We start from the raw sequence: 60,948 nt of genomic DNA, 5'->3' as shown, positions 1-60,948 counted from the left end.
GCTAGACACTATTGACAGTTTGAGCCTCCCAGCGGGCAAAACAAACAGTTTTATTAGCGAACGTGTATTGACGATGCGGTGCGAGCTCCTTTCCAAAGCAACTATCAGTTGTGTCTGCATGCTCGTCTGATACAGACTTCTCCCTCTCTCTCTCTCTCTCTCACTCACTTGCACTCTCTCTCTCACTCCCTCTCTCCCTCTCGGTCTCTCTCTCCCCCTCTCTCGCTCTCTCTCACTCTCTCTTTCACATCTTTGCCAGTCATCTTCTCATCCCCTCCTGACTTACATGATTTTTGCTTCTAGGGCTTTTCTGACCGGACTGGAGTCGCTCCGCAGATTGGAGCTTGGAAGGGAATAATGTGATTGGTTTACTGGAGATCACCAATCCAACACTTGTGAATAATTCTATGCTTAAAAAGGCATGGTTAAATGGTTAGCGCTGCGCATTCTGGCGTTTAACGCCAAGGAAAAATTAGGGAATGCGCGTGACCACGCCCACTAATAGCGCTGCGCCAAGCCATAAATGCAAATTTAAGGCCAGGGGGAGAATAGAGCCCTGTGTGTACGTCTCTTAGAACAGCGTCAATGCCACAGAGAGAGGAAAGGACAATAAAAAGACCATGTGTATGTCTCTTAATTGGCGAATAGCCATTATATTCCTGGGGAGAAAGGAGCTGTTTCAGGAGGAGAGGGGAAAAAGGGAGTAATGATAACTTAAAAAAACAACATGTGAGGTGACAGGGAGGCAGCTGTGTGTGTGTGTGTGTGTGTGTGTGTGTGTGTGTGTGTGTGTGTGTGTGTGTGTGTGTGTGTGTGTGTGTGTGTGTGTGTGTGAGGCAGCTGACAGCAGAAAAGGACAAACTAAACGAGAAAAAGAAAGTTAATTGTGTTTCTCCATCAGATGGACTGACAGCAGCATCCTGCGAAAGGAAATTGCTGGCACTGGGAAGGCATGTATGCACACGGGCACACACACATGCATGCAGACAGAGACGCACACACACACACCCCTAAACACACACACACGAAACCATAGACCGCGGAACGCATCTGAACGAAGGGAGGGGGGGGGGGGGGGGGGGGCTGGGGGTGAGGGCATACTTCCGAGGGTATGTGGGGGGGAGGGGGCATATGTATTGAAACAGCCATATAGGTCTATATTACTGATGTATGAATATTGAAACAGCTATAGGTCTATAATACTGATGTATTAATATTGTATTAATTGTGCTTATATATATATATATATATATATATATATATATATATATATATATATAGCGGCCGGGGGGGGGGGGGGGCGTAAGTTACAGTCTACCCACTTCTCCAGGGACCACTACACCACTGGTTGAATGTAACATCCCATTTTGGGAATGATAGTATCCGTGCCTCCTCTATACCTGCTACACTTCATGGGCCACATAGATAATGCTGTTAAATTGCACAGGGATTCCACTAACTTAATGATGGTTGGGGCCTCCTCCACTCATTCTGTTCCCCGTGGGCACAGCTGCATGAATTCTAGAGATATTGGACCTGCCAACACTGATAACTTTGTCTCCATCAGGCCTGCAACGTCTACCTCACCACTTCATCTTAGTAGCTCGCACCTTTAGTATCAGCAAGAAGTGTCTATCTTAGTCTATCAGTTTTTGGTCTCCTAAATGCTGGTCACTATCCAATAAATTAGTCTTCTGTCAGGAGTGGTGGTGCAAAGTTATTAACTCTAAAAATCAATTCACATCTCCACTGGTAATTATATTATGATAATAATATGATAATTTAATTAAACGTGACTTTGCTTACATGAACCATATTGTGATATACATTGGTATCGAGAATAACCCCTATGATTATCGTGATATTGATTTCAACTGTATCGCCCTGCTCAAATATACCCTGTTTGTTCTCTCTCTTCTCTCCCTTCCTCCCCCCTGTTCTCACCCTTCTCTCTCCCCTCTCTCTCTCTCCTCCCCTTCTCTATTTTAATTAATTGTCCAATCCCGGCCCAGTTCCAACGGGCTCGGGTCAGGTAGCCCAACTCTAGAGCACGAGTTGCTCTAGCTGCTCAGTAACAGGTGTGCTGAACATGGTTGTCTTCTTGAAAGGAGTGTCGGAGGTGCGTACCGCGCTCACACCCTGCACCCGCTGGTGATTCTCACTCCAGAAAGTAACAGCCTGGTCCGTTTTGTAATTGTAAACGTAGGATGGCTCGGGGTCGAGAGGCACAAATCCCACCACAGTGAAGTCCTTCTGTGTGGTGGAGCAGAAGTCTGCCTCTGGAGGCGCTGGGCTGAACTCTGCATGGACCTTCTCACTGATGTTCTGGGTGAGGTGTTTCTCCAGAAGCTTGCCTCTGATGCCCCGCTCCCTCCATAGCCCCCTGGTGGAGATGTATGATGCCCTCTCTGTGCTGACACCTGTCTTTGATGCAAGGTCCATCTTAAAAATAACTCACTGTCTGTGTTTCAGGATTTGTACTCAATGTCAGTGATGACCTCATCAGTGATGTCACTTGAGCAATTGTGATGTCATCAGTGATGTTAGTAATGATGTCATCAGTGATAATACCATTGGTGATGTCACTCGACCAATTGTGATGTCATTGGGGAAGATGTCACCGGCCCCTAGTGGCAACACCTTCAAAACTTGATGGCAGCGAAACCATGTCATTATTATACTCCGTGGCTTTTTACGGTGTGGCCACTAGGGCTGAGGTGTCTAGGGTCTGTGTCCATATGTCTGTCTGTATGTCCCCACAAAAGAAAGTGGCCAGGTCGCTGAGAGAACTGATTACATCATCACCGATGACATCAAAATTGCTCCAGCGTGAACAAAATGTGCCCCTACATTATGACTTCATCAGTGATAGAGGACATCACTATAGTGACCTGGCCAGGTTGTCATCAACCTCATGTGTGCCCACGTGTGAAGCTAACGCTTCCTTCACAAACTGCACAACTATACACATATATATATATATATATATATATATATATATATATATATATATATATATATATTAAACAATATTCCATGCTACTTCTGGACTCATACCTGTCCATATATATATATACAGTATATATATGGACAGGTATGAGTCCAGAAGTAGCATGGAATATTGTTTAATGCAGTTTATTTTGAATGTATTGTTGAGAGAGCTGAAGTTTCAATTGATTTTGTATGGTGGTTGGGTTTTTAGGGGATAGTCAATGGGCAGCACTCTACACACACACACAAACATGGACTTGAAGCAGCCTTCTTTCTTCTAAGGTAAGGAAATCCACTCGATTATTAAGTGAAAAATGTACGCTACATTGAATGATATAAGACTACTAACCAACTTTTACAATGTTTGATGTAGTGAGCAATATGTTCCCGTAATGTTTCTTGTCTTGTTTGGAACTTGAATGGTAATGTTATTTTTCATGCAAGCGGATTTACGCAAATAAACACATCCCACACATTGGCATCGCCCCGGGATCGTAAAATATTATGCAGAAACTTGCCAACACGGTCTCCAAAGTTGCCTTAAAATGTAATGATTGCCGCATCACAGATTTCTTTCACTAGAAGTATGGTAAAATCACTTCTCCTGTCACTTAGATTAGTAATCTGCTTTGTGAATCCTCACATAGTGTAAATTTCAGGCATCAAATATGCCCCCAGACCTCCACACATCGAGTACCAGGAACATGAGTGTGACCCACACCAGGCATGTATCTCGGCTTCCTGGTGAGACAGTTTTCGGTGAAAACGACCTACATTCAAGTGTCAATAACTAAAGAATGGAAGAAGGCAGAAACAATCCTTTTTTCATGAAAGTAGAGACTTTGTTCGGTCTTTTGGGATATTCAGTGTTTATATAGTCATAGAAGAAAATATTCGGTGGGTCCCGGAAAATCACTGAAAAAGGTCAGAAACCCTGGAATGGAATGAGATTTTACAGATAGATTACACAAAGAAAAAAAGGTAAATTATATATACATATGAGACATCTGTACAAGGCCTTCACTTTGCCGTCATCCTTTGTATAAACACTACATAGTTCACTAGTCCTTCTCCATCGATCTCTGCTTCCCTGATCATCTCATCCGCCTCCTCGTCAGTCAGCTTCTCTCCGAGGTTGGTCATGACGTGACGCAACTCAGCAGCACTGACGTATCCATTATCCTCCTTATCAAAGACACGGAACGCTTCTCTGATCTCCTCGCTGTCTGTGTCCTTCATCTCCCTGGCCATCATGGTCAAAAACTCTGGCAAGTCTATCGTACCATTACCATCTGGATCCACTTTACTGATGATGTCCTGGAGCTCTGCCTCTGTGGGGTTCTGGCCCAGAGAACGCATGACAGTACCCAGTCCTTTGGTCGTAATGGTGCCATCACCACCCTTGTCAAAGAACGAAAATGCCTCCTTGAACTCAGCAATCTGCTCCTCTGTTAGCTCATCAGCCATTTCGACGTAGATGAATGCAATCCTCCCACCACTTATATAGCCTCAGCCGGGAAGGGGTTATGATATCACTGATGATGTCATAGTAGCTCGAAGGACCACAATGTCTGTGACATCACCGCAATGCCTATGACATCAGGTGCAGACGTCATTGGTGCTTTATGACATCACCGATGATGTCACTGTCCACGACAGCACCAAGGATCTTCACAGATATGGGCCATTTACAAAACGAAAACCACCTAACAGCCAGATCTAATACCACGTAAAAGCCAGACGTAAAACAACGTAACAGCCAGACCTAAAAACATGTAACAGCCAGACCCTAAGACCACGTAACAGCCAGATCTAAAACCACATAACAGCCAACCCTAAAACCATGTAACAGCCTGACCTAAAACCACTTAACAGCTAGACCTAAAACCCAGTGTTGGGAACGTTACTTTAAAAAAGTAATATATTACTCATTACTCTTTACTCTTTTCAAAAGTAATATTATCACTTTACTTATTACTCCTTGCCAAAAGTAATTTGTTATATTATACTCGGAGTCGTTACTGTATATTACTTTTCTGTGACATCCCACAAAATTGGTAATTGCGTCCTTTCTTTATTTTATTTTAATTTGGTAACACTTTACAATAAGGGTCACTAAATTAATGGTTAATTAATGCTAAATAAGCATTAATATGCATTAACTAACCCTTAGTTAATATTTATTAACAATAACCCTAGCCATTAACTAACCCTAACCTATAACCATTAACTAACCCTAAGCTATTCAATAATGCATCAATCAATAAGTGGTTAACATGAACACTATTATCAAATGATTACTAGACACATTAGTTAACATGAACACTATTATCAAATGATTACTAGACACATTAGTTAACTGTTAATTAAGGGTTAGTTCATGCTTATTACTCATTAACTAACCCTTAACTTCGTGACCCTTATTGTAAGGCCTACAGCACCTTTAATGCACGACTAGTCTCGCTGGCCAGCCTCCCCTCCCTTCCGTGAGAGTCTGGCAGCGCTGGTCACCATTATGGAATTGCGATGGGCGGCGCTTAGCGGCAGTGCCCTTGGAAAATAGTTTCCAACAATCCAACTTGCCATTTTCAGCGTGTAGCAACGAGCTAGCTGTTAGCAAGCCGTTAGCTTGCTAGCTAGTTAGCATTGTTGTTTTCACTGTGGCGGCAGGGGACTCATGGCCGGAGCCAATGACAGAGCTTCTTAAACGCGGAGTGGAAATCCGGCAGCATCTGAAATCGACGCTACCAATGGGAGAGCAGCTGTAGAGCAGGGCAGGGCTTATGCCAGCAGCCTGTTTCCGTGCCGCCAGACTCCTCTCACGGAAGGAAGGGGAGGCTGGCCAGCAAGACTAATGCACGACAGACAAAAATGATGAAACGTCCGTCTCTCTCGTCTCGCGCTCTCCCAGTTTTCACGCATTAGGTGCACCTTTTTTGGAAAAAGTGCGTGGAAAGAGAGAGTGGGAAAGATAGACACAAAGAGCGAGAGAGAGAGAGGTGAGGTGGCTTGGAGTTTGGCTTGCCATCATTCAGACCCCCCCGCATTACTCAGCATTGACCGCCACCAACAGTCCACATTCAATGGGACGGACAAAAACTCTTCCATTGATTAAATGACCTGGAGAAAATGCCCCCCGCCCCACTGAGACGACTAATCCATGTCCATCAACAGCCACACAGGCCACACAGGCCACACAGGCCACACAGGCAGCACAGGCAGCACAGGCAGCACAGGCAGCACAGGCCACACAGGCCACACAGGCCACACAGGCCACACAGGCAGCACAGGCAGCACAGGCAGCGCCGGGTTGCCTTCTCGCTGAGCGAGAATCATTGGTGAGAAACAAGAGCATCGGACAGAGACAAATGTTCTATGGCGTTTTTACATTAAGGATGACCTGTCAATGCTAATAGCATGAGGCTAGCCATTCCTCATCTGACTCCACCGCACACGCTCACACTTCCCTGGGCAAAAGAAGAGCGTGTGTGTGCGTGTGTGTGTGTGAGTGTGTGTGTGTGTGCGTGTGTGTGAGGGGGGGATTTGATATGTCCCTCTTTCTTCCTCGATCTCCTTGTCTCTCTCCTCTGTCTTCTCTCGTCTTCCTCTCTCCATCTTTAATTGCCGGTGTCCCTGGGAGGTGGATGTGGTGACAGGTCACAATTGCTGGAAAATAGCCAAGAGGGTAGCGAGGGGTGTGTGTGTCTGTGTGAGAGAGAAATGGAGTGGGGTGGGGGGAGGAGGTGAAGGGGAGAGGAGAGATAATAAAACTCCACTGGTGTCCCCCAGGAGCTGAGCCTCCTTCTCCATCTATCTATCTCCCAATGCCTGTCTCTCTCTTTACATCTCACTCGCCCACACACACTCGCTGGCTGTCTGTCTACCTTCGCTCGCTCCCCGGGGTCCAGCTCTTCCTCCCTCGTTGGTGTCGTATTTTCTCTCCGCCGTCTCTGCTTTGTCAACCATACCCCCTCTCTCTCTCACACACACACACACACACACACACACACACACACACACACACACACTCACACACACACACACATACGCACACACACACCATTTCACTCTGGTCTTTTCTCTGTGATATTTGTGACGGATGGAGTCGCTTACTTAGCTACATTGCTGAGCAGTTGTCAACGCTCATTATACACAGGCAGCGTTCAAACAGCGCTCGCACCCAGGGACAACAACATGGATTTAACCCAGGGTTGCCAACTTTGGGTATTTGGCTGGAGTGAGACTTTGAAATATCCCCGGCCCGCAGTGCCCCTAGGTGTTTTTAATGTATTGGCTATGTCTGTATGTACTGCAGCATTTTTTGTCTTTTACTGCAAGACAAATTTCTCCCATGGGAGAGAAATAAAGTGAACTTTGAACCTTGATTGAACTGATTTCTGTCATTAAATTAAAAATATTTCTTTGTAATCTCTGTCGTCTGCTCGCGAATTATGTGTCAATATCACCATTCAATCAAAGAGTACAGTTTGAAGTGAAAATGTCACATTTTGGCACCACGCTCACATCTCATTGCGTCCGACATCTGACACTCCGACATATGCTATTTGATAGCCTATTGTAAATTTCTTAAATGTATTTACAAAAATGAAAGTCACATGACCACAGACCATTTACTACCAAGCTAGTTATCTCCCTATGCTACAGCAGGCAAATGGTCTAGAGAAAAATGCCCATTCAACCTTTTTCAATTGCCTATAGCAGGAAGTGATGTCAAGGACACTGATACTGCAGTTACAGCGCCCCCCCCCCCCCCCCCCCCCTTTCGGAAGGGGGGGGTACTAAAAGTAATAGTAAGGTAAATTTCAGCCATCAAATATGCCCCCAGACCTCCAAGCATCGAGTACCAAGAAGCACCAGCCCCACGAGGAAGATGAGAGCATGAGCCGCCCCGTCCGCTTTCTTGTGCGGGGTGAATCTCTCACTCACTTCGCTGCACAAACACGCATGTATCTCAGCTTTGTAGAATTGGGCAACATGTTGAAGCTAATTTCCCTGTCGGGGTAACAATGGTACTGACCTGACCTGGATTGAACTGTTGGCATCATTTGTATCATGTGACAGATGTGTGTGTGTGTGTGTGTGTGTGTGTGTGTGTGTGTGTGTGTGTGTGTGTGTGTGTGTGTGTGTGTGTGGGGGGGGGGGGGGGGGGGGGGGGGGGTAGCGGGTATGTGTGGATGTGTGGATGTTGCAACAGCCCTAACAGTCCATGCCTGGAGAGCTGGTCATCATGGCCCGTTTCTGTTCCTCTTATTAATACAAGATGTCTGCAGCAGCACCACAATGCAGAAGTGTATTTTGCAGAGTCTGGCCCACCCTCCAAAAATGAAAGTAAAAATCCTGACAATGACTTATAGTTGAGATCAGGATAACCCTGCCTATACACGAACCCAAAAGTCAAAATGTATAGGCACGACAGTAAGCATGATCAGTCTCGGATCCCCCTAGCCCCGTTTGGTACTCGTTCTGCTAGCTATGCTAATGCTAGCTAGAAAGAGTCCCGTGTGCCCACATAGACTTGCATGCGACTTCCGCTCCCAAGCTGTCTACATCAGCATTACGCACGTAGTTACAAGTTTACAAGTGTCACAGAAACATTTCAAAGCTACTACTTGAGAAGAAGGGTTCATAGCTTCTCGATGGCGGGGTTAGAAAGCTCGACGCTGCTCTTAAATGCCTCTTTTCATCCGAAGTTTGTGCTGGTGATATTATTTTTTACCAAGCTTTCGACCAGAGTGGCGCTGTTGAGCGCTGGGCTGAGCGGCTGGGCTCTAACCCGGAAAAAATAATGGGGGTCGGGGGTGACACATTTCGAGCGTCAGGCCTGAATATGACCGTTGAGAAAGACGACGGCCATCTTCACCTGTGACATAATCAAAGACCAGTGTCGGGGCATCTGGGACGCCTCACGACACCCCGATGAAAAGACTAGCATGCCACCCTGTGTGGTCTTTTCTCACCTAGTTTGACAACTATTACGACAAGTTCCTTTTGACTTCAGCTTGAAGTGCGGTTTCAGGGGCAGAAACACAGAGCGTCCCCGCCCCGTAACCATAGCAACTCAGTCACTCAGTCACTCACTCACTCTGGCTGCCTGACGAGAGGGAGAGCTGCTGCAGCTAGCATGCTATGAACTACACAATCTATTATAGTGTAGGCTACAAATCAGTGGTGGCTGATGGGGTTGAAAATAGGGGAGGAAGGTGGAAAAAACTTGTGTGTGACAACTTCCGGCAAAAAAAAAAAATAATAATAATAATAATAAAAAGGCCGGCTGCTCCAATATCATCCAACTCTGAATTAACTAATAATTTAGCCAATTGTATGCAACATACCAAATAAAAGCAAATGGCAATGTCTAAGAATGCAATGCCATGTAACTGGCTCGTTAATTCTCGCATTCCAGGGAATTACGTTAACATCTGCAGGTCTTATAGATGTAAATGGCTCTCGGAGTAGAGAAAACCATCTGAAGCTTTCTTTGTTGGAGTCCAGGTATGTTTTACAAGAAAGTGCTCGTCATTGTCGACGATAACGTTAACGATAGCTGACCTGGCTAACAGTGGATACTCCGCTTGCTTGCTGTGTACCGAGCTCAAAGTAGTACGCTACGTTCTTTGTTTTACCCCCTGCACTGTCCGCTACAAAAACAACTCTCTTCTTCTGACGTTCTTTCGTATTTCGCGCCGTGACCGCCGGAAGTGTTAACACGACCCGGAAGAATTTGGCCCACCCCCGCGTCTGAACATAAGGTGAATTGTTACAGTACCTACCCACTGAGCAATAGACGTCTTTAGACCCCATTTCAAAGACCTAATTAAAAAAAAGATTGACACCCGTACCATATAGTAATACCAAATGCCTATATTCTTTAAGCTGTACAATGAGTTTTAAACGAGTTTCATGTCGGCTCATAAAAGTCATTGTAATGTATGTAACCCTTCATTGCAAATAAAGTCAGTGCAATGAGTAGAATCAGGAACATGCATGATATTAGACACACCCGGAAGTGAGCTGACAGTCATGCTTTGAAAACAGGTCTGGGTTTACCACCCTCTACATTGCGTCATCACCTCGCTCTGAAGGGGAGAACATGTAAATCACTGCTAGTTTAAGAGGAGGAGCGCAAAAAGTAGACGGATAATTACAATACTTGACAGAGGGAGGGAGGGAAGGAGGGGGAGGGAGGGAGGGAGGGGGCAAAGGAAAAGATAGGAGGAGACAGAAGGGGAGACACACAGAGGAAGATAAAGACGGGACATAGTGTAGGGAAATGAGAAAGAAACTTTTGGATCATGAGTGAAGTGGTTGGAGGGGAGAGCAACAGGCAGTCGGCACTTTACAGTGAGAGATTAGTCAGAAGGGCATGAATGAAAATAAGCAAGGCAGAGAGAGACAGACAGTGAGACACCAACAGACAGACAGACAGACAGACAGACAGACAGACAGACAGACAGAGTGAGACACCAACAGACAAACAGAGAGAGAGAGAGAGAGAGAGAGAGAGAGAGAGAGAGGTAATTTCTCCCTGGGATTTGGTTCTCATGAAGTTTTGTAACTCAGCTTAGTATCGATCACAGAGGCTGAAAATTTAAGGCTCGAACAGGGACATCTGCACAGAGTCCATCTCAAAGAGAGAGAGAGAGTGAGCATCAGGCAGTGTTAGAACATGACCAGAAGGTCTGCCTCCACTCTTGGAGATGGAGTCGCAGCAAACGGACAAAAAGCTTTGTCCCAAAAGTTCCCAAACCGGACTGAGCCAGAGCCCGACGGGAACCTCCAGCACGCTGACGGTCCGATCAAGAAGGTGGAACTGCGGAAGAAGGTGACTCTGATCCGAGGGGTCTCCATCATCATCGGGACCATCATCGGAGCCGGGATCTTCATCTCTCCCAAAGGGATCCTCCAGCACTGTGGGGGCAGCGTGGGTATGTCTCTGGTGGTCTGGATTGCCTGCGGCCTGCTGTCGCTGTTCGGTGAGTGGGTGAGCGGGGCACATTCGCTAGACGCCCAAGCAATCTGCAGTGTTGGGGAAATGACTTTAAAACTGTTTCGATTTTCTGTTTCTGAGGGAACTACCGCCGCAAAAGTACTGCCACAGTGGTCGTGGTAATGGTTGGTTTATTTGCACTGGTAAGAGTCCAAGATGTCAAATGGTCATGATAATGGTTGGTTTATTTGCACCAGTAAGAGTCCAACAAGATGTGAAATGAAAGCTGAAAATCCATAGCTTCAATAGTCTGATCACTCTACGACCAAAACTCACTGAACTAGCAGCCAAAGAAAAACGCTTACACTTACTGCCTCAGCGGTAATAGTGCCTCTGGAAACAGGCAACATCTGTTGTTTACCAAACTACTAGCTAATTCCCAATGGAAAGTAGTTAAACGACATCTTAACTACTTTAAAAAGAAAACATGTCAAACTAAAACAACTTTCAAAAAGTAGTTCAACTACATCCAAACTACATCACGATAAATTATTACAATCTCAATTGACCAGGCCAGTCCTCACGTAGGCAGCTGTGGTATTGTGCCATGATATTGTATGGCAAAAACGTCAAGATAATACTATTAGTATGTAGTTTGTAGTTAACTACGCTAGCTAAACTACATGGCAAAGTAGTTAACTATTTAACTACTAAAAGCAACTATTTAACGACTAATAGTTATTAATTAATTCACTACTTCTGAGTTTTGAATATATTTAAACTACAGTACCACCCAACTACTGCAAATTGTAGTTGAACTAGTAATTAAACTACATAGTTAACTCCTCCCCAACAACGCATTGTGTGTGTGTGACAAGTGTAGGCTGTAATGCTACAAAAATGCCCTCCTTAAGTCAACCAGTCTAGCGTAGCATCATGTCATTTTAACTTTAAACAATTAAGAGAAATATATATATATATATATAAGAATTCCCTCAAGAATTCCCTTGAAATGTATTGCCATTCATTTCAAGGGAATTCTTGAAATAGGTGCAGGTTTCAAACTTCAACTTTAGAAGGGAAATTTCTAAGGAAATGTAAATATTTGCATTGTCATGCTTACTCAGATAACAGTTAAGAGAGGTGCATTGTACACAAGGCACCTCCACCACTGAGCATGCATTTAGTTGATCGTATTAGATATTGTAAATACTGTGGGGCAGTCTGGCAGCAAGCGATCCCACTACGTGAAACATTTTTCTACTGTACTATTCAGAATGCAAATAGTACAGTAGAAACATGTTGAACATAGTGGCATCGATCTCTGCCAGACTGGGTAGACTGGTTTCCACGGAGTTTCTTCAGGCATGCAGGGCCATGATGTAAATTCAAACTAGCTGGAGAGAACAGATAGAGGTGCTGTAGCAGGGAACTGTAAAGTGCTGTTTGAAAAACCTCCCTAGGACAAACAGCCCTCTCTGTACAGGGGGTTAAAATGTGGAACTCATGGCCCACACACATTAACCAGGATCGTTGGAATAATTTTAAAACCAGTAAAAAAAGAAATAAAGTCCGCACGTGATCTGGCTCCCGGTCAGTTCTTCATCAGATCATTCTGTGGGTGTGTGGGTGTAAACATGATGACCTATGCTGTCTATATCCTTTGTGTACGATTGTTTATGTTGTTTTATGATTGGTTGCTTGATTGACTGATTTTATGATATCCTTGTTTATGATTATTGTGTATTTGACTGTACTTGGCTTTAAAGATGTGCTTTTAATAACATCTACTGTAGGGATGGGCATTGCAAATTAGCTTAGATTACAAATGTTGTGATACATGACATCAGACGTTTCTTGCTAAATGTTATATGTATGTGTATCTGTCCCTATGCAAATAAACAATAAATGAAAAAAGTGCCAAACTCATGAAGCATTCAGCATATGAACCAAGGGATTTAATCTGCCACCCCCCCACCCCCGCCCATCTACATTTCACAAAATGCAAAAAAAAAAGGTTTTACTTGGTCAAACCAAGCGATTCAGCTATATCTACAATCAGGAGGGACCACACACAATTTAATTTAACTCAAAATAAAGGTGACGCTTTAGAATACAGAGCGCACATTAACCTGTAAGTATAGCACAGGGTAACAAGATCTGTACTTACAGGGTAAGTACGGGGCACACTGTACTTAGAGGGTAAATTCACTTCTTGTACCCCATACTTGCCCTTACGGTAGGTGTCAACTGTGTGGTACCCCATACTTACCCTGCAGTACAGGTGTGGTACGCCATACTTACCCTGTAAGTACAGATTTGGTACCCTGTACTTACAGGGTAAATTCACATCTTGTACCCTGTACAGGTAAGTACAGGCGTGGTATATCACCCCCATGCTGTGTGTAGAAAAGGCCCTCTCATGCCGACTGATGAAACCAAACAACCACGGGCCGGATTCAAACCAGTGCCCCAACGATGATGTCACTGTAGCATCATCATCATCACAGCAGGTGCACTTGTGCCTACAGATTTGGTACGCAGGGTAAATTCACTTCTTGTACCCCATACTTACCCTGTAAACTGTACAGATGTGGTACCTGTACTTACAGGGTAAAGTCACATCTTGTACCCCATACTTACCCTGTACGTGCAAGTGTGGTTTGGTACCCTGTACTTACAGGGTAAATTCATATCTTGTACCCAGGTGTGGTACCCCGTACTTGCCCTGTAAGTACAGGTGTGGTCCCCCGTACTTACCCTGTAAGTACAGATTTGGTACCCTGTACGACACGTACAGGGTAAATTCACTTCTTGTACCCCGTACTTACCCTGTAATTACAGGTGTGGTACCCCGTACTTACCCTGTAAGTACAGATCTTGTTACCCTGTACTTACAGGGTAATTTGCTGGCTGTATTCTAAAGCGTTACCAAAAAAGAACATAAAAAAAGTTTTTATTTATTCGTATTACTACAACACTATCTTCTACGCCAGTGGTTCTCAACCTTTTTCAGCCGCGACCCCCAAAAACCTTTAGGCTGGGGTTCGCGACCCCCCTTCCCATCGTTGCCCAAACCAATGCCTTCTCAGTGCACACGCATTCACACACTGATTTTACTCACTCACTGAAATCTTTTTATAGAGTTTGCAGTTTATATATTTTTATATACTGTATAATACTGTACATTAAATCATTGATATGGAAGATTTAATCATCATGGTACAAAAGAAATCTTCTTTTTTAACAGTCATCCCGTGACCCCTTAAAGTAATCTTGTGACCCCCCGAGGGGTCCTGACCCCCAGGTTGAGAACCAAACACTGGGATTGCCCACGGTTTAACCAATTTCTATGAGAGATTCCCCCAGAATTAAATTTTCCCTAACCAATCACTAGTGCCCAACATATCGCCTGAATCTATCGTTACTCAATCCAGTCATGAGAAGCAAAACAACATCTCCCCTTTGAATAAATGTCTTCAAAGCAGTGTGCCATTAAGTAATTGGTACTTTTAATCAATTTAAAACAGCCTCGATAACAGTGTGTCTCGGCTGGGGGCCGGCGCCATTCTTGTTATTAACGTTACTCCTCGGCACGCTTGACAACCGCTGACAATGGCTTAGTCCCGCCCGTTGGCCGTTTATTGACGCTGATTGGCTACTCGTTAGTCTCCGTCGGCACTGATTGGATAATCGTTTGTTCAACTGAAGAAATAGCTGTTGCATATCATGATGCCAGACCAAAAGCAGCCAAAATTCCACTCAGTGGAGTGGTCAGGATTCAAAGGTCTGGACCCACACAATGAAATCTTCACTTTAGCCTGCTAATTTTAGTATCGTGACAACAGTGCTGTGTGCACATCTGTATATTATAACGGATATTACTGTAGTGCATCTTAAAGCCCTTTGTTTTTGCACTGTGATGAAAGGTCCAAGCACTTCATCCTTAAAGACCCATCCTTAACCCCCTCCCTCCCTTCCTTAACCCCCTCCCTGCCTTCCTTCACCCCTGTGCTGAACTTCCAATTAAACTTCTGCCTTCTACAACCTTAAACCATGGGCTGAGATCTCCTACAGTCTTAAACCATGGGCTGAGATCCCAAAGGACTCCAGAGTTATATAGAGTACTAGGAAGGGTGGAGACTCTGGAGATGATGCGCCATGGCTGCAGTTATGGAAATCACCTGCTCCATGGGCTCTCAAAATCGTGATTGACAGACAGACAGACACCACCCTTCTACATCACACTCAAGTGACATGATATCACTGTGACATCACTTCCGTCACAAATCGTGACTGACACCACCACCACCACCACCACAGACAGACAGAGCCCACTTAGCCAATTTAAACTACTAAGATGAGTATATTTTGATGAATGGGGCCCAAAGGAGTAGACTAGATGTATGGGTGCAGCCAAGACAGATTAAGATCCCCTGGTCTCATGTCCTATGCAGCTTGTTTATTAGCCAAAGCTGATCCGTCCCCTACTGTATGTGCTTCCAGGAGCCCTGTCTTATGCTGAGCTGGGGACTTGTATTAAGAAGTCTGGAGGACATTACACCTACATCCTGGAAGCCTTTGGACCTCAGATGGCCTTCATTAGACTATGGGCTGACCTCATCGCTATAAGGTAACATGGGACTGGATCTCATCGCTATAAGGTGACATGGACTGGATGTCTTGAAATGCAATTTAGCAGGAGACACAATTAGAATGAGGAACTAGTTTGACATTGAAATAGATTGCCAAAGTCATGCCCACTTCCGGGTTAGGCATACGAACCAACAGATTTAATCTGGCATTTATTTTTCCATAGACATAAATGCTTATAAAAATAGTTTTACTTTGTCGAACCATGTGATTCAGCAATATTTAGAGAATCAGGAGAGACCATAGATTAGAACATTTCACTCAGACCAAAAAAGAACATTGAAAAATAATCTGCCTTTTTTCTGAGTGAAATGTTCTATGGTCTCTCTGAATTCTGAATATAGTTGAATCAACTTGGTTTGACGAAGTGAAACAAACTATTTTTTATAAGCATTTTACGGAATGTCTATGGAAAAAAGAATGGTGGATGAAATCCTTTGGTTCGTATAACTAACGGACGTGACTTTGGCACTGAAATATCACAGTGGAAAGAAAGGGTGTGGAGGTCGGGACTCTGGAGATGGATGAGCAGAAACAATGTCTCTTTCCAGAAGTCATGACCCAGTTTACTCAAGATAATCCACAGACCTTGTTCTGAGCAGTTTCATGTAGGAACTATTTCCTTCCAACCAAACGACACAAACCGTCACATCGTGAAGAAGGAAGCGTGTTGACGTTAAAGCTAACCTAAGGTTACTTAAGGCATTCCAACGTTAGATGCACACTTCCTGTGAGATAGTTGGCGGGTGTAGTTTTGTCGAAACAAAAGAGTAGCTAAAAATAGTTCCTAACTGGGTTATGATTTCTGGAAAGAGACATTGCTGCTGTGTTTTTAAATTGTATTTTTTGGGGGCGCTTTGAGCACCACAAGCCGAGTGCCATCCACTTCCATTGTATTGGAGAGAAGGCAGACACCTCTACGGCCCATATCTCCAAAGGTCAGCAACGATCTGGATAAATAGCACTACAAGAGGAAAAATGTGTATTTAGGATTTTGGGGTGAACTGTCCCTTTAACAAGACTGTGTTGGGAATGCATGACACCCAAACAGCCAATGAAAGGCAGTGGCTCGTTAAGCCCTTGTGAAGTTGTAGAGTGAGTTTAGTTTGGACCAGCCAAGTGAGAGAATGCTCAGTGGCAGCTGTGTGGACACAGCCAGGCAAGGCAGGATAAACACAGTCTGCTGCCTATCTCACCTGCCTAAATCCATGCTCGCCTCAGGGTACCAGGACTCAATGGAAACCATGGGAAAATGGACAGAGACAGAGGAAGGGTGAGAGAGAATGAAAACAGAGACCCAGCGGTGGGAAATGAAGAGGTTAATACTGTTGAGCCGTCGATGAGCCCTCGGAACCAGTCAACCTTATTTGATTCTTAGCGGAGTCAAGCCTCTAGAAACCCACAACGTGGGGCCCAAAATATACAACATATCCACTATTCCTAGCTGCCATAATGCCTTACGTGAAATATGGGCGCTTTCTTCCAGTGTAATTCTCCCAGCCCCCTCCCCCCGTTATGTTGCTGACACGGACACAACATAGCGTCTGTAAACAATGTTTCAAAGCTGCAGGAGAAGGGAGCAAATCACATCCAGTTTGGCCAAAATCTCGCCGATAAATATCCCGAATTGTTCAAAGAGCAACAGGTTAGCGGATGTGATAGATAACATTATTACATTCCCTCACATAAGTTGTCAAACGAGTGTTATTTCTTTGTGACAAGCAACTTTTTTTCATTGTCGTTCCTCGTTTGATGAGGAAATGCGCCAGCTGCAACAATCAGTCACGTTCTAGACCGGACCTTGCACCAATAATCATTTTACAGCGGGGCAGGGCATTCAAAAATAAGGTGGATATGATCAAATACAATCAATTATCCTATCCTATCCTACTACTATAATTGGAGAGCTGTATGTGTGTATGTACAGTATGCAGAGTTGCAAGGCACACCGTTCTCATCGCTTCTAAACTTTGCCAAAACACTTTTCAAAGGTCTGGCATGGATCTGGTGCGGAAAATAATCAGAAAATTGCACCCATTGGGGCCGCTACTTGAGGAGTGCGCTTAGGGGGACTTGACGGAGTGCAGTGCCAAATTTCGTTAAATTTGCCGAAGTCTGCTCATAGAATTCAGCACAGCATAGGAACGGCTAGAGGCAGAGAGATGTGGCTGGTCTCATTTTCCCAAGTTACCTTCCGCAGTATTCACTCATGTGGGGGGGGGGGGGGGGGGGGGGGGGATTATGTACATTAATTTCTTCTCAAAAGTTACATAATATGCCTTTAAACATTATTGATATTGACATATTCTAATATGAATTACTATTATTTTATTTACAGTCTTTGTAATATCACAACTATACTACTGGTCATATAGCCTGCTGTACTGTATGTATGTGTGCGTGCGTGTGTGTGCCCATGCGTGCACGTGTGTGTGTTTCCAGGCCTGCAGGCATGGCAGTGATCTCTCTGGCATTTGGACAGTACATCCTGGAACCTCTGTTCATGCCCTGTGGAATCCCCCCCATCGCAGTCAAACTGGCCACCGGCGTGGGCATCAGTATGTATACGTACCTATAGGGGACATTCACACCAAAAGCGTTTTTTTCAGTCAGAACGCTATGAAAATCATGTTGAGAGCGCTTCCATTGTGCACAAAACACAGCGCACGGAGCGTTTTTTTTGCGCTCCATTTGTTTTCCCCTGTAGTCGCGTGCAGTACAGATCAGAACACAATGACCACAAGGATGGCAGCCAGCTAGTTTTGTCTGTTTGATGTTGTTCACTGTCAACATGAAAGCCAGATTATTGCCAATTCTGGCAGAAGCGGAGGTTGGAGGATCCCTCGGGAGGAGAAAACGTAGGATGAGTGGAAATGACGAGCAGCGCGCTTTTCCTCAATGTTCAACTTTTTTCAGCTTTAAAACGCCCACAGCGCTCCTCCAAAAACAACAGACGCCACCAGCGCACGCCAGACGCGTTCATTAAAAGAGGAGCACGTTTAGCGCGTCCTTACATAGAGAATGAATTGCAGAAAGACGCTGGCAGCTCCAAAAACGCTTTTGGTCTGAATGGCCCCTAATACAACTACTAATAACTTTATAGTGCTATCACGTTACTTAAAGCTCACAAAGTCCCATAGTGTATTATTGTTTATTATAATACATTATGTCCACCACTTATAATACGACATTATAAACCTTGTTAATGTTATAAGTTGCCATGCATGATTTAACAACATTATGAATGTGCTCATAATGCATAATAGACATTACCTTCATAGAAAGTGTTACCAAAAATCTTCATGTGGAGATGAATCGAATAGCGAAAGCTGTGAGAGAGCAAAGCCTATAGAACTAGAAGTGCACTCTGAGAGTGCAGACCTCCACTCCACCAAGGCCAATACTCCAATATATGCTATGTGCTATGATATGCAAATTGTGTGAGTCTGCTCACAACCCTAACCCAGGCAGACGACACTGAAAACATAACCTCCTTGGCGGATGTAAATAAAACATACACAGTAGCCTCTCTCTCTCTCCATAGCTTCTGTCATGTACCTGAACAGTATGAGTGTGACCTGGTCAGCCAGGATCCAGATCTTCCTTACCATCAGCAAGCTCGTGGCCATCGCTGCCATCATCGTGCCTGGAATGTACCAACTCTTCAAAGGTAAGACCATCATCGAAATGGATCCTTATGCCAAACAATGGGGAAATGATGGAAAATATAAAAACTACAAATTGGAAGCCTCCATGATGAATGCTTAACATCAGGTAGGCTAATTAATGATTTATTTTATTTTATTTTTTGCAAAAATGGCTGGAAGTCTAAACACTCCCCCCCACCCCCAAAAAACATAAGAAATTGCTAATTTGGGAAACGTGGGCATACCTAGAAACTGTCTTGCAGGGTGCAGACAGATACTCTTGCAGTAACTTCTTGCCCAACACTGCTATACAACTACAAATACTGTAGCCAACAAAAACCCATATCTATGTGTGTTTTTTCTTTTTTCTTTCTTTTTTGGATACTGGGGTTCTATGTTTGTTGACAGGAACATTGCAATACTTGGGTCACTTTGACAGACTTTTCAGCTCTTGTGATTATAACCTTGAGCGTTTGACATAAGCCTTGTTGATTAGAACACACAGCTGTTCACAGAGTAACAGCCAAAACATTTCACAACGTCCTGCCTTTTTGGGGCCTGGATCGCCCTGTGGAGTTACATGCTTCCCCACAGCTTTGGAATCTGCCTGTTTGTTTCTAAAGCATGGCATGCAACGGTGCCAGAGTGTGCAATCTTTTTTTTTTTTTTTTTTTTTTTTTTTTTTTTTTTAAGATTTATTTGGCAGGGACAGTACACATCATTCAACATTTAGTAGTTAGCCAAGAGGCTAATTTACATCTGCAGTCCCCGGGTAGGTCAAGAACATAATCATTACACTAAACAAGAATACATGTTAGACAAAATAAAACTGTATAAAAGTTAGAAAAATATAAACAGTAAAAAACACTAAAAAAAAGTGTCCACACATGAGTGCATGAGAGTCAGACAAGAGCTGGAGATTTAATTGTGGGTACAGCTGTGGTCTTCTTTGAGCTGCGTGGCTCGGACAGAGAAGAATGAACGTCCAGAAGCTCTCCTTCTAAATGGAATAACACAGTCCACTCTGGATATGGACCTTGTGTGAGTCTGTCATTGTCCTTTTTGGCCACAAACAGACTCATTGGTGGAGGGGCAAGGCCGTGAAGGATTTTAAAAACAAGGCAGACATCATTATATGATTTGAGATTGTCCAGGGTGAATAGATTGTATTTCTGAGTGATGTGAAAGTGGTGATATCTGTGCGGCTTCTTGTCCATGATCTTAAGTGCTTGTTTATAGAGGGACTCGAGTTGGAGTTGTGGGTGGGTTCAAGGCACGCCGAGCAAGGCGCTGAGGAAAAGAGAAGGCTTCTTGTGTGACCGGTTAAGCATGAGCTCAGCTTGAGCTTGCCTCAAGCTTCAGTTTTGCTTATGTTAAACGCCAGGTGTGAACAAAGGCTTAGGGCAATAATGGCAATTAATCTGCCCTAAGTGAGTGACCCATCAGGTCACTCACATGGGTGCTCTTTACACACCCTGAAAGTTTCAGCCCGATCGCACGTAAAACAGCATAGCTGTGGCCCGACAAAATTCCACATTGCCAAATTTATATATAGATAGATTGACCAGTGCTTCAGATAGAATGTGCGCACCCTGTTGTCGATTTTTTGCGTGAGTGTAAAGGACAGTATAATCGGTATACATTTGGAGACTGACAGTTGGGCATGAGAATGGAAGGTCTATAAGCTGAAGTGGGCCCAGTATGGGGAACACCAGTGCCCACAGAGAGGGCTGCTGATAGACTGTCTCCTATACAGACAGCTTGCTTCCAGTTGGATAGGTATGAGGTCAACCAATTGATGGTGGCAGGAGAGATGTTGAAGGTGGATACTTTGGTTAAGAGGACCTTATGATTTACTGTATCAGCCTTCCTTAGGTCTAAAAAACCAGATCACCTCGCCCCTCCTCGTGGGCTCAAAAGTTGCTCGCCCTGATCGCGACTCTTCTCATCTCTGGCACCACAATGGTGGAATGAGCTCCCCCTTTGGTCAGAACAGCTGAATCGCTGCCAATCTTTCGGCGGAGACTAAAAATCCACTTTTTCAGGCTAGATCTGGGCCCTTCTTGAACTAACATCTTTTCATAAATAAAAAAAATACTAATGTTACTTATTCCTTCTCAAACTACTTACTAATGTTACTTATTCCTTCTCAAACTACTTTCTACAAGGTGCTACTCTAGTCCATCAAAATGTCTTAGCTGTCATTGATTGTGTTGCATAGTTGTTTTCTGTACTGTTGACAAAATGTGATATTGTAAGTCGCTTTGGACAAAAGCATCTGCTAAATGACATAATGTAATGTAATGTAAAAACACAGCACCAACTACACCTCCTTTGTCGATTTTAGATTTGATGCACTCAAGAAGATAGCAATTAGCTGTATCCGTTGAATGATGCCACCTAAACCCAAATCGCATAGGATGCAAAGGGTTATGGCGCTGATTCAGATGTGCTGTAAATTGCTGTCACCCATTTCTCTGCCACCTTGGATAGGACTGGCAGGATGCTGATGGATCTGAAATTGCCAACATCTGTTGGGTTATTATTATCATTATATTATTATTATTATTATTTCAGGATTTCATTCATAACTGTAATCTACAGTATGCTGACGTCATTCAGTACTATCACATTTCTACCCCATTTCAACCAATCATATCACAACATGACAGCTGTCATTCAATCTTCATTGTGAGCCGCGGGGAGAAAATTCTGAGCAGGCAAGATGGCTGCCTAGTGCCTGTAACTTGGGCAGACTTTTCTGGCCCATAAATGTTATTATACTTGGCCAATAAGTATGTAACATAATCAAAATAAAACAAATAAAATGGCAATGTCTTCATTTAATGTAGAATGCAAAGACATGTAACTGGCTCGTTAACTCGCATTCCATGAATAACGTTAACGTAACGGGCTCTTACCCCGGCCCCTCATACATTTCAAGGTGGCCAGCAGCACTCTAAGGCCATGTTCAGACTAGGAGGCCAAATCTGATTTGTGAACTTCAGTGACCTATTAATGATTCTATCCAGATTGGTTTTATGAGTCTGGACGCTCCAAGTCTGATTTGTGTCACTTGTCCCAAACCACATATGGAGGTCTGGACACACAGATCCGACTTGAAAATCAGATTTGTGGCAGTGCGGAAACACTCCCAAATCAGATTTGATTAATGACTTTATCAGCTAATCAGATTTGCCTGTAATGTGAACATGGCCTAACAGCCCGTTCACACAGGAGGCCGAAGCAATGCTTAACCTAAGCTCTACCTATGCTGAACCCACAAGTTTAATTTAGGCATCCTTGTTAACTCATTCACCGCCAATGACGTCTTTGACGTGTTATCAGCAATGGCCTTCCCCGCCAAGGACGTGTTTGACGTGTTTTTGTTTTTATTGGTGCAGCGCCTGCAGCAAACACTTGCCCAGCCTGTCACACAGACACAGGTCCCTGCCTTCAAAGGGTAGCCGACAGCACGCGATCAAACACATACCGCAGCTGTTGTTTTGAAATTGAGCAGGAGGAAAAGCAGAGAACGGGTAACGCTTCCTTGTGCAGACAGGAGAAACGCCGAGCTGGAGTCGCCTTCCTCTGTGCCAGCCAGGAGAAAACGGGAGAAAGTAATCAAGAGATGTGTTTGATCATCGGAGGAATGAGGAAATGATCGATCAGTTTGCGAGGGCGGTGAGGACGTGTTGAATAGCCGAGGGGAAAACGGGAACGATCATAGATATGACAGGGAGACATGGACGAGGACGGTGTACCAGAACAAATCAAAATAAACACAGGAACAGCTAGGCAGCAGCGGGCAGAAGGCACTCACAGCAGCCCGCTGTCCTTCCAGTTGGTTCATGAAATCGCTGGGCTGCTCGCCCTCCAGTGTTGCTCCTGGCCAATCCCAGCGCCACAGGGCGTGGTTATTGCTTATCCTATGTTGGGTTAGAAATCTAAAAGGGGGATCGTGTGTGTGTGTGTGTGTGTGTGTGTGTGTGTGTGTGTGTGTGTGTGTGTGTGTGTGTGTGTGTGTCTGTCTGTCTGTCTGTCTGTCTGTCTGTCTGTCTGTCTGTCGGTGTGTCTGTCTGTCTGTCTCTGTCTGTCTGTCTGTCTGCACACTCACACCGAGTAAACTGTATTGTTGAATGTAAAAAAAAGCACTTCATGTGTGTATATATATATATATATATATATTTTTTTTTTTGTCATTTGTGTCCTAACGAATAATATTTACATGTCTGATGTCAATACAGTTCAAAATAAAAGAATTGAGAGTGAGTTATGCCTGAGATTGTGCCCTTTTACAAAAATGCTTTTTTCTCCCTTTTCTCTTCCCAGACAGGCTTTTTTGGTGAACATTGGGTGTATAAAAAGGGTTATAAGTAGAGTACAGAACATGCTAAAAGCTAACTTTCTTTTTGGGGGTGAAAGTAGAGACTTAGATCTTCATTTCGAGGTATTGGACATCACTGTAGTCCTAGTACAGAATTTACTGTGGGTCTTGAAAGATGACCAAACATTATGGAAATACTTGGCCTGTGCCAAAAATGCCAGTCAGATATTGGCAGTGAATGAGTTAACAGGCGAAGCCGTTCACACCACCCGCGCATGTGCCACTCCGAAGCCACGCTCACGCCTTGCTCAAGCGATCGTTCAGGATTTACGCGTGCTGAAGCGGAGCATTGATCTGTCAAGCCAGGCATGAAGTCAATAAGAGTTGTGGGCGGGTTCAAGGCACCGAGTAGGCGTTGAGAGGAAAAGAGAAGGCTTCTTGTGTGAACGGCTCAGCGTGAGCCTGCCTCAAGCTTCAGTTCTGCTTACGTTAGGCATCCTGTGTGAACATGGGCTTAGCCTCGGCTTTGAAACAGCAGTATGCACAGAGGCAGGCAGTGGTGCCTGCCTGATGTGCTTGCCAGCACATCTGTGGATCCCACTCGCGTAGGGGCAGAACACGATTTCACAATTTCAGACGGACAAGCCCGTCTTTTATTGTCACACGATCACACATCAACACATGCATGGAACACGCTGAATCCAACTGGATTTGGGGGCACAACCCGCCATACAAGCGCTAGGATTGGCCAACGTCAACTCCAGTCAAATCATCCATACGTTCTGTCTTGCCTTTACCTGTCAAAGCAATGTTTGTTTCCACTCGGATACGTCGTCACAGACACTGAGATGTGGTTTCAGCTCGTCTTTAAGGTAATGGGTGTCCTTTGTGTGTGTGTGTGTGTGTGTGTGTGTGTGCGCGTGCGTGCGTGCGTGTGCGCGCACTTGTGTGTGTGTGTTTGCAGGGGAGACCAAGAACTTTGAGAATGCCTTTGATCTGAGCAACATCCAGTTGAGTGGTCTTCCTCTGGCCTTCTACTCAGGGATGTACGCTTATGCTGGATGGTAGGTATGGTCCTCACACACACACCAACACACACACACACACACACACACACGTGCGCGCACCCACGCACACACACAGAACACACACACACACACACACACACACACACACACACACACAGCATTTCCAGTCAACAAAATAACCCGAATTGCATCAAATCACAGGTATATGATGTGATGTTGTTGTTGGATAGGGATACTATCCAGTCAATGGAGATAGGCCTATCCAAATTACGCATGGGGAGAATTACAGCATATATTGCATGCCTTGTGCAAACTGTATTACAGGGACTGCGAGACGGGAATCTGAATGGTTTGATTGGTGTAATGCCCAGGCATTGCCAGGGCATGCCTGTGAATAATTCTGGTGGTTAACACCACCCAAATCCCATTTGCGCTGTGCATAAATGACTTGGGACGCCTCCAATTTTCGCCTGCAGACGTTGTAGTGCCGAGTTACGCACCCCCGCCGAGTATTGCATCCCCACCATATTTTGGGGCTGTTTTAACTTAAAAACAGGGAGGTCACATCTACCCCACACAATTAGATCATTTTTAAACAGTATACGTTTCTGTATAAATCATTACAATATGCTCCCGTGAGGTGGGGATGCGTTTGGCGGCAGCGGTGTAAAACTCGGCATAACACCTGGACACTTGCGCGAGGCGGACTGCTATCGTCCCTGCAGGGGACGATAGCATAAGGCAGGCGTTAAGGCACGCAAACAGGTGCGCAAGCGCAAAACCTACCTTTACCAAGATAGGGCCCCTGGTGTCACGTTGATGCCCAGATATGTTAAGCCTTCTGGCATCCATCTAAATTTCCAGTTCTTTCTGATACAAGGGGGGCGTACCTTGGATAGTGGCATGACTTCTGATTTAAACAAGTTAACCGAGTAACCAGATATCTCAGAAAAAGAGTCTATAACTGAACACATTTCTGGTACTGCATTTACTGGGTTACTACTACATATCAATAAAACATCATCTGCAAAAAGTAAGATCTTGTGTTCTTCTTCCTGACCTGTCTGCACCCCCTGTATATTCAGCAAGGCTGAAGCCAAGGTCTCAGTTCATTACTTCGCATATCCGTTATACATTATTCACCATGTTCTTGGTCACTGGAGCTATTGAGAATAATGTCAACACTTTGCTTTTCCAGGTTCTATCTGAACTTTCTGACAGAGGAGGTGCAGAATCCTGAGAGGTGAGTTTACCACATGCCACATCAAGATGCCTGCCTCCTGGTTTAGCACTAGAGGTATCATCAATATTGGTTATCAATACTAGCAGAGGTGGACTCGATGAGATGCATGAGATTTGACTTTTTTCACTTTTTTTGCTCACACCATACGCCAAAACCACACTCAAACCACGCTGAAGCCTCGCAGTTTCATTACAGCATCCTTGTTAACAGGTGAGACCGTTCACACCAGCCGCGCCCGCATGCCACGCTTAAGCGATCGTTCAGGATTCTGTTCTATTTTCCAAGCATGAAGCTGTCAGGCATGAAGTCAATGCAAGTTGTGGGCTGGGGGGGACGGGGGAGACGGGGGGGTCAAGGCACGGCGAGCGAAGGGCTGAGGAAAAGAGAGTGCTTCTTGTGTGACCGGTGTGTGAGCTCAGCTTCAGCGTGGCTTTAGCGTGGCTTTGGCAATATGGTGTGAACAAAGGCTTAGACTTGAAAAGATTTCAAAAGTCTTGAGATCTTGGGCTCTATTCTCCCACAGGCCATCGGCGCTATTACGGGCCTTAACCGCAAAAAAACGTGCCTTGCGCCTGTTTCGGCAAGATAGCAATAGGCTTTAGGCTGCCAAATGCGCTTTAGGCCGAATGGGCGTGGCGCAGTCCCAAAGTGGGCGTGTCGGCGCTAAATACCAGCCTAGTCATATCTTGGGAGCTGGCCTACATTTAGCGCTTTGCGCTTTTCAAAAGCAGGCCTATTCTTTGCCTTCACTGCTTCTTCTCTGTCACCCTTCTCTCTCTCTCTCTCTGAGTTCCCAGCATGCATTGTGTTTCTTCATTTCGCTACTAAATAGCCACCAAATGAGCCAAAATAGATATAAAAGGTAGTTCTAAATTAATGTGTAATGGTAACACAGCCTGCCATTGTCAACATTTCAATATTGGACCAAATAAAACCTCGAAATGAAAACACCACCCTATGTGAAACATATATGTCCTCCTGGGCATATATATACCCCTTGTCGAGTTAACGTGATTTAGAGAAGTAACAGCGGAACGCGCTTCGGAACGCGCTTCTAATGGCATCTGCTATACTGTGATGTCCGTCCAATAACTTGGCCCTATTTCACATTTAGTTTTACAATAAAAACACATTTATGCAATGACTTGACATAATGTAGGGTATATTTATGTGCATCATCCTTCCTGCAGCAGGCGAGAGAAAATGATATCTTTCTGGACAAACTTTCACCAATCTAATAGGCTATATTTTTCTAGCTGATGCATAGAACATTATTTTCACTTTGATCTTGCTATAGTGTAGCGTATTTACATGCTTGCAGTATTGAAACTGCAGTTAGATTGGTTTGAGAAGCATAATAATATGGAATAATAGCCTATAATGCAGACAGACAGGCTGGATGAAGGGAGGGGGGGGGGGGGGGGCAGAGCGTTTGGCTTTCGTCTGGTTTTGCGGGATCACTGGAATTGGAGCTAAAAAGGCAAGCGTGCGATTCGTTTATTGCACTTATCCAATGAGCATGACGGTGCATAATTTTACGCCTAAAAGGCGTGGTTGTAATGCTTTGGGCTGCATCTAGCGCCAGCACAACGATATCAAGTGCGCCTTTCCACGCCCACTGCTTTGATCTGCGCCTGCCGCTCGGCCTAGAAACTGCGCCGATGCAACGATAGGGGCCCTTGTGTTTGCGTAAATGACTTAGATTAGAAAGTGATGAGATTTGGTCCACCAGAGGACTGGATTTAAATTCTGTTTCTGTATTTGTGTGATTGAATTTATTGAAGTTGAAACTGATTATAGAAATCAAACTCATGATGACTAAGTTTTTATCTTATTAAACCCGTATTGCATTGACTACACACGACAAGCATGATCGGACTGAATATGCTTACTGACGTGTGTACATTTGACTTTTGGGTTAGTGTGTAGGCAGAGTTATCCTGAACACAAATATATCAGACAGAAATTATGGAGCAGTGTGTTTTCACAGCACCCCAAGTTTCAGCCAGAAAGTCATTTCAACGCAAGACTTTAACTTTTAGTAGAGGACCTGGCTTAGATATGTATGCACTTAATTTGAGAGAGAAGATCTCAACTGTTATAGGCTAATATGACACTAGCGAACAACTTGGGATGTGTGCCAAAATCTCAATCCGGGACGAAAAACCCGCAAATGACCCTGCCCTTCTGTGTTGTTCAGGACGGTGCCGTTGGCGATCTGTATCTCCATGGCTCTGGTGACGGTGTTCTACGTGCTGTGTAACGTGGCGTACTACACCGTGATGTCAGCGGAGGAGCTGCTGGCCTCCCAGGCGGTTGCCGTGGTAACTGATAGGACTGGGTATCGTTTAAAAATTACAATAGTACTTCATTCGATACTACTGTACGTGGGACACTACAAGCTAAAACAACAACCCAAGGTGCCTCTATGAATCAAAAGTATAATGTTGACTCCAGCTTTACCATGACAGATGGCTTCACTAGAAGATACAACTTTTTTCTTTTTGTGCTTATTGGATTATTCTTGCTTAATTGTTGGTCTCTGTCGTGGTGGGTCTTTTGTTAACATTAGTTGGCACCTACTGCATCTCACTGACTTTCTCACACCAGAGAGACACCCAGAGAGAGAGACACACACACACACACACACACACATGCGCGCAGTGAAAGAGGCGCACCAGGAAACAGAGAGATGCACTATCCCCTGCTCCAGGACTACATACCCCACCACAACCCCCCTATAAGTCCTACTCACAGTGAGTGACTGCACTTTGCGACATTTTGTGGCAGGACTATCCGACAGGTGAAAGAGCCCTGCACTAGTCAAGAAAGAGATAATACTTTTTGATCATGAATGCCTCAATATTTGGGGCCGGCGCTTGGCGAGCCTATGCGATGGAGACGTGTCTACTTGAAGCTACTTGAAGCTGTTCCACTGCCTTCCTGCACTTAACGTGTCATCATTAGCGGACGCTCTCTGACATCTTGGCTTCCTGGCAAACCACTAATGTGATTCTGCACAGCCCATTCCTGCTAACGCTAATCACATCACACGTATCTGCTAATAACAGCCACCTTTCTGCTTGTTAGGCAGTGGACTGCTACCGCGCGCTACTGGAAGCAGCTCGCCTGGGAAGACTCATTCACTAAAAAGATCCCTGATCGGATAGCAAGCTTTGTTTCTAATGTGGTTAGCTTTATTGCACTGTGCAGCGTGAGTGATAGAAGCTGCTTTAAGGAAGGTGTTAAAAGCATTTATCTGTTCTTAAGAGGATGTGAGAGCTGCACTCTGTCTGGACTCTCACAGAACACGGACAAAAGTTAACATTGCAAATTTAAACTCGGCTCTGGCTAGGAGAATGGCCAAAACGTCTGCTTGATGCTTCTCCTAAGGAATTATGAAAGCAAATTATAATTGAACCCATCCTGAGTGCACTGTATTCATCATGATAAAAGACAGTGTGCAGATTGTTTTGGTGTGCTTGACGTGAAAACTGTGTTGGGGCGATTGTGCCAAGAATGTTCTGCAAAGTTCACAGAGTTTGGAAATCTCAGCAGCAAGCAGATGGTTGAGTCACTGGTATTGATTACTACTAGAAACCAGAAACGCCTCGTGGTTGTATGGCTCCACCAACAAGTCACGATGCAGTCTACATCCATGTCTGTCCAGACTCTTACAAATACCTTGAAGCCCACAGCGCAGTGATGTGGCCATTCAGCCTTATGGCACTTTAGGCATTAGGCAATGCTTGGGGGGAACCTCAACAATACGGCAAATTGTTTTCAACGTGGAATATGGCCCTACCCCTAACCCTACACCAGCCACATACCCCCAGCCACTCCGCCTACACACCCCTCAAATTCCGACCTTTTACGACCTTCCTATCCCTACAGTAGCTATGGACCAATTTTTTCTTCTTCTGGATAACAGATCTACAACCGGTCAGTCATCAGTCAGTCATACTAATCCACAGAAAGAATTTTTGCTTATTTGTGTACATTATCCCTTACATACTGTATACTCAATAACTTGCACTTGAGTACTTTGTACCACTTTCACTTTCAAACTACGGTAAAGTGAAGAACGCTCTCTCTTTTATAAGCTCTGTTGATTTTGCTTTCATCCCTCCCCCCATCCCAGACGTTTGCAGAGAAGCTGATGGGGCGGTTCTCCCTGGCCGTGCCCGTGTTCGTGGCGTTGTCGTGTTATGGCTCCATGAACGGCTGCCTGTTCGCCATCTCGAGGTAACGTTACAGACCCCCCCCCCCCCCCCACACACACACTGGCCTCGGTCTCACGCCTCCTCACCTCTGCTGAAACCATGACAAAACACCATCCCTTTTAGAAGCTGTTTATGTACAGTATGTGTACACGGACACTCAGGTAAGTGGCCAGATTCACAGTCACAGTAGCGGTGTTACATGGAGAGTGAAGGTGATGTGTTGGGATAATGGCTGACAGGACTGAACAACAATATCTGAATGGCTGCAGAATGTGGAGGTCAGTGCTGAGTGCTGCTGTATGAAACATCAATTTTCACTTCAAATAATCTTTTTATTAAAGTTTCCAGGTTAGACATGCAAGAAAAACATCAGTGCATGGAAAGATATGCTTCAGCCTGTTATTGGTATACCTCCACCAAGGGGGTTACTGTATGTTTTCGGTGCCGTTCATCCGTTTGTTAGCAGGATTACGGCAAAACTACTGGGCCGATTTTCATGACACTTGGTGGAAGGTTGTAGCATGGGCCAAGGAAGAACCCATTACATTTTAGAGCGGATCCCATCTGCCGGATCGGGTCAAGATTGGGGTGTGGTCAGGAAAGGGGGAGGGGCTAGGGAAAAGCTCCATAGCTAGTGATAGAAGGTCATAGAGTGTCAGGGTTCGAGCTGTGGGTAGGGGGAGTGTCTAGGGAGATGTGGAGGTCAGGCTTAAGGTTCTGATCCGACTCACAAAATGTGTATATGATAGCAGACTGGAGTATTGGCCTTGGCAGAGGTTTGTGCTCACCGAGTGCACTTCTATCTCAATAATTCTTTGTTGTCATTTGCAAACATACCGTATTTCTTTTTGTGTGTGTGTGTGTGTGTGTGTGTAGGATGTTCTACGTGGCATCTCGTGAAGGACATCTCCCTGAGGTTTTGTCCATGATCCACGTCCGCAGACACACTCCACAAGCTGCTGTGCTCGTGCTGGTCAGTGTCCTCCAACCAACAAACATAACTGCACTGAGCCGAATATAATGAGCTGTTAATTAGATGATGATGATATGTTAATTAGATGATACTGAACTGTTAACTAGATGATACTGATATGTTAATTATATGCTAATGAGACAGCAAGAACTAATAACAGCAAACGTTAAAGTTCCTGGAAACCAAGCATAAATATGTGTTTTGAGTTTTGACTGTTTGCATCTACATTGTTTTAGTATAAATGTTATAATTGTGTGTTTGTAGTATTTGGTAGGTTAGTTGGTTTAGATCTTCCCCAGTCCAGCAGGCAGCAGCAGTCAGCCTGTGTGACGTTATCTCCCCACATTCAAAGTACGACATACTCCAACCTGGGGTAACATCAAAGCTATCGGCTAACATTGAGCTAAGTGTTTACTTCACGTCCCAGGAGCTACAATTCCCTAGCCTGGGTAAACCCATCCCCCACGTGACCTGCTCTCAGACCTGTTCTCAGTCACTATGGTCTGGATTCCCACCATTGTTAAACGATTTCCTGCGGTTGTTGCCCCCCCCCCGATAGACCGCTCCATTACGCAACCATCATCCAACCAGTTTAGTGCACAGAGCACATGCGCAGTGCAGCAGATGGCGTCATCACTCTGCGACCTTTGTTGTTAGCGCATTAGCTAACACTTTTCATTTCAGTACTGCTAACACGCAAATGGTTACAACCAGCTACAACCAACCAAGCCCCCCTCCGCCCGAAATGTAAACAGACTCAGAGCTGGCCTACGGATCGATGTGTGATTTCCAGGTAAGAATATGTTATTCACAGGTATATGCCACACTATATATTATCTCAGAAACTAGCGTAATTGTGTTTGGTAAGAAAGACATTCGATAAATGACTGACTTTTCCTCATCGGCTGTGTGGGGGTTAGCTCGCCATAAAATGTGTCCAGGTGATCAGCTCTGAAGCCCTGGCTTGTATGGTCCGCTAAAATCCGATTTCGATAACGCTAGGTGTTATTTTGATCAACAGACCTCAACCTCAACAGCTGTTTTCACTTGAATTTCCTCACGTAGTTGCATAGCCATATAGCTAGCCAGCTAGTAGCTAGCTCGGGAGCTATGCTTTAGAGAGGCCAAATGCTAACGGCTAGGTAGTGCTAAGCCGCTGCAGCTGTTACACGTCATTGACAAAGACGCACTCTCTGATTGGCCGATCACGGCAGGACTGATGTTGGCAGTCACGCCGTCACTCATTGGCTGCGGGGTGGCTGCGGGTCTGCGCGAGTCTTTCAATCGCCCCAGAAATCGATTTGAATGGCCCGTTCGCTAGACGATAGTGACTGGGAACTGAGAGAGCAGGTCACGTGGTGGCTGGGTTTACCTAGGCTAACAATTCCCCCTTGCATACCAAACCTAGCAAAACGAGGGCTTTGATAAAAGTCAGTGAGGAAGCTAGATGGACGTTATGGTGAGGCACTGGAGTTCCAAGAGACAGCAGTTGAAAATTAGACATCTAGCTAACATTGGCGCATTTACAGTAATGTTCATTAATGTGCATTGTCCCTCAAATAAATACATAAATAAATAAATAAATAAATAAATAAGAATATGAATATCTACACAAGATACAGCAATGACCTATTTGCGACAATTAACAACAATGACATTTTTCTCCTCTGTGTGTGCGTGTGTGTGTGTGTGTGTGTGTGTGTGTGTGTGTGTGTGTGTGTGTGCATGTGTGTAGTACCCTATGACCATGCTGCAGCTGTTTGTGGGAGACATCTACAGCCTGTTAAACTTCATGAGCTTCCTGCGCTGGCTGTTCATCGGTGTGGCAGTGATGGGGCTAATGTACCTGAGATACACCCAGCCCCAGCTACCCCGTCCCTTTAAGGTCCATAGAGTATTTTATATACATCTTAAAACATGACTTTATGTGGTTTTTAAATCTGTCCTTCTGAAACCTGCAGTTAGCAGCTTGAACTGCTATTCTGAAAAGCAATGCTCTCGATCAAGGAGGCAGTATGTAAGAGTATAACAGTGTAATATGTAACAGTCTAGACTAGAGGTAGGAATAACACTAGTGTCTGTGGTAAAAAATAAATACAATAAAAGTTAAATAACAAGAGTAACTTCTCTCAGGTGCCCCTGGTCATCCCGGCCGTGTTTTGCCTCACGTGCTTCTTCATGGTCTTCCTCTCTCTGTACTCGGACCCGGTCAACACCGGCATCGGCTTCGTCATCTCCCTCACCGGCCTGCCCGCCTATTACCTGTTCGTGGTCTTTGAACGCAGACCCATCTGGCTCCAGAAGGCTTTAGGTATGTCCATGCAGCCATGTCAGAACAGCAGGAGCACTGCCTCACTAGACATGCTCAGATGATTGCATATTTTTATTGGTGAACATGACTTGCAGATGTTGTACGGTTGTCTGCACATTGGGATTTGCCATGGCATTTAGAATGCCACACATCTCAGTCATTTTCTCTCATAGGCGCGTTGTGTGACATGTTCTGAGACCATACATGCAGGGTTGGGGAGTAACGGAATACATGTATTCAGAATACAGTATTTAAAATACAAAATATAAGTGACTGTATTCCATGACAGTTACAGTTTAAATTGGTGGTATTCTGAACTTTCTTTAAAAATAGATTAATTAAAAGGAATAATTGTATTTGTTTGTTTTGTTTTATCTGCTGTAAAATTCACATGAAGCACGCAAGTTGTGCACATGCAGTGTAGCCTATCTGCCTCCCAACTTTGTTCTCAGGTGGATAGATGGTGCTCTTGGCCACCTTATGAAGTGCTACTTCACTCCTAACATTGCCCAGAAGCCAGAGTTATTGTCCCACAAAACCAGCCAGTGGAGAAAGCAACAATCTCCCTTCAGGAAAAAGCTCCATAAAACACCTCCAGCCTGGTGCCTCAAAGCGCTGCAACGGGTAGGAAATAATAACGCACATCAGAGAAAGAAAGAAAGAAACGCACGTCGGGGAAATAAAAACGCACGTCGGATCACAAATTATACCTCCGTGTCATCAGGCCATTTATATAAAGCGTATAGAGACACTGCATGAAATAGGCCACGCCCATCACGGAGGAAAGCTCTCCATTCACTTCCACACACCAGCGTCATTTCCCTTGAATTAAACATAGCTAAAAGCTGTTGTGTGGTGGGCTGCGCAGACAACAAATGTAAAAAATCGCCAATTAACACGTTGAGTGCCAATGACGAGATATCTCGGCTTACAGGATCCAACCGTTGAGTGCCAAGGACGAGATATCTCGGCTTACATAAACATTTTTTTTTTTTGACGGTGGGACATCGATCAACCCCTTTTACGTCTCCTATACCAATATTGGAGGAAGAGAATGTGTATAATCTATTTTACCGACCAGCTGGTGGCGACAGTGCTCTCCAGACAGAGAGAAAGCCGAGCAAAAAACAGCCGCGGGTCCGCGGGAGAAAGCCATTCTAATTTTCAAGGAAATAGCTGGGCGAAAACGCTTTCGATTTCACACACACACACACACACACACACACACGCGCGCGCACACACACACACTCGAGTACCTTTGAGCATAAATAAGACCAGAATCGCAAAAGCTTCTTCAAAGCTCTCAGCCGACACCTCAAGAAACGAACGAGCCCGTTTTACAGTAATCCAGACTGCCCGAGAGCGGCCGCGGAGCCAGCAGGAGCCAGCAGCAGCAGCACAGACGGAGGGAGGAGTTTGGAGACACACACACACACACACACACACACACACACACAATACAGTATACAGACTTGCCCAAGGGCACCCATAATCACAGGCACGTGAGGTGGTTCTAAAAATCCATTTATCTCAAAACTCTCTGAAAATCTCTGAAACCATGCTGTACTCAACGGCTAATATCTACATAACTACTAACTCTACAAACTAACTCTTTTAGACAGAGAAAGCACACATTCTATTAGTTCTTTTTAGATGATTGGTGTTCACGAAGTCTTAACAGAAAAGAATCCTCGGCTCTTGTAAAATGAGCCAGAATCCTCAAAAAAAAACCTGGCAGAACCTACCTACAGCATTGAAAAAAGGGCTGGCAGTCAATGTGTTAAAGTGTTTTTGTACTCCCGAGCAAAACAAGGAAGCCATTGAGAATTGGTGAGAAGAAAAATGTGGATCTAACCGTCAGTGAAGTAAGTTGGAGTGATCATCTTCCGTATATATGATCTTTGTGTGCAACACGCGACCATGCACGCGACATAGAATGCCAGAATTGGGGGGAGTTTTTGTTTCCCCCCGTTTTGGGCGTGGTTTCTGAATGATGACGAGCTCCGCAATGTTTTTTTTCTTTTTTTTCTGATTTTTTATCCCATTTTATCCCCCATTAGTGCTCATTTGATTTCTCAATCCTGGTTGCTACTCCATCCTCTGCCGATCTGGGGAGAGCCGAGACTGGCTCCATGCTTCCTCCGAGACATGGGCAGTCAGTCAGCCGCTTCTTTTCACCTGACAGAGGAAGCTTCACCGGTAGGACATAGCACGTGGGAGGTTCACGCTATTCCAACCAGTTCCCCTCCCTCTGAACAGGCGCCCTTAACGACCAGAGGAGGAACCACACTAGCAACCAGGATATTGCATGTTTTTGTGAAGGGGGTTCCTATATGATGGAAACCCCCGGGAGGCACGGGGAGAACATGCAAACTCCACACAGAAAGGCCCTTTTGCCGACCCCACCCGGGCGGTGGGCACTTGAGGACATGCGGACCGGCACGCATTCCTTCAGCGTTCACCTCGTCCCCAGGTGGGAATCGAACCCACGACCTTCGAGCTGTGAGGCGATAGTGCTTACCACTGCACCACCCCGCAGTGTTTCTATAGCAGTGTAATCATTATTGAATGATCAACAACATTGTGTTCATGAGAGAGAGAGGGGGAGGGAGAGAGGGAGGGAGGGGGTGAGAGAGAAAGAATTAAGGAGAGAAAACCAGAGGAGAAATGTGCCATTTTGTACATTCAGTCTAGAGACTCTTGCGCTGCAGTCAGAGCGCATTATTTTCGGACTAACGAGGTGTGAGATTAGTGAGATTTTCGGTTTCGGGTTTACGAGCTGTCGGACTAATGAGACCTCTATCCAATGCGTAATTTTTCGGACTAGGGAGGTGTCGGACTCGTGAGGTGTCGGACTAGGGGGCAGTCCCCCACAGGGTGGCGGTGTCCTGGGTTTCCCGGGCTGGCCCTGGAGCTCACAGGCCGAGTGGAGGCATGCTGCAGGGTTGGGGGTGCTGTGTTAAGTTTTGACATTCACAAATTATATGCACTTACACATTTAAATAAATAATTTACTATACATAATTTGTCAAGTGTTTCTAATTTCTAATCTACACCATACAGGCATTAAAAAATTGGATGTGTGTGTTCATGGATGCATGAAGCTGGGGGCGGGAGGAGAACAATATGAAGCGATGAAGGTTGGGGTAGTATAGTACCTGCAAGAAATACAAACCACTTTCACCCCTGCTCCCAACACTGATCACATGAAAGATGACAGCGCCGTTTGGCTTCTTTCTGTCCTCAGATTCCTTCAACAGATGCTTGCAGATCCTCCTGGAGGTCGTCCCTGCCGAGCAATAATCACCCACAGATTGGATCGCACAGACTGGATCCCACACAGACTGGATCCCACACAGACTTGATCACCCACAGACTGGATCCCACACAGACTTGATCACCCACAGACTGGATCCCAAAAACTGGATAATCCACAGACTGGATCCAATATAAAAAATTTTTTTACTTAATGTTCGTCACTGCCCACATACTTCCATGTGTCTTTCACGTTGGTATCATGTTAAGCAATACATTCACCAGTGGGCAGTAGAGAGTCAAATGTATGAGTGTATATGTGGTTTTGCTCCGTTTCATGCGTATCCGTAAGCTTTCAGATGACGGACAGAAAACGCACGAAATGAACGCAGAGTACAGACAGAAGGCTCTGTCCGTCTGCGTCTTTAACGTAGAGTATAATTGGGCCTTAACAGTCATCAACCTTGATCCGTGTCTTAAACTATTCCGTGTTGGGTCTTTGAATTTGAAGGAATTGGTCTGGAAAGTCCTTGAAAACGTCTTGAATTTAATGTTTAAGGTGTGTGACCCCTCCTCTCAAGATGTTTATCAATGCTTTTGTGCCAGGGTTACATGTCATAGCTAAATGTACGTTTTTTAGGGGATGGAAGTGTTATGTTGATAAAAGAAAGCATTGAAAAGTTTTTTAGTCATCATTGCTTTGGTGTGAACACTGAACATTGCAATAATTTATGTCAAATCATTAAACCACCTGGTCACCCAATTGTTCTCTCATGAATAAATACACACTTTCCTCTCTGTGGGGCGTCTGGGTGGTGTAGAGCAGTGTTTCTCAAACCTTTTCAGACCAAGGACCACTTAAACCAATGAAAGAAACTCTGGGACCACCTAACTCCCAAAACATCCCCAAAAACAATAGGCCTACTACTTCAACTGTAAATTACAAATTACAGGCTAATTAAATGACAAATAGCAGTACAATTAATCAAATTTTTCGCTTCCCACAATTATAAAAACAAGATAACCAATATAAAAAATATATATGTAATTTATTTTAGTTAGTCCATTTAACTTCTTTTTTTTTTTTACATTTATTTCTCCTGTTCAGTTCAAATATATTCAAAGTTCAAAGAAGGTTTTTTCAAGTTCAATAAATGCACAATGTTGCCAAAGTCAAATTTGCCATCTTCAAGTTGCATTCAGTGATGTTTTGTGTTCAAATAAGTGTTAAATGGCTCTATATTCTGACAGCAATTACTGAAATAGAGTGTTTGGTCAGTAACTTGGAACTCCCAACCACCCGCTGTGCTCTGTCTCTCTCCTGTAGCCCTGCAGGCAGAGTGGACATATCTCCGCAACCGTAAGTCCTAGAGAGTCACGGGTGGTGGCATTGGATTCGGGGTGAAAGAATACATATAGTCTTTTGCAGGCAATGTGATCTGACCTTGAGTTTCCCAGAAAATGTAAACATTTCTCTGATGGATAGTGGGAGGTAAAAAAAAGGAAAGAAATATAAATCTACTCGCGGACCACTAGGGGGCGCCCCACTGTTTGAGAAACACTGGTGTAGAGGTAAAAGCACTCCCCTACTAACACTGCGGAGACCCAGGTTCAATTCCTGGCAGCTGTACTTCGGGCTTGGTCAGACGTCCCGGGCTCCCTACAGACACAATTGACCGTGTCTACAGGTGAGAAGTAGGTGAGGTATGAGTCCTGGTCACTGTGTTAGTGCCTCCTCTGGTTTTGGTACTTGTAGAACTGTATTGATTTGTATGGGTGTGTGTGTGTGTGTGTGTGTGTGTGTGTGTGTGTGTGTGTGTGTGTGCGTATAGGCGCAGACATGCACACACATGGGCATACTCTCCCCAAGATGTGCTACTTACTAGACTTACTATGCCATAATACTATGCAACTAAAGTGTCCATTCTTTACCGTTTGTTTATTTTACACAATGTAAAAACATAATCCAATAAATGTTCATGATAAAACAAAAGTTTGTGAGTGGGAAACTTTTAGTTGAAGGAGCTGTGCAGGACTTAAAAGTTCCAGGCAACTTGGCACTGTCAAGACACCGCCATCAAAAATCCATAGTGCAGGAACAGGCTTTCAATGGGCGCTGTACCCTCTACCATCAAAATGATTAAAAAGCTGTTATATTAAGGTAAAAGAGTTACATATTGGGGCTTTAACCAAAGTGTTGTAGCCTAAACCTAACCCTGGTTTACTTTAGTTACATAGCCTTAATCCTAATTTGTGTTACGGTCACATAATCCAATTCACTGTGGAGGAACGTACAGTAATCTTCATCTGCATTTCAGAGTTTGCACTCTTAACACAACATGTTGCGACTGTAGACACGACCCAGACAGCCTGCACTAATACCTTGGCTCTTAATACCTCAGGTTAAAAATTGTAATTTTGAATTGGTGAAAAATCCTGACCTACGCTTGAGGCTCTTCAAGAAGAGAACTTGCATCAATCAGTTTCTCTCAGAGTTCAATTATCAGAACCCATTTTCTGATATGCCAGCATTTCTAGGCCACTTCATGATTGCGTCCCTCCTGCGGGCAGGTTGGAGCCCGACCATGACATGAGGTCCCGTGCCCTGAAGGGGGGGCTAATCACTTCCTATGACTTCCACAACCTCTCTGACCTTATCTGGACCCTCCAGCCCCCTGCTAGCTTGCTCACATTTCACATTAGCCTCAAGAACCTTAAAGCCCCCTCCAGTGTATTTCGTCATTTTTAAGATATTTCAAATGTTTCTGAGTCCTGCCCTGATCATGTTGATTAGCCACACTGATCGCCACATTTTTTTAACAAAATAACCTATTCAAGTAAAAAAAGAAGAAGCTGTTGCTAAAATGGAATGATGACATATGACTCAATGGAGCGTTTTAGTGATACGTCATGTCAATTTGATTCTGACTGCGGACGAGCTATTATGTTAACTAGCTAGCTAGCTGTTAGCTACATTAGACAAACCCACTGCCTGCTGCTGTAACTACTTCACCGGGCTCAAAATGCCACTGAGTGACCAAAGGTTTCAACTGTTAAAGAGTTCGAGTCACACTCTTTCCACATGGGCATCAAGTCAAGTCAAATCAACAGCGGCCGAGCGACAGTCAAGTCAACAGAGGCCGCGGTAGCAGCGGCACACTAGAACCGGCAGCGGCGTGGCCAGGCCAAAAAAGCAACAGCTGCAGACAATCTGACTACTCTAACCATTAACCAGAACTAACTAGCACACAAGGAGTCTAATTATAACTAAGCCTAGTGTCCCCTGTCCTGACCTACTCTAATCTAATTTAAAGCCTGAACACTATAACGATCAAAAAGTCCAGCTCAGAGGTCTCCAAAGTGGGAGGTGGGCTTCCCCAGTTTCAGGGGAGGCTCAGTGAGTGGGAGTGATTTATTTTTAGTAATTTGATTAAAGAGAGAAGACAGCTTTTTCTATGCCTTGTCAGAGGGGAGGTCCATCGTCTCTGACTTTGGAATCCTCTGGTCTAGTTAATCTACAGTTACAGTTACGGTGTAGCTAATCTACAGCCTAACCTAAACTATTCAGACCTACCAGCATCCCTCAAGCATTGATGGAGAGCACCAGTGCCCCAGTGAACAAACTATTAAAGGAACACTCCGCCCATTTTCAACCAGCTTTGTATCATTAGAACATGAGTAGTATATCACTGTCAAACTATTCACCATTCATCTAGTTTGACAGTTATTGAGAGTTGATTTGAGTTAATGAGTTATTAATTTGAGTTAGTGTGGACCAGTGATGTCACTGGGCCACACTTTAACACTCAATAACTGTCAAATTAAATGACAGACTTCAAAACCGTTTACAGTTTTCTGATATACTACTGATGTTCTAATGATACAAAGCTGGTTGAAAATGGGCGGAGTGTTCCTTTAACCTTTGGTTCTTGTCAGAATCAGAATCACTTTTATTGCCACAATATGCAACATTACATACGAGGAATTTGTCTAAGTGCAAGTTTGTGTAAGTCTGCAGCATAATGGTCATATCAATATCAATATTATTGATCAATTATTTCAGCACACCTACTGCACCTTTCAGCACCATGGACAGATATCTAGTGACTGCAGCTTTCAGCGCCAGGGACAGCACCTCAGCAAACCAACATTATGTTTTGTTTCCAAAAATCCATGTATTACCTCCGTCAAGGAGGTTATGTTTGTCTGTCTGTCTGTGTCCGACTCAAAAAGTGCATATCATAGTGGTCTGGAGTATTGGCCTTGGTGGAGGTCTGCGCTCTCCGAGTGCACTTCTCGTTTTAATTGTGGTGAAAACTGGGACATTTTAGTGTTTTAGATATGTGTTGAGACACCCAACGGGATATCTGGTCGCCGTACATTAACCAATACCTGATGTGGTTATAGTGTTACTGGAAGGTGTGTGTGTGTGTGTGTGTGTGTGTGTGTGTGTGTGTGTGTGTGTGTGTGTGTATGTGTGTGTGTGTGTGTGTGTGTGCGTGCGTGCGTGCGCGCGCATGTGTTAGAGATGTCACAAGTCATTTTTGGCAAGTCCAAGTCAAGTCTCACATCTCTCATGGATGAGCGTTCTACAGATGTACCGGTTTCCAAGGGAACTACTGGATTGTTTAGTTGACATTACTATCTGTATATATTTCCTGAATGTTAAAGTCGAGCTGAACCCAAAAATGACTTTTCTTTTCTTTTAGTTCAAATACCTGGGCATGCAGTGCACCTATTTAATAATGTATGCAAAAAAAATCACAAAAATCTAATTTCTTTAGTTTTTCACACTTTTTCACATCAAAAGTTCATTTTTCAAGATTTCATTGATAACAGTAATCTACAGTTTGCTGACGTCACCTAGTACTATCAAATTTCTACCCCATTTCAAACAATCATATCACGACATGGCAGCTGTCAATCAAATCTTCATTTCAGGAGAATTTTCTCTTCCAAAAGAAAGAGAAAATGGCGCCTAGTGCCTGTCATCTGGCAGAATTCCTATCCCATAAACTAACTACTAACTTGGCCAATTGTATGAAACATGAACAAAAAACAAAAACGGTAATTTCTAAGAATGCAAAGAAATGTAACTGGCTCGTTAAAACGCGCATTCCAGGAATATCGTATTTACAGCAATAGCGATAAAGGCGCACGCTTGAGAGCCTGGTTGTTAGGGGTCGCCCCTCGGAGATTCCAGGCGGGCGGGCAGCACCCATGCATCGGATTGTCCGCTCGCTCCGCACGAAGCAGCTGGCTGCCTGGTACTCCGCGGATCCCACTCGCGTTGCACGACAACACGCTGGATCCCACTCGATTTGGGGGTGGAACACGCCATGATTGGCCAATGCCAAAGCCAGTCCCCAGAATTGTCAAATCAAATCATCGACACCCGGCATTGTGCGGCTTGTGGTCCGCCTCTCAACCCATTTGTTTGAGTCTCTGACGCTCACGCTATAGACCAAATCAGCGGGATGTTTACATTTACTTCCGGGTACCCCTGAGGTCCACACATTATAATGGCGGTGGACGGCACAAACTGACGTGTTGAAGACAAAAACAGACAAAGAAGACAAAAATGGTTTGTCCGTGTTGTGTTGTTGTTTAATATCATTCATAACAACACTTTCACTAACGTTAGTGGAGACCAGACTAGCTAATTTACCTGTTGGACCAGACTAGAGTAGACTTGAAGCTAAATTAAATTGACGTGGCGTCAGTAGCTCTGTCTGTACCAGGCTCTTTCTCGCCGAGAAGAGCCTGGTGACGCGAGGTTACTCTGTCTGTAACGTTAAGACTCTGCAAAAAAACAGCGAGTTTGACAGACAAACAAACGTTATTAGCTAGCTAACACTACATAAAACAAACACAGAAGAAAGGCTAGATACGTCGGACAAGCATGTTTACCAACCGTTTAACCATTTAAATTGAAAGTAGTCGGCCGAAAACAGCGAGAGGGTTTGACAGCATTTATTTGACAACACGCACATTTAAACCTGCCGCCTTCCCCAAGTGGTACCCGGAAGTAAATTTGTTTACATGGTGACGTCACGGTGATTTGGTCTATTGCATTCACCTCCGGTTCACTACGACTTTAATGCACACAAAAAAGCTTGTTTCACGAGTCTCAAATCTCGAGTCCGAGTCATGTCTCAAGTCTTTTGAGGATGAGGCTCCAGTAAGTCTAAATTAACTGTGTGTGTGTGTGTGTGTGTGTGTGTGTGTGTGTGTGTGTGTGTGTGTGTGTGTGTGTGTGTGTGTGTGTGTGTGTGTGTGTGTGTGTGTGTGTGTGACTTAAGTGTGAGTTCAGTCCAAGTCCCCATCTCTGGTGAGGGTGTGTGTGTGTTGGGGGGGGGTGCAGACTGCTGATGTGGCTGCTCTCTGTTCCCCCTGGGTGGGATTAGCAGGTAATCTGTGTGTGTGCCCGCTGCCCTGTGGCACACCTCTCTCAGCTGCCTGTCCTGTAAGCGGCTTTTACTGCTGATGATGGAGACAGAGCCTGCGGGAGCTTTTACTTTAGCGGTGAACCATAAACATAGCTGGCTTAAAGCCCCATTCTATAGTTTTACTATTAGGCGAAACTGCACCCCCACCTAAATGCTACACTTCCACTTTGCTTACCTTTCTGCAGTGTTTGTAACTGGTTCACTGGGAGGAAAATACTTCCAAATATCCCCAAATGTTGGTAGCAGAACATGTTTAATATAAATGAGCTGTGCAGGAAAGCGAGTTAAAAGTTCCAGGTAACTTGATACCATCAATCCGCTCTGGACGCAGACACCAAAAATCCATAGTGCAAGAAAAGGCCTTCAGAGGGCACTGTGGGAATGAGAGAGCTGCTATTCTCCCTTAGAAGTCAGTGTACAATCAAAATGATTGGTTATGGTTATATTAAAGGTATACTATGCAACTATTTCATTAAAAACATTTGATATCCTTATAGAAGAGTTTCCCCTCAAAAACATAAATTCTGACCCATACCTTACTGTGGCAGTATGTTTATGTGCACAGCAGGAGAAAGAGTTAAAACTTAGAAATTAGAACTGTGGTCTTTACTAATATAATTGGGTAAAGGATGGCGTGGCGCACAATTGCCCAACTGTGATGTCACTCAGGCAGTTGTGATGTCATCAGTGATGTCACTCGACCAACCGATGTACGCGTACAGTTGCACGGGGACACAGTTGCCCAACTGTGAATTGCTTGAGGTGACCGCGAGCCCGCAGAGCGGGCAATTTCCATAACTGCAGCCATGGCGCATCATCTCGAGTCTCGGAATTCAATCATGATGCACAATTACGCATGACGCGTGATGCAATCGTGAAATCTCGCGCATCTCCTTATTCTAAATATAGCTGAATCGCTTGGTTTGACAAAGTAAAAGTATTCTTATAAGCATTTTATGAAATGTCTATGGAAAAATTAATGGTGGATAAAATCCCTTGGTTTGTATGCTGAACGTGGAAGAGGGTGGTGTGACTTGAGCTCTATTTCTGCATCCTTTCCCCTGTGGGGCTCCCGTGATGCTGTCGATAATAAAGATGGAGGTTACCGGGGTTAGTGCCCCCCCAACCCCCCCATGATCTATTATTCCATTATTCCACCCCGCTCCGAATGAGATAGCGCCATCCCCACGTGCTTTCTGTGTGTGTGTGTGTGAGTGCGTGTGTGTAAACAGGCGTAGGTTATCCACCCGATGCACACGGCGGTGATTTGTTTGCATGGATTCTGTGTCAGGTTTGATGTATGTTATTATAGCGAAGCCGAAGAGGCCATTACGGAATAGAAAGCACACGCACACACACACACACACACACACACACACACACACACACACACACACACGAACACATGGTAGATAAGCAAGATGCACAGTGACACACACACTTTGTTCCTCCTGGCAATTCAGAAGTTGACACAGCTGATGAGTTGCGGAGGGAAACAAATCTAAACTAATGTATTTACATTCCAGCATGGAGCTGCACTGCCCTGCTGGCCCCAGCTGCCTTTGCTGCACACATTGTTGCATTTTCAACACGTCCTTTTACCGAAATGACAGAATAAGTCGATTTCCAAAGTTACGGCCACTAGTGCCGTCCCTTGTACCTGTTACGGCCACTAGTGCCGTCCCTTGTACCTTTCTTTTCTGCCTTTCTCTTCCTATGTTCGCTGGAGCTAATTTTGCATGTGTGAATGCACTGATTCCTATTTTGTCTTATACAGTTGTTGACATCACTGATGACATCACAATCATTACAGACACCGCCGCCACAGACAGACACCGCCACTCACTTAGCCAACAGTTTATAATGTGTTATAGACACCTATCATCGCAAAAGCGTTAATTTTGCGTTAGCGCCCCTTTTGCGCCCGAATAGAGCTGCGTAAAGTGCTACGAGCAATTGTGATGTCATCAGGGATGATGTGCTCAGTGATGTCACTCGAGAAATTGTGATGTCATCATGATGATGTCATCAGTGATGTCACTTGAGCAATTGTGATGTCATCGGTGATGATGTCATCACTGAGTGATGTCATCACCCTCATGTCTACCCACATGTGAAGCTAACACAAACTGCACACCTGCTATTCCATAGCTAAAGATTGCAGGGAAGCCACACTGTTATTAGCCTGTGTTATTAGACTGGGACCCCAGGAAGGCTTGACTAGAGCAGCTGGGTTATGTTGTGCAGATGCTGAGAGAGAGAGAGACTGACAGGAAGGGGCAGAGCGATTGAAGAAAGAGTCACGCCACGGAAGCCCAATTATGCATGATCATCACGTGACTCACGTAGCTTTGAGCTCCATTTTAGCTAGTTCCAAGGATAGCTCCAGTACGTACGTGGTGGGCCATTTGAATGCATAAAATAATGGTGATAATATACAATTTGATTCTTTAAATGTCTGACCCTTTCAAAGTACATCACAAATGGTCCATTCTGCTGCAACTCTACAGCACTGCTTAATCCAGAACCTTACTTCCGGGAACTGTTGCTAGGTAAACAATAAAGAAAATAAATGCTCGGAGTGAATGGAGATGGCGCAACCACTACAGTACCGCCTCCTGGTCCAGGAAGCTGCAGATCTACTGGAGGATTTCTATACCTCCACAGCCATCCTCTGTCCCTCCCCACCCATCCTCCGTCCCTCTCTGAGGCAGCGGCTGCATGACTGGCAGGAGAGACTGACAGCTGTCAATCGCTCACATCTAACTGATGGAGAAGGCTCTCTAGAAGTGGAAGGTGACCAACCCCACCATGTCACCATATCACAGCTCAGACGAGAATTCAACAAATGCCAGAAGACTCTGGTCATAGAGGAGCAGGTGTTGGAGCAGAAAGACGAGGCACTGCTGCAGCTAACAAAGGAAGTGGAGAAACTTCTCCAAGAGAACAAAAGCCACCTCCGGGCCTTACAGGCAGAGAGGGAGCGTACTCTTAGACAGACTGAACACCTGGTAGACCAGCAGATTCTGATTGACCGTCTTCGCAGCAACATGACTTTTAGGGAGGCAACCTCAGGGGCAAGGAGACCACACAGCTTCCTTCTCGTCAGACACAGGTGTGGACATGGGCCTGCCCAGAAGATCCACACCAGTCCCCCATCCTATTCACTGGAGAGGGTGTTGGCAGCCTTCAAGATACGTGGGCATCTCCTGCTGGCTGAGATTGAAGAGAAAGATGACGTGCACTGCCCATTCATAAAACAGCATGCACTTAGCAAAGACAGGGGTCAAGAGGAGGAGGGTGACAACAATGAGGGCAGAATGGGGTTTAGACCTTCATGGACATGGGCTCAGAAACAGAACCATGCTAGACTGGAGCAGATCTCCAAGAAGGAAATCCAGTTAGCTCCGCAACCCCAGCTAGCCACAGAGGTAAAGGAGATTGATGCCAAGCAGTGCAGCCTGACGAAGGCGAAACTAAGAGCCAGTGTCACTCAGAGAAGGCTCCACAAACTGTCAATCAACATGCGCAAGGAACAGGAGCTCATCAAAGACCTTGACGAAACTGGCAAGGAGACCCCAGCAGCGGACAGCCATGGCATCCACAGGGGTAGCGACAGAGACACTGGTGTGTTGGCAAGGGTCCAGACCAGCCTTGAGCACCAGAGGCAGAGCAGCACCACCACCGAAGAACCGGAGCAGAATGGGGAGCTAAGGGCAGGATTCTTTAAAGAAGGCGGCTCAGGAGAGGCAGAGCAGGCTGCCCATGGCAGACTACAGCAGCTGGGAGAGACAGAGCAGACCACCCCTGCCAGACTACAGCAGCTGGGAGAGACAGAGCAGTCCGGCCCTGCCAGACTACAGCAGCTGGGAGAGACAGAGCAGGCTGCCCCTGCCAGACTACAGCAGCTGGGAGAGACAGAGCAGACCACCCCTGCCAGACTACAGAAGCTGGGAGAGACAGAGCAGACTACCCCTGCCAGACTACAGAAGCTGGGAGAGACAGAGCAGACCACACCTGCCAGACTACAGCAGCTGGGAGAGACAGAGCAGACCACCCCTGCCAGACTACAGCAGCTGGGAGAGACAGAGCAGACCACCCCTGCCAGACTACAGCAGCTAGGAGAGACAGAGCAGACCACACCTGCCAGACTACAGCAGCTGGGAGAGACAGAGCAGGCTGCCCCTGCCAGACTACAGCAGCTAGGAGAGACAGAGCAGACCACACCTGCCAGACTACAGCAGCTGGGAGAGACAGAGCAGGCTGCCCCTGCCAGACTACAGCAGCTGGGAGAGACAGAGCAGGCCCTCCATGCCAGACTACAGCAGCAGAAAGAGTTGTTTTCCAGCCGCCTTCAGCCCCAACTGAAGAAGCAACTCAAGGACCTCCATGCTGCTGTCACTCATCCCTCACGCACACAGACACACAGTATGCAGACATACACAAAGGCAAACGATTGCCAGATGCACACCAAGCAGGTACAGACAAGAACACACACTATCAAGACAGACACAAAGCTGCACACTGAGCAAATAGACAAAAAGACAAACAACGACCAGGCCAAAACGAGCCAGATACAGACTCACACAGAGAGACATTCACACCAAGGGCCCAGTTTGGATATGACCCCAATCCGTCTGCCTCGCAGAGTGCTGAGAGAGATCTCCCCTGCTGACCCGCAGGTCTTTGGTTCTGCCACAAGAAGGCGCCACTCCACTGTAGTGGAGGCCAGCACAGAGTCAGTACTGGAGGACTCCTTAGAGATGGTCAGAAACACTGACAGATGATAGTCATAGAGACACTGCATGAAGTAGGCCAAGCCCATCACGGGGAAAAGCTCTCCATTCACTCCCATACACCAGCGTCATTTTCCTTGAATTAAACATAGCTAAAAGCTGTTGTGTGGTGGGCTGCGCAGACAACAAATGTAAAAAATCGCCAATTAAAGTTTTTTTGTACTCCCGAGCAAAACAAGGAAGCCATTGAAAATTGGCGAGAAGAAAAATGTGGATAGGTGTCAAGGAAGTAAGTTGGAATGTTCATCTTCTGATCTTTGTGTACAACACATGACAGGAGAACGCCAGGATTGGGGAGGGGAGTTTTTGTTTCCCCCTGTTTTGGGCGTGGTTTCTGAATGATGACGCACCCCGCAGGGTCTCTATGGGTGGACTGATTCTTTTCAAAGAACCGGTGATGGTGAGGTGATGTAAATGTATCGAACCTTTGAGTTTTTATACTTTTTGCAAAAAACAGCGCCTGTTTCTCTGTGACACTCCTACATGCACGTTCGACAGCTGCCCGTTCACAAAACCTGTCTTCAATGCATGTCTTATCTTATCATGTAACATTAATAAAGATCAAATATTAATTTTAACGCATTCATTCAGCATATCTCATGTGTATTGTAGGTAGGCTATGTAAATTATGTTACAGAAATGTGACACTGACATCAAATCCACCGGCAAACTGTTTAAACACATAATGTACAAAATAAAGCCACCTTTGTGGGCTATCACACAAACTAACACACAACTATAAATACTGTATGTGCAACTAAATGTAGCCTAAATAAACATAACTCACTCGCTCGCTGTCTTCACACAAGAGGGAATGAGTCCACTTGAATGAACGTAAATCTTAAAAAACAGACAATGCAATCACAGTCAGAGTAGTTACTGTAGGAGCAGGGGCGTCGCTAGACCCTGGCTTCCGGGGCTAGAGCCCCGGATGTTTTTTTCCTATTTTTTATTTTATTTTTTTCCCCAATAAACAAAGTCTGGCATTAATAATCAGTACATTATACAAAAAAATCTGACTAAACATTTACAAAATTGGAACAATCAAATAAACAACAAAATAAAATAAATAAAGCAAAATCATTAACTCATTCAGGGCCAGTTTAGGACTGCCAATATTTAGCACAGGCCAAAGATTTTCATAATTGTTGGTCATCTTTCAAGACCCACAGTAAATTATCTATTAGCACCAGAGTGATTTGCAATACCTCAAAATGAAGATGTACGTCTCTGGGTTCACCAGGAAAAAAAAAGTTAGCTTTTAGCATGTTCTGTACTCTACTTATATCCATTTATATACACCCTGTTTTCACCCAAAATGTCTCTCTCTCAGATGACAAACAGGAGCAAATGCAATTTCTATAAAATACACATTCTCAAGCAGAACTCGCTCTCAATTCTTTTATTTTGAACTGTATTGACATCAGACATGTAAATACTATTCGTTATGACACAAATGAAAAAAAAAAAAAAATATATATATATATATATACACATGAAGTGCTTTTTTTTTTACATTCAACAATAAAGCAGTGTGAGTGAGTGTGCAGACAGACACACAGACAGACAGACAGAGAGACAGACAGACAGACACACCGACAGACAGACAGACAGACAGACAGACAGACAGACAGACAGACAGACAGACAGACAGACACACACACACACACACAGACACACACACACACACACACACACACACACGATCCCCCTTCGTTGCGTGATTTCTAACCCCACATAGGATAAGCAATAACCACGCCCTGTGGCGCCGGGATTGGCCAGGAGCAACACTGGAGCAGAGACACTACACTGGAGGGCACGCAGTCCAGCGATTTCATGAAGCTCTTGAGAACGGGCAGCGGGCTTCTGCCTGCCTAGCTGTTCGTGTGCTGCTCGTCCATGTCTCCCCCTGTCATATCCTCCTGCTATCGATCCCGTTTTCCCCTCGGCTATTCAACACGTCCTCACCGCCCTCTGATCACTGCTGATCGATCATTTCCTCATTCCTCCGATGATCAAACGCATCTGTGGATTACTTTCTCCGGTTTTCTCCGGCTGGCACACAGGAAGGCTGGCACACAGGAAAGCGACCAGCTCCTGCAGCGCGCGAGGGGCGTTTCAATGGGGTTTCTCCTGTCTGCACAAGGCAAGCTCCTTATCGTTTTCTGATATTCCTCCTGCTCAATTTCAAAACAACAGCTGCGGTATGTGTTTGTTCACGTGTTGTCTTAGATGATAGGGACCTGATACCATGTGACAGGCTGGGGAAGTGTTTAAACTACGCCCTGCAGTAATAAAAACAAAAACACGTCAAAGACGTCATTGGCCCTCTGGGCTATTCCTGATAACACGTCAAAGACGTCATTGGCCCTGAATGAGTTAAGTCAGAGTTCTAAACAGTTTTCTAAAAAAAACAAACAGAAAATATCAGTAGGCTATGCAGGACCAAATTATCAGTTACTATTGTCATAGTGTGTCATTACATAATGTTTCTGCTTCACTCCTCACCACCTCCTCTCCACACGAGCTCATCATCTCACTATGAAATTATTCAAACAAATGACATGCGCCAACATGCACAGCATCACAGTAGCTACAACTATGAAATTATCTTATGTTATTTAGTTGTTTAGTTGTGAAGATATTTTCTGAGATAAATGGGCCTTGAGCATCAAGGCCCATTTATCAGACACACACACACACAGAATATTATTAACCATACAACCTACAACGCTAGCATCAGCATGAAGCCACAGCCATCCACTCCAATGTCTATAGAAGCTAACGTTAGCATGACTGTCACAATAACAATGCCTTCACTTCACAGTTACATTAAACAAAACCACACATCACTGCTTCATTAAACCATTACAACAAACAATACGTTGTTCCCAATTCCAGCTAGGCGCTTTTGATTAGATAGAACCGTAGGTTGAAGAGCGACATGTGTTTTGCGACCGGCCGGTGAGCACACCTTACGTCAAGTAGCGTAGATATAACATCACTACGTCCGCTCTAAGTTTCAAAATAAAAGTACCATATGATACAAAAACGGCACCATCAGAATTTAGGTTTACAGGAAGCGTGTACCTTAATAAAATACCTTCACAGGAGTTACTGGGGGGGTTCGTACCATTGAGATATAATATTTAATAAAATAAAATATGTAAATTTGCTAAGTGGACTCCCGCCAGAACCCTATCAAGGACCTCTGGTGGTCCCTGGACCTCGAGACCCACTAATCTTGTTCTTCTGTATCCATCTCAAATGACTCACAACATGGGTATTTACGGATTGGAAAAACCAAAATTTTTTGAGTGGGGGGGAGGGGAGCCCCCGCCCCCCTTACCCCCCCTCCCCGTCGGGGTACCTGGCTAAAGCCCCCAATGTCTTCAGGACCTAGAAACGCCCCTGTGTAGGAGTAGTCTCAATGCCAGACCCATGAGAGTTCTTACGCTGATACACTACGTTACTGCATGCTGCAGATCTCTCTCTGGGTCTGGGACACTTTACCTCAGAGGGCTGGTTATGGGAGGGAACCGTTCACTGGGCCAGTCATATGCCAGTGATGGCTTCAGTCCTCTCGAATCAGTAACGACTTTGCGATCAGACAACATGGGAGGCGCAGCCCATTTTTTTAACCGCTCTCTCATCGGTGCTACGACCTGTCACTCATTCAATTTCAACCCGCCTTCAAAACCAGCAGTGGCTGTTAACTGGCACAGACTCACTTATGTAGTATGCGGAGCGCAGCGATTCCATGTAATATTTGAGTCTGGGGAGAGACTAGTGTAGGAGTGGACCTGGCAACAGCGGCCCCAGTGACTGTGGCCCTCACTCATTATACCTTCACTCCATTCACAAAGTTAGTTGTTTAACTTTGGTTTTTTGTTTTTTTTGTTTTTTGTTATTCAGTAGGGGAGAGTGGGGTGAGTTGTGCCACTTTTTACTTGAGGTGTCTTTAAAGTGAGGGCATGACAGTAATGCCTCCAACTACAATATGTAAATATATTTCAGGATGTTGTGCACCACTGGGAACACTCCCTTTGGATCTTAAATAAACTGTTAAAAAAATATGGCTATTCTTAAAAAAGTGGTCTCTTGGCACAACTTGCCCCCGGTGCGGGGTAAGTTGTGCCTTTGGAGAGAATACATTGGGGTAAATTGTGCCATTGATTACTGAAGTAAAACAGAACATTTTCATCTCATATACTGTAATGCTATATCAAAGCAAGACAAAATAAAGATAACACTAAAGTCCAGTGTACTATAACAGGGTGAAACAAGGCTAAACGGTAGCAGGAGTTGACCTACATATTTAACATTTTCAGAAATAAAGATTATGTTCAAAATGAACAAAATCAACTATCACAGAGCCAGGCTACACTTGCCAATACTGCAATATTCTTCAACAAGGTATATTTAAACATTTAAGAACAAAATGAAATAAAATTTCACTAAATCAACTGCAACTGCACTGGCACAACTTAACCCAGGCCTTTTGGCACAAATCACCCCATCCCCACCATTTTAACAAACTTGTATCATATAGCTGGTTTGGAGCTAACATCATGCTAACAGTATAGCCTCATATTGTAGCTTACTAAAACACTAACACATGTGTGAAATGTTTTCAAGCTTGTCTATAATTGTTCAGACACAACAATCAATAAACCTTGATCATAAAAAATTTACTTTGAGAGGCAAAAAACAGTTTTTTGAACTTAAATGTGCTTAGCTCTTGTGCAATCTGCCTCCCTTCTTTGCAGAGTGAGTAAAATGGATGCCTCTTCAAAAATGTGTGGTCACATGACCAATTTCTTCTATGGTTTTCTAGATACAAGGGGTGGCACAACTTCCCCACTGGCACAACTCACCCCACTCTCCCCTACATAGTTCAACAAAAATCAGCAGCAGGAACAGGAGTGCAATTTGGAACCATTTTGAATCTATTTCATCCACAAAAGCAAAATGCAACATCTGCAAGAACCTATTTTCTGTTGCGGGCAGATCTACCTCAAACATGAGAAGACACCTCACCAACAAACACCCTACTGTGCAGATTTTAGAGGAGAGAGAAGATGACAATCCTGTCACCTCACAAAGTACAACAACAACAACCACTTCAACTGTGTCAACCACTGTTGCAGCTGCCTCCTCAGGAACACAGCCATCCTCCTCTACAGCTGTGGGTTCTAGCTCTGGTGTCTGCCCCTCCTGCTCTACCTTGACAGCAGATCCAGTAGTGAGACCAAAAAAACAAAACACAGCAAACGACTCTGGGTTCCTTTGTGCGGAGACCTATGGGCCCAATAAGACAACGCTGGTTCCTTTGTGAGGAGACCTATGGGCCCAATAAGACAACGCTGGTTCCTTTGTGCGGAGACCTATGGGCCCAATAAGACAACGCTGGTTCCTTTGTGCGGAGACCTATGGGCCCAATAAGACAACACTGGCTGGAGGAGGATTTGCTGAAAATGATGGCTCAGGATTTCCAGGCATTTTCCTTTGTCAAGGATAAGGGGTTTAGAATCTTCACAAAAGCACTGGACCCATCATATGTCCTTCCCAGCAGGAATACCATCTCAACAACACATCTACCTGCTATGTATGGCAAACTGTGGAATGAAGTCCTCCAAAAAGTAAAGACGGCAACAACAGTTTGTCTCACGACCAACTGTTGGACGTCAAGGGCCACAGTCAACTTCATGTCATTCACATGTGGATGGATGTCAACTATCCTCATTTACTGGACTGCTTTGCATTCACAGACCGCATAAATAAAACATACTAATGATTAGATGTTCAATCATCAACCTTTTTATTGAAATTTACCTGAAACGGTAAATTTATCTATCTATCATAAACAAACAAAAAACACATTACAATTGCCCCCAGTCTCCCATCCTTGTTATCTCAGACGAAAATCACCATCACCACTCAGGGGCCATTTATAGTACAGCGATTTATGGTAGTTTTATTTATGGTGGCAATGATATATGTTTAGACTTCCAGCGACGGGCGATACGGCATCTTTGCGATGATGGTTAGATTAAAGAAAATACATGTAATGATGACTGGTGTTTTTATGTAAATGTGCATGTTTGTTTTCCTTATTATTGGTCTCCAAACAGATCATGGCTCTGTCTAGCTGCTGCATATAGCTCAACTCTGTTTGGTCCAAAATAGAGCTATATTAGCTAACTACACCATGATACATGACCGAACAGGGCATCAGTCAATATCACGTTTTCTTTGATCATGTGGAAGCATTTGTCATCAAAGGTGAGTTGACATTGACAGACATATTATGGTTTATAGAGGTACTTATCCTGCCCGCACTTAACATTCGCCGTAAGCGATATTTTTTCCCCAGGATGGCGAAAGCAGAGGCAGAGATGGGGGGTTATGCCTTCGCCATCCTGGGGGGGGAAAAAATCACTTGCCGCAACGTTAGCCGGTTGTTTACTTGTTTAATTGTTGTTATTGAGTCTACTTCTGCAATAACTGCACTTTATGACTGTTTAAACTTGACGAAAATTGCCATTACTGGTCGAAGCGGACATCCACGGAGGCAGCCATTACTGGTTTGGCGTTGCTGATTGGCAAGAGATGTGGCTGAGGGAGCGTTCGTTTTGTTGTGTTTCGTTGTTCTGTGGGGCAGAATTGAAAACAAATGTATTAATATTGCACGTGTTTTGTGTTCAAATTGTACAAAAACTCCAAAATGACGAGAAACTATATCTTTTTAAGGTAAATACATGTAGATAGCCAGAACTGCTTTCTAAACATGGCCACCAGGCATACAGCGCATGCGCTGAAGCGCTGTGTGCAGGCAAGCAAGGAAGTAACTAGGTGTGGGGGTTTACTATGAAAATGACGTTTCACGTAACTATGGATTATTATTTCATCACGTGGTGAGTACTCGAATCACAACATTTATATAGAGCTTTTTGGTGCTGTTAGGAATGTGTGTTTTTGGTGACTTTGAACGGCTGTACCAATACTAACTGGACAAGTGTAGCTCACTGTACTGTATGGAGAGTGATGGTAAAGGTATTATGTATCTTGGTTATGTGTGGGCGATTATAGCAAATGGACGAAACTCCCAAAAAGTTGGCGTATCACTTTAAATACTGTATGCTGCCACTAGGTGCCCTGTAACAACAGGTGATGAGTGATGAGTATAGAATGGCCTGCATTTATATAGCGCTTTTATCCAAAGCGCTTTACAGTCAGTAGGTACATTCACCCATTCACACACCGATGGCGGCAGGCAGCAATTTGGGGTTCAGTGTCTTGACCAAGGACACTTCGACATGCAGACTGGAGGAGCCGGGAATCGAACCACCGACCTCTTTTATCCAAAGCGATTGGACGACCCGCTCTACCTCCTGAGCTACAGCCGCTACAGCAGTATAGGTTTTAAGTGTGGGAGTTGCACCTGAAGCCATATTGCTTCAATGTCATTTACCATCAAATCCTGCCTCTGTTTCACAGGCAAATGTTCACGTATAAAAATCGCCACACCACCACCAAACCTATTTCTATCATATCTGTATATAGAAAAGCCATCAATATCGACCTCTGAATTTTCAATTGAACTGTCTAGATGAGTTTCAGAAACTGCAAGAATATCAACTTTGTTTGATTGCAAAAATAGAGAGTGGTCCTGAGTTTTGTTCCTCAGGCTGCATATATTAATGTGAGCAACGACTAAGCCTTTAGGTAGGTTATCGATAGTATTAGACATGGATTAACAACGGTTAATATAATATATAATAGTAAATTGTAGTAATAGTAAATAACAGTATAATAGTAAAGTTATAGTATATTATTATTATTACTATAATCATTATCATTATATAACCAAGGTAAACGCTGTGAATGAGTATGTCAGTATGTCAGGGTTGTTGTATTGCCATTTGCACACTGCTACTTCACAACTTGCCCTGACTGCTCCTTCTACTGACAAGTGGTGCTATTTTATTTATTCTATTCTATTTCTATTCCGTTGTCTTTCACGGTTTGCCTTATTTACGTACTTTTATACGTACACGTATTTACTGTTGTGATTATGCACCCACTGTACTTGCACTGACCTGTAAGTACGTAAGAATTTCACATGTGCGTAAATGTCTTGAATCTTGAATCATTGGCCCCATCAGGTCACTAATATACACATCACCAATGGTGTCATAATTCACTAAAGATGTCACAGACAGTGATGAGTTCGTATATCACCAGTGATCTCATGCAGTTCTAGACGGCTCACCTAGGTGATGGTGCTGTCATATATCACCGATGTCAATGTGTCAGTCTTTGATGGTCGGAGGAAACCAGAATACTCAGATGAAATCCATGTGAACACGGAGAGAACATGCAAACTCTACACAGAAAGGACCTGGGATGGAATGGGGTTTGAACCCACAACCTTCTTGCTGTGAGGCAACAGTGCTAACCCCTGTGCCACTGTGCCGTCAGTGTTTTCACGGTCAGTTCTACTCTCTCTTCTTCTTGTTGGCCTTCCTCTCTCTTGTCCCTCTGGCGCTGTAGAGACCGTTTCTTCTGCTCCAGTTCCTTCACTCTCCTCTGGAGCTTGAGAAGGACTGGCATGTCTACTTTGTGCTCGCTCACATTCTCTCTTTGTTTAGAGCTGCACCCTCTCTCGGCATAGCCTGAGATTGATTGAATCTTGATTGAATTCATGCTGCTATTCATCTCCTCCTTCAGATCTCCATGACGCTCCACCAGATGCAGGTATTCACTCAGCAGACTTTGGTAGCGGGAGCGTTCTTCAGTCAAGTCTTTCTCCAGGTGTTTGATGTTCTCTACATTGGTTTTGGACTCTGTTAACTGTTGGACCAGTCTGTTCAGATTATCCTTCCCACTGTTCAACAAGCTGTTCTTCACATTTAGCTCTGCTACCACCTGTTGTGTCTGCTCCTGGGATGCCCTAGCCTGCTCCTCTAGGTCCTGTTTCTCCCTCCGGGTGCTCTCCAGCTCCTGGTGCAGGAAGGAGAGCTGCTCCAGCAGCGATGGCACCCTCTCTGCTTTGCCCTTGGCCTCTCGCTCTGATCCACACAGGTCTTCCATCTCTCTGCCCAGTCTCTCTCTCTCCTCACCCTGGGTCTTCTCCACAAAACTCAGCCTCTCACTAAGCTCTCTGTTTTCCTCATGCTGCTCATTGATCTTCTGCTGCAACTGCAAGATCTCGTTCTCCATACTAACATTGAGCTTCTTGAAGTGCTCCACCGAACGTGCATCCACTTTCAGCTTCTTTAATTCCTTCTTGGCCCTCATGCGACGAATGCAGCTCTGCAGCAGGACGATGGCTTCCAGGGAGTCTCTGTAACGCCTTTTGGCCAACCAGCCTCTTACCCACCGCTGGATGATCACCACCATGTGCTCATACAGCATCTTATAGTACTGCTGTCTGGCCATGTATGCCTTGAAGAAGCACTGGATGACAATGGCTGCAGACCGCAGCTGCTGATAGCGTCTCCTGACCAGACACATACGTACGTTCAGCTGGATGACCACGGCCGCCTTGGTCTGGCACAGAAAATGAGCAAGGCAGCGGGCTTGGTGGCCCCGCACATATCTCTGTATGGTGATGGCCGATTCCCTCATCCTCAGGTACTTCTTGCGGGCGAGCCAGCAGCGGATCATCTTCTGGATGTGAACACAAGCCTTACGCAGGTTGTCAGAGCGCAGCTTCTCCAGGTACGCCACTTGTCCAGCCCTGAAGAAGATCTTGTTTTTGCCAAACTGATATTTTTCCTGGTCCTTTATGAGTTTTTCCATGACATTTTTGCAGGTCTCTTTTCTGTCAGGAAGCACATCCTTGTGCTTCACCAAGACCCAGTAGCGACTAAAGAATTCTTCATATGTCCATCTAGAGGGGAAGCCTGCGGCTGAGATCCGGATAGTTTCAAGGATGCCACAGGCCCGTAGCTGTTGCATTGTCCTCAAAGGGTCCAAGGTGAACGGAGTTTTCAGGTCGTTGGGCTTGATGCAGCGTACATAGTGTTGAGTCGTAGAGTTCAGAGTGTCCATCAGTAGATGAAGAGATTGCCGAAACTGCAGTCCAACAGTCTTTTTGTTCTCCCTATGAACCTGACCAGGCTTCGACTTGACGGAGTGACTGCTATTAGAGCTTGTGGCCTTCTCATCCTCCTGGAACAGCTTCAGCAGCAAGTCAATCTTGCTCATTTTCAGCACATTGATCTGCTCCTCATTGACCGTGTCCTTATTCTTCTCCAAGAAACCCTCACATTGGTACTCCACCTTGTCTGCAAAGTGGTGGATGATGAAAGCTCTGTTGGACAACCTGGGTTTATCAAAGTGAGTGTTGTGCTTCAGTGAGGTGTTGTACAGTTTTTGGGCCCATGTGTCATCAGAGCCTTTGGGCATTTTGCACTCCTCATCCAGAAGGTCCAAGATGCCCAGCTTGGCCTCAATCAGATTGATGCATGGCTGGTTGTCGTAGAAGTCGATCAGTGTCCAGGGGATCTCCTCTCTTATGTACTCATCTTGCTCCAGTTTGAACACATGCAGGTTGAACTGCTGCTGGAGCTTCTCATTGGCGTAATTGATGCAAAACTGCTCAAAACTGTTGATATCAGACGTTTCAAACCCGTAAATGTCGAGCACACCGATGAAGGAGTGCTGCTTAGCTGCAGATTTCAAGGCCTTGTTAATACAACCAACAGTCCAAATGAAGACCTTAGAATAGATGTGCTTGGCTAAGGCATCTCGGCCATTGACAGCGTTCAATTTTGAGACAGACTTAACATAGGTTTCTTTGGCCGTCTCGAGCTTCCTGTGGCATAACCAGTGGGCCATTTCCTCATATGGCACTTCCATCAACTCACAGAACACCATCAGGTGGCTGTTGTCTGGCAAGATGCTGCTTAATATGTCTGTTGATTCTTCAGCTTCAGCTTCTTTCACCTCCACATTGCTAAGATGAAGAATAGCTGCTAGAATTTGGAAAAGCGCCATTTGATCACTTTCACCGATTCCTAATAATGACAAAGCCCTCCTGGTGTCACACATCTCTTTGGCGTCTTCCACTACATCGACGACAGAGCTCTGACCTTGGTTAGTATAGTGGAAGTCATTAGCGCAACCTAACTTGAAGGCTTTGAACTCTGGTAAATGTGAAGAGGCACATAACTGGTAGAATATATGATAGTTCCTTTCTCCATGAGCCTGAAAAACAACTCTCGATTTTTCCAGTAGGTAGGTTCTCATGTTACCCCCGATTATATGATGCTTCTGGTCAAAACCAATCTCAATGTACTTCCCAAAGCGGCTGCTGTTGTCATTCCTTGTCGTCTTGGCATTTCCCAGAGCCTCCATGATGGGGCTGGAGGCCAGCACCCTCTGCTCCAAATGTGCATCACCAGACGAGCTGCTGACTGTAGCAAAGTAACGCATGACGTACTTCGCAGACATCGTTTTGCCGGCTCCCGACTCGCCACTCACTATGATAGACTGGTTTCTTTCATCGCTGGCCATCTGTTTGAATGCTTCCTCTGCTACAGCAAATATATGGGGGTCCATGTTGCCCATGTCCTGTCCACTATAGGCAGTGATAATGTCGGCTTCATAGATAGGCAGGCTCTCATAAGGATTGATGGCAACCAGGACAATGCCACAATATGTGTAAATTAACTTGGAGTTAATAAAGCGTACTTTGAGGGTGTGTAGCACTGCCGGCTCATGCAGGTAACTGAGAGCGGTGAGGTCAATTTCTCCCACCAAGATGTTGGGATTTCTTAGCGGTGGCAGACCAGTGGTTAGGGGATCGACTTTGTGTTCCACGTCCGTGCCATCCTCCAGCCGCAGAGACAGCACTCGGTCCCCAGGAGTGAAGTCCTTGGTAAGTTCTGCTGACTTCCACACTTCAGCTGCATTTGGGAGCCATACACGGGCATACTTGGAGTACACTTCACTGGCTGCCATGTCATTGTCCTCTGCCCACTGGGAACAAGAGGAAACATTTAATTGAGTCACACAAACTCGTATATACACACTCCAGCAATTGTGATGTCACCAGTGATGTCACTCACGCAATGGTCATGTCATCGGTGATGATGGAATCAGTGAGGTCACTCAAGCAATTGTGATGTCATCTGTGATGATGTCATCAGTAATGATGTAATCACTGATGATGTCATCAATGATGTCACTGGACCAATTGTGATGTCATTGGTGATGTCATTTGTGTTGATGTCAACAGTGAGTGATGTCACCAGTGATGTCACTTGAGCAATTGTGATGTCAGGGGCATGGTGGCGCAGTGGTAAGCGATGTCGCCTCACAGCTAGAAGGTCCTGGGTTCGATTCCCACCTGGGACGCTGTGAGTGATGAAGGAGTGCGTGCCCGTCCGCATGTCCTCGAGTGCCCACCGCCCGGGTGGGGTCATCAAAAGGGCCTTTCTGTGTGGAGTTTGCATGTTCTCCCCGTGCCCCCTGGGGGTTTCCTTCATATAGGAACCCCACACCAAAACATGCAATATCCTGGTTGCTGAAGTGGTGCCTCCTCTGGTCGTTCGGGGCGCCTGTTCGGAGAGAGGGGAACTCGTTGGAATAGCGTGATCCTCCCATGTGTTATGTCCTACCGGTGAAGCTTCCCCTGTCAGGTGAAAAGTAGCGGCTGTCTACTGCCCATGTCTCGGAGGAAGCATGGAGCCAGTTTCGGCTCTCCCCAGATCGGCAGAGGGTGGAGCAGCAACCAGGATAAATAAATTAAAATTAGCACAGGGAAAAAAATTGGGGGGAAAAAATATTAAATAAGACAAAACTGATTACATCACTCCCTGATGACATCACTGATGAGATCACAATTGTTCGCTTCACTCTAAATCGCTAAATCTGGCTCTGTCTGAAGGTGACTCGCTGACTCGCTGACTGACTCACAACCCACAACCCAGAGGACAAAATTGACATCATCAGTGGCCGGAAGCCAGAGCTGCCTGGCAAATTTTTTGCCAGGCAGCCAAATGATGGATGATGTTATCAGTAATGCCATCAGTAACACACATGCCCCCTGGCATAATAGCGAATTTGCGCTTGCTTTTAGCTGTGACCAGT

At 44.9% G+C, this 60,948-nt stretch overlaps 2 protein-coding genes and 1 pseudogene across 3 annotated transcripts; 1 reads left to right on the top strand and 2 right to left on the bottom strand.

Annotated features, from left to right (window-relative positions):
• Positions 1-4,011: 4,011 nt before the first annotated feature.
• On the bottom strand, positions 4,012-4,458 carry LOC310790326 (uncharacterized protein; the record flags this gene model as incomplete). Its single annotated transcript, XM_083651998.1, has 1 exon — positions 4,012-4,458. The coding sequence occupies one exon, from the start codon at positions 4,456-4,458 to the stop codon at positions 4,012-4,014; it is 447 nt and encodes a 148-aa protein (XP_083508124.1).
• Positions 4,459-10,440: 5,982 nt separating this feature from the next.
• On the top strand, positions 10,441-37,268 carry slc7a11 (solute carrier family 7 member 11). The gene is made up of 12 exons (XM_083651594.1): positions 10,441-10,985; positions 15,446-15,572; positions 18,035-18,150; positions 19,137-19,262; positions 24,531-24,630; positions 25,793-25,837; positions 28,038-28,161; positions 29,979-30,082; positions 30,937-31,033; positions 32,769-32,918; positions 33,167-33,344; positions 36,592-37,268. Exons 1-12 carry the CDS (start codon positions 10,679-10,681, stop codon positions 36,645-36,647), a joined length of 1,530 nt encoding a protein of 509 aa, XP_083507720.1. The 5' UTR covers positions 10,441-10,678; the 3' UTR covers positions 36,648-37,268.
• Positions 37,269-56,301: 19,033 nt separating this feature from the next.
• Positions 56,302-59,817, bottom strand: LOC310790141 (unconventional myosin-Va pseudogene; annotated as a pseudogene). The gene has a single exon. The product of its transcript is annotated as an unconventional myosin-Va pseudogene (transcript).
• Between the last annotated feature and the right edge of the window lie 1,131 nt (positions 59,818-60,948).

This window comes from Poromitra crassiceps (genome assembly GCF_964638095.1).
Source record: "Poromitra crassiceps genome assembly, chromosome: 15".
Classification (NCBI taxonomy): Eukaryota; Metazoa; Chordata; class Actinopteri; order Beryciformes; family Melamphaidae; genus Poromitra; species Poromitra crassiceps.
Note: the sequence above shows the minus strand (reverse complement) of the source record. Positions and strands in the feature narration are given on the sequence as shown.

Bases quoted from the DNA above. Each gene is read 5' to 3' on its own strand.
- slc7a11 (XM_083651594.1), top strand. From the start codon at position 10,679: ATGACCAGAAGGTCTGCCTCCACTCTTGGAGATGGAGTCGCAGCAAAC. The intron at 10,986-15,445 runs GTGAGTGGGTGA...ATGTGCTTCCAG, and splicing joins CGGCCTGCTGTCGCTGTTCG to GAGCCCTGTCTTATGCTGAG. The intron at 24,631-25,792 runs GTAGGTATGGTC...TTGCTTTTCCAG, and splicing joins ATGTACGCTTATGCTGGATG to GTTCTATCTGAACTTTCTGA.